This window comes from Melitaea cinxia, chromosome 26, assembly GCF_905220565.1.
Source record: "Melitaea cinxia chromosome 26, ilMelCinx1.1, whole genome shotgun sequence".
NCBI lineage: Eukaryota > Metazoa > Arthropoda > Insecta > Lepidoptera > Nymphalidae > Melitaea > Melitaea cinxia.
In genome coordinates this window covers 10,272,155-10,344,243 of record NC_059419.1, presented here as the reverse complement: position 1 = coordinate 10,344,243, position 72,089 = coordinate 10,272,155, and the positions used below count along the sequence as shown (strand labels likewise).

The 72,089-nt window shown below is 36.8% G+C and overlaps 2 protein-coding genes and 3 long non-coding RNA genes across 5 annotated transcripts in view; 4 read left to right on the top strand and 1 right to left on the bottom strand.

Moving 5' to 3' along the window:
• Positions 1 to 325, top strand: part of LOC123666599 — a 1,953-nt gene extending 1,628 nt beyond the window's left edge. Inside the window, exon 2 of the long non-coding RNA XR_006745286.1 lies at positions 1 to 325. This exon is cut by the window's left edge and continues 114 nt beyond it. This is a non-coding gene — a long non-coding RNA (uncharacterized LOC123666599).
• A 21,119-nt stretch (positions 326 to 21,444) lies between these two features.
• On the top strand, positions 21,445 to 21,889 carry LOC123666600. Its single transcript, XR_006745287.1, has 2 exons — positions 21,445 to 21,681; positions 21,810 to 21,889. It is a non-coding gene; the product is annotated as an uncharacterized LOC123666600 (long non-coding RNA).
• A 31,462-nt stretch (positions 21,890 to 53,351) lies between these two features.
• LOC123666595 (STING ER exit protein) lies at positions 53,352 to 55,977 on the bottom strand. The gene is made up of 2 exons (XM_045600696.1): positions 55,772 to 55,977; positions 53,352 to 54,124 (listed from the first exon to the last, which is right to left on the bottom strand). Exon 2 carries the CDS (start codon positions 54,011 to 54,013, stop codon positions 53,366 to 53,368), a length of 648 nt encoding a protein of 215 aa, XP_045456652.1. The 5' UTR covers positions 54,014 to 54,124; positions 55,772 to 55,977; the 3' UTR covers positions 53,352 to 53,365.
• On the top strand, positions 54,369 to 54,766 carry LOC123666598. Its single transcript, XR_006745285.1, has 2 exons — positions 54,369 to 54,427; positions 54,721 to 54,766. It is a non-coding gene; the product is annotated as an uncharacterized LOC123666598 (long non-coding RNA).
• A 379-nt stretch (positions 55,978 to 56,356) lies between the features above and the next one.
• LOC123666597 (mitochondrial import receptor subunit TOM40 homolog 1) lies at positions 56,357 to 64,726 on the top strand. Its single transcript, XM_045600699.1, has 8 exons — positions 56,357 to 56,568; positions 57,559 to 57,626; positions 58,191 to 58,382; positions 59,089 to 59,220; positions 59,774 to 59,885; positions 62,150 to 62,226; positions 63,413 to 63,509; positions 64,491 to 64,726. The coding sequence occupies exons 1-8, from the start codon at positions 56,439 to 56,441 to the stop codon at positions 64,628 to 64,630; spliced, it is 948 nt and encodes a 315-aa protein (XP_045456655.1). The 5' UTR covers positions 56,357 to 56,438; the 3' UTR covers positions 64,631 to 64,726.
• Positions 64,727 to 72,089: the final 7,363 nt, after the last annotated feature.

Sequence of the window (72,089 nt, the reverse complement as noted above, 5' to 3'; positions counted from 1 at the left end):
AGAATACAAAGGATCTAAATTTGCAGAAATCAGAAGTCAGTGATGTTGTAGAAGCTGGAGAGTTGGAGTTCACTTTCTGTAGGTCTCTCTGGAACTCATTCATAGTATTGATGAACATATCTGACATAGCAGAGATAGACTCCTTCACTGATTCCATTTTTAGTTGTCTGGTGATATGTATTAGTTCTGAATTTTACGTTTAAATCTAGGAATGAAATAGCCAGCAGGTAGTATGAACTGTTACTATTAAATCTTCATAAAAAAACTAGTGAAACTTTTGGAATATGAATTAAAATTCAATTAAAAATATAGCACTAACAAAAAATGTGTATTGTCACTTTCACACCTACCCTCGAAAAAAAAAAAAAAAAAAAAAAACTAAACTAACTAAACTAACTAGACTAGAACGTGATTTTTTTTTTAAACGATATAGATGATGCAGGTACGCACAGGGATAATTTTGCGAGTACCTAATGCAAGTTACATGAAAAAAAAAATCATACCGCGTGAATGATAACTATAATAAAGTTTTTTTTAAATATATATTACGTGATATTATTATATATTATTTTTATTTTATCTTATTTTCTTTATTAAAAGTTGAAAAAAAAAATTTAATGCATATTATTTTATGACGATCGTAATAGACCATTTTAAAATCCTTATGATTTGATACTTACCCATATTACAATATGTATACATCAGAAAATAAGAAAGGTCTGTGGGGTCTGGAATCCGACTCGATTACATATCTACAGCACGGAGCGCCCGCAGCGGACAGCTTTTGAAATGGGCGGTACCTACAATGTTCATGACTCATCAACTGACTGTATCAACTAACTACTGACGTAGTTACCTAGTGCAGGACGCGATTGCACTAGACAACGTCCTACCCCTCTGTATATAAGATAAGGTACGTTCGTTTGGGGACCCTGTCCTAATCCAGCTAGGACCAGATACGGATCTCCACCAACCCGTCAAAACAGTCATAGACTGGAAAAAGCTCGAATCAGAGCTTAGCTCCCTAGACTCAGATCACCTTGAAGGTATACCCGACACAATCGATTCGGTAGACGTAGCTAAAGCGGCCGCGTCAAAATTAACTTCCTTTATTAAAAATAAGATCGATGACTGCTCTCGGGAGATGCCAATCCGCCCGGGCGAGCGTTGGCAGCTCCCAGAGGAGTTAAGAGACCTCATTAGGCGTAAAAACGCACAAACCAGAGCCCATGACTCTTACCCGACTGACGACAATCGGAGGAAACTCCGTTCCCTACAGAGGGAGGTGAAAGCTCGCTTCGCCGACCTCAGGGATGACTACTACAGTAGACGTCTAGGAGAACTCACCCCGTCGCACACCGCTTACTGGTCGTGGGCGAAGAGACTCCGTGGCGTCACCGTAGCCTCTACACCTCCCCTCATTAGGCCGAATCTCCCACCAGCCCTCGACGACCTGGACAAGGCCGAGTGCCTTGCGAATAGTCTGGAGAGCCAATGCTCCCCAAGCACTGAGCCGTGCGATCCCATACACCTCTCGACGGTGGACGGGTTCGTCGAACGTAGGGCGGCTTCACCGCCATCCAACGAAACGCTTCCACCGACGACGGTGGAAGAAGTTGAATCGATCATTAAGGAACTCCACGCGAAAAAAGCCCCGGGTCCCGACCGAATCACCAACAAGACGCTCAAACGCCTTCCTCAGCAGCTTATCATGCTGCTCGTCATGATTTATAACGCCCTTCTGGCCGGTTGCTCGTTCCCCGATCAGTGGAAAGAGGCGACCGTAATAGGAATCCCCAAACCTGGTAAACCCAGGAACCTCCCTTCGAGATATCGACCCATTAGTCTTCTCAACACCCTCGGTAAGGTGTATGAGAAAATCATTCACACCCGCCTCAAGGCCGCCACGCAACAAATGCGTTCTCCGCTCATTGATGAGCAATTCGGGTTTCGAGCCCATCACTCTTCAGTCCACCAGGTGCACCGCTTAACGGAGCACATCCTAAAAGGTTTCGCCACATCCCGTACTCACACTACGGGGGCTCTATTCTTCGATGTCGCTAAGGCATTCGACAAAGTCTGGCATAACGGCTTGATATACAAGCTCTATCAACTAGAGCTGCCAGATAATCTCGTGCGCATCATACGAGACTTCTTGTCAAATCGTACCTTCAGATATCGGGTTGACGGTACTCTGTCTTCGCCCCGTCCTATTCGCGCCGGAGTCCCTCAGGGCTCGGTGCTTTCACCGCTTCTGTATTCGTTGTACACGAATGACATCCCGATTCCCAAAAACAAAGCCACCAAGCTGGCCCTATTCGCCGATGACACGGCCATTTTCACGACCGGCACCTCCGTCGAGGCTATAACTTCTCGACTCCAATCCGCGGCCACCGCCCTCGGCGAGTGGTTTAGGAAATGGAGAATCGAAGTAAATCCCGAAAAGAGTGCAGCAGTGCACTTTGTTAAGCACACTAGACGCGTCTTCTGGACGAAAGGTCGACCCGGGACCATTACCCTGTTCGGCACTCCGATTCCTTGGCTAAAGGAAACAAAGTACCTAGGTGTCATTCTCGACAGTAAACTTTCGTTCAAAGCCCACATCAACCGGGTCCGAAACAGGGCAGCGTTCGTACTAGGTCGATTGCACACGCTGCTATGCGGGAGGAGTAAAATGTCTCTTAGAAATAAGACGACATTATACAAGGCCTGCATACGACTATTATGACCTACGCGTGCCCCGTCTTCGCTCATGTGGCGCCAACCCTCATCCATAGGCTCCAAATCATTCAGAACAAGTTTCTGCGCACTGCCACGTACTCGCCGTGGTACGTGCGTAATGTCGACTTACATCGCGACCTTAAGATCGATTCAATCGCGAAGCACCTCAAAATACTCGCTACAGCGTATTTTGAGAGAGCGCGCAGTCACCCAAATCCTCTTGTAGCAGAGGCTTGCAAATACGTAGGTAGAGGTAACTTACAGACCGTACAAAGGCGTCCCATGCACGTCTTAACCGACCCTGACGATAGGATCACGGCGCTTAACGCCATATACACCACCACACACAGGACACACACACACCGCCCCCGCCGGCGAGGGCGAGGTCACCGCGTTCTGACGGCTCGCACGCGCCTAGGCGCGTAGCTGACCGTCCGTAAGCCGTCTCAGCGCTCCGCATAGCGCCTCCTCCACTCCGACGACGCTCTAAGCCGAGGTGCGATCTCGCTAGGAGACACCCTTAGGGCGGGCGTTTTTCCCCCCCGAGCCCTCCCAGAGGGCTCCCATTCTTCCTTCGCGGCCGGCTTGCCTAAGTGCCCGGCCCCTCTCACCGGTGACGCTGTAAAGGCCGCTAGGGCCAACAGCACTCTTCCATTCGAAAAAAAAAAAAAAAAAAAATCGTTTGGGGCTCATTTCGCTTGCGATTACGATTGAAGATGTCCGATATCATTAACAATTACTTTTGCGTTTGTGGCCATATGGCTCTAGCGTTGAACTGCACACTGGACCGGCTGCCTGTCAGACAAGTGGACGGGGCGCGCGTGCTGGAAGAGAAGTGGCACCGCTTCGTGGTTTCATCACGTCGAGGGCGTAAAATGCGTCTTAAGCGGGAAAAGTATGTTGAAACTCAGCAGATGTTGACGTGCATGCAGTGTGGAACAAACTTGTTCTACAAGCATCACGAATCGTCCAACATACTTTTCGTCGTGAAAGACGCTCTGGTGGTGAAACCAGAAAACAAAATCCTGACACGTCGGTCAGTTGCGCTCATGAAGAGAAATATGGCCACAAACTGCTAAGAAAACTGACCAAATTCAGTTCAGTTTAAAAGGTCCTTTTCAGGGCCACAAACATTTTCTAAATACGCTTGTTAGTTTCTTCGAAACGACGTCAATAATTACATAGGTACCTAGGTACCTACCTATTACGAACGTCTCAGTAGGTACCTACGCACAAACATAACACATTCTCGTACCTACATAATTGTACATTTGCATATTGTAAAAAAAAAGAATACAACAAAGTGTTCAACAGACTTGGCTGAGGTTACAAGACTTTCTGTTTTGGTACAAAACCTCAAAGACGAGTTGACGGCCTTTTCGAGACGAGTCATCTTAAGAGCCCTTCCAATTTCCTAAATTTTATATTTTTACTCCACGCTGAAATAAGAAAAAAATGATCCCAATGTATAGGTACATACCTATTATTATAAATAAAACTAATTGCCGGTCGCGTCTGTCAGTCTATTGTTTTTCGCCAACTAAGAAAGTGATTAAGGGGAATATGTTGAAAATGTCAAGCCGCCTGGAAATGTTCATCTAAAATGCCACCTAATACCTCATAGATTGATATGAAAAAAAGAAAACTATAATTTTTGAATATGAACTTTTTCAAAGCTCGACAAAAAATCTGTGATTGCTCATAGGCCTAGCTATCTATCTTTAAAAAAAAGTTCACTATGTCCAATCTAAATAAAACTCGGTCACGTAGGTACAAACCTACCTACCTAACTAAAATTAAGTACGGTAACTTGAAAACTATTTAGACGAATACAGCGTTAACTTTATTAACTTAAATAGGTAGGTACCTCCCTTAGTTACCTTAAAGGTCGTTTTACGCATATTTTTCCAAAGAATGTACAAGGATGACTCATAAATAAAACCTCTTTTCAACAAAAGTAACTAAGTTTCTAGATGCAGGTACGCAGACGCTACGTTTTCGGTGAAAGGCTTAAACGATAAAAGATAACAAAAGGTTGCTTTTTTTAAATCTTATGTTAAATTTTTCAATACCTACTCGTTGGAGTGTTGTATTAATGTTTCTATTGTAGATTTCCTAGAGAAATAACCAGACTAGAACATCATTTTTTTTTAAACGATATAGATTATGCAGGTACGCAGAGGGATAATTTTGCGAGTACCTAATGCAAGTTACATGAAAAAAAAATCGTACTGCGTGAATGATAACTGTAGTTAAGTTTTTTTTTTTTAATACATATTACATGATATCATTATATATTATTTTTATTATATCTTATTTTCTTTATTAAAAGTTGAAAAGAAAAAATTTAATGCATATTATTTTATTACGATCGTAAAAGACCATTTTAAAATCCTTATGATTCGATACTTACCCATATCGCAATATTATTACATTAGAAAATAAGAAAGAGCTGGGGGGTCTAGAATCTCACTCGATTACATATCTACAGCACGAAGCGCCCGCAGCGGACAGCTTTTGAAATGGGCGGTACCTACAATGTTCATGAGTCATCAACTGACTGCACTAGGTAACAACTGACGTAGTTACCTAGTGCAGGACGCGATCGCACTAGACAACGTCCTACCCCTCTGTTTATAAGATACGGTACGTTCGTTTGAGGCTCGGATAGGAGTCTGCCGCCACATCCCGACCTAGTCGGACGTCTAAGCAGGCACAGTTCGCCGCGCGCTCACTAGCGCCCCCCCGGTCCCCGCCGACCGCCCGCTGTGCGTTCACACGCACCCTACCGGCCCCCGCCGACCGCTCGCGTCCGCTCCTAGCGTGACCGCGGGCCCACCCAGCGACTTCCCAGTCGCCCCCGCTTCGCTCTTGGAGAGAGCAACTCGCCGAGCTACAGTGCAGTGCCACGGACTTGGACAATCGGACTGTTACCAGTGTAGTGCTACGGACATTGGACTTTCGAACTTTTATTAGGTCAGTGTAGTGCATTGTTCGTGTGATAGGTCAAAAGACTGTCGGACTTGCAGTGTAGTGTACTCGGACAATATAAGTGCAAAGAACTATAATAGTATCTTCGCGCGCGCGGATCCGCTTCTCCCGGAGCCGATCAACACACTCGGAGGTACAGGTTAGTCTTAGGCACACATCTCGGCCACCTAAGGGCAGAGACATTAGGGTACACAAGTAGGTACTCACTCGCCCCTGCCTCACGGCAGGGGAGATACAAAATTTTCTCTATATTTTAGTAATTCCCCGCGTCCACTATGGACGCCTCTAAAATGATGAATAGGATACTTATGTTCCTAGAACGCAAATACCCCGACGTTTACTCCGACCTCACGAGCGAGTTAGCCCCTACCCCTACGGGTTCGATTCCCGAGTGCCCGGCCTCTCCCGAGAGGGACGAGGACCGCCGAGGCACCAATCACATGGATGTCGCACATTCCGATCAGGAATGCAGCGACAGCTCTCGTTCATCTAAGTCACCCCTCTCGGACTCTTCGGACTCCGAAGGGTTCGAGCCGGTCCGCAATCAGCGGAAGAAACGGAAGGCTAAGGTAGGCAAAGAGTCCCTGCCTTCTAAGCGTAGTGCGATCATAGCACGCAGCGTCTCCCCCGCTCACCCCTCATCCGCCGCCCCCGCAGCTCTCCCCGTAACGCGCCCCGCCGCGTCCACAAGTGATGCGCCCCCCGCGCCTTCAGCGCCCCCGGCTGGTCGCTCTATCAAAAAGCCGCCGCCCATATATATTCAAGACAAAGCGTCGTGGAACGCTATATCACTCAAAATGGAGCGCAAAAATATTAGCCCTGAGACGGCAAAGTCAACTTATCAGGGCATTCGAGTCACTGTTAAGGACTCTGAAACCCACCGTCGCCTCACTTCTCTCCTGAGGCAGGAGAAAATCTCCTTTCACACTTACGCCCTTGACGACGAACGTCAACTTCGCGTCGTTATCCGCGGCCTTCCCGCCGAAATAAATACGGAGGAAATCAAGGCTGACCTTCGGGCTCAAAAGCTTCCCGTACATCAAGTCTCAAGGATGTACCATCCTCGTACTAAGGCACCTTATCCTATGGTGCTAGCAGTACTTGACCTCTCCCCAGAGGGGAAAACAATCTTCAATATTAAGACAGTCTGCCGCCTCTCCGGACTTACTGTAGAAGTCCCTAAGAACCGCGGTGAACCCGGCCAGTGCCACCGCTGTCAATTCTACGGGCATTCCGCCCGTAACTGTTTCGCTCAACCTAGGTGCGTTAAGTGCCTAGGTGATCACGGCACGACTGATTGCCCCCGCAAGGTCCCAGACCCCGAAGTCCCACCCAGCTGCGTGCTGTGCAAGCAGGACGGCCACCCCGCTAACTACCGTGGTTGCCCTCGGGCACCGCGCAAACGTCCCCCGAGGGAAACGACAGTCAGAGCGACTTCACAAAAGAGCAAGCCCTCCCCAAAAACCACTGCAGAGGCTTCCCCGGCCCCGCAGGAGGCTCCCAAGCCCCAGCAGGTGATCTCCAAAGCCCCCCCGACCCACAATAAGGCCCCTCAGGCCGCAAGCGTAGCCCCTAAGGCTAACGCCTGGAACAAGCCTTTATCTTATGTAAAGGCTATCCCCACACAGTCGGTAGTCGAACCGACTCCTATAAGAGAGGAGGTCAAACGGATGAAGGCCTATCTCGCTGAAGTTAGGTTCCAATTAGACCGCATGGCTGCGGCTCTAGAATCTTTTGATATTTAAGTTTAAAAATGACTGACAAAGCTAGGGTAAAACCACGTTCGCTCAGTGTCATTACTTTCAATGCAAACGGCCTTGGACCACAACTCGACTTAGTTTGTCAATTTCTGAGGGAACACCCGGTCGACGTCATGCTAGTGCAAGAGACTTTTCTCAAACCGGGTCATAGAGCACATTATGTGCCTAATTATAATTTTGTACGAAACGACAGAGTCACCGCACTCGGCGGCACTCTTGTCTATTACAAAAAGTCGTTGCACTGCGTGCCGTTAGACCCTCCGCCGCTTAGCGAAATCGAAGCATCATTGTGTCGACTGAGTATGACGGGCCACCAGGCCATCACCATCGCGTCTGTGTATTTATCTCCCACCAAAAGACTGCTCGAGAGTGACATTAGGTCGCTACTCTCAACAGGTAGCGCGGTCCTTCTGGCCGGCGACCTAAATAGTAAACACCCCCGCTGGAACTCCCGCACGAGAAATAGCAGAGGAACAGAACTAGACAGACTGACGTCACTCCCCACTCTAGACATTGATGTCCTAGCACCCATGACACCCACTCGCTACCCAGTTAGGGGAACAAATGACTCACCAGACGTGCTCGACATAGCTATCGTCAAGGGCGTAACACTCCAGTTACGCTCTATCGAGACACTATCAGAGCTAGACTCAGACCACCGCCCCGTCCTAATCCAGCTAGGACCAGATACGGATCTCCACCAACCCGTCAAAACAGTCATAGACTGGAAAAAGCTCGAATCAGAGCTTAGCTCCCTAGACTCAGATCACCTTGAAGGTATACCCGACACAATCGATTCGGTAGACGTAGCTAAAGCGGCCGCGTCAAAATTAACATCTTTTATTAAAAATAAGATCGATGACTGCTTTCGGGAGATGCCAATCCGCCCGGGCGAGCGTTGGCAGCTCCCAGAGGAGTTAAGAGACCTCATTAGGCGTAAAAACGCACAAACCAGAGCCCATGACTCTTACCCGACTGACGACAATCGGAGGAAACTCCGTTCCCTACAGAGGGAGGTGAAAGCTCGCTTCGCCGACCTCAGGGATGACTACTACAGTAGACGTCTAGGAGAACTCACCCCGTCGCACACCGCTTACTGGTCGTGGGCGAAGAGACTCCGTGGCGTCACCGTAGCCTCTACACCTCCCCTCATTAGGCCGAATCTCCCACCAGCCCTCGACGACCTGGACAAGGCCGAGTGCCTTGCGAATAGTCTGGAGAGCCAATGCTCCCCAAGCACTGAGCCGTGCGATCCCATACACCTCTCGACGGTGGACGGGTTCGTCGAACGTAGGGCGGCTTCACCGCCATCCAACGAAACGCTTCCACCGACGACGGTGGAAGAAGTTGAATCGATCATTAAGGAACTCCACGCGAAAAAAGCCCCGGGTCCCGACCGAATCACCAACAAGACGCTCAAACGCCTTCCTCAGCAGCTTATCATGCTGCTCGTCATGATTTATAACGCCCTTCTGGCCGGTTGCTCGTTCCCCGATCAGTGGAAAGAGGCGACCGTAATAGGAATCCCCAAACCTGGTAAACCCAGGAACCTCCCTTCGAGATATCGACCCATTAGTCTTCTCAACACCCTCGGTAAGGTGTATGAGAAAATCATTCACACCCGCCTCAAGGCCGCCACGCAACAAATGCGTTCTCCGCTCATTGATGAGCAATTCGGGTTTCGAGCCCATCACTCTTCAGTCCACCAGGTGCACCGCTTAACGGAGCACATCCTAAAAGGTTTCGCCACATCCCGTACTCACACTACGGGGGCTCTATTCTTCGATGTCGCTAAGGCATTCGACAAAGTCTGGCATAACGGCTTGATATACAAGCTCTATCAACTAGAGCTGCCAGATAATCTCGTGCGCATCATACGAGACTTCTTGTCAAATCGTACCTTCAGATATCGGGTTGACGGTACTCTGTCTTCGCCCCGTCCTATTCGCGCCGGAGTCCCTCAGGGCTCGGTGCTTTCACCGCTTCTGTATTCGTTGTACACGAATGACATCCCGATTCCCAAAAACAAAGCCACCAAGCTGGCCCTATTCGCCGATGACACGGCCATTTTCACGACCGGCACCTCCGTCGAGGCTATAACTTCTCGACTCCAATCCGCGGCCACCGCCCTCGGCGAGTGGTTTAGGAAATGGAGAATCGAAGTAAATCCCGAAAAGAGTGCAGCAGTGCACTTTGTTAAGCACACTAGACGCGTCTTCTGGACGAAAGGTCGACCCGGGACCATTACCCTGTTCGGCACTCCGATTCCTTGGCTAAAGGAAACAAAGTACCTAGGTGTCATTCTCGACAGTAAACTTTCGTTCAAAGCCCACATCAACCGGGTCCGAAACAGGGCAGCGTTCGTACTAGGTCGATTGCACACGCTGCTATGCGGGAGGAGTAAAATGTCTCTTAGAAATAAGACGACATTATACAAGGCCTGCATACGACTATTATGACCTACGCGTGCCCCGTCTTCGCTCATGTGGCGCCAACCCTCATCCATAGGCTCCAAATCATTCAGAACAAGTTTCTGCGCACTGCCACGTACTCGCCGTGGTACGTGCGTAATGTCGACTTACATCGCGACCTTAAGATCGATTCAATCGCGAAGCACCTCAAAATACTCGCTACAGCGTATTTTGAGAGAGCGCGCAGTCACCCAAATCCTCTTGTAGCAGAGGCTTGCAAATACGTAGGTAGAGGTAACTTACAGACCGTACAAAGGCGTCCCATGCACGTCTTAACCGACCCTGACGATAGGATCACGGCGCTTAACGCCATATACACCACCACACACAGGACACACACACACCGCCCCCGCCGGCGAGGGCGAGGTCACCGCGTTCTGACGGCTCGCACGCGCCTAGGCGCGTAGCTGACCGTCCGTAAGCCGTCTCAGCGCTCCGCATAGCGCCTCCTCCACTCCGACGACGCTCTAAGCCGAGGTGCGATCTCGCTAGGAGACACCCTTAGGGCGGGCGTTTTTCCCCCCCGAGCCCTCCCAGAGGGCTCCCATTCTTCCTTCGCGGCCGGCTTGCCTAAGTGCCCGGCCCCTCTCACCGGTGACGCTGTAAAGGCCGCTAGGGCCAACAGCACTCTTCAATTCGAAAAAAAAAAAAAAAAAAAGTTTGAGGCTCATTTCGCTTGCGTTACCCGTCGTTACCGTGCTATTTTTTGTTTTTTACATAACGATAGAAGATGTCCAATATCATCAACAATTACTTTTGCATTTGTGGCCATATGGCGCTAGCGTTGGACTGCACACTGGACCGGCTGCCTGTCAGACAAGTGGATGGGGCGCGCGTGCTGGAAGAGAAGTGGCACCGCTTCTTGATTTCATCACTTCGAGGGCGAAAAATGCGTCTTAAGCGGAAAAAGTATGTTGAATCGCAACAGATGTTGACGTGCATGCAATGTGGAACAAACTTGTTCTACAAGCATCACGAATCGTCCAACATACTTTTCGTCGTGAAAGACGCTCTGGTGGTGAAACCAGAAAACAAAATCCTGACACGTCGGTCAGTTGCGCTTATGAAGAGTAAAATGGCCACAAACTCCTAAGAAAACTGACCGAATTCAGTTCACTTTAAAAGGTCCTTTTCAGGGCCACAAATATTTTCTAAATACGCTTGTTAGTTTCTTCGAAACGGCGTCAATAATTATATAGGTACCTAGGTACCTATCTATTACAAACGTGCCAGTAGGTACCTACGCACACACGTAACACATTCTCGTACCTACATAATTGTACATTTGCATATTGTAAAAAAAAGAACACAACAAAGTGTTCAACAGGCTTGACTGAGGTTACAAGACTCTGTTTTGTTACAAAACCTCAAAGACGAGTTGACGGCCTTTTCGAGACGAGTCATCTTAAGAGCCCTTCCAATTTTCTAAATTTTATATTTTTACTCCACGCTGAAATAAGAAAAAAATGATCCCAATATATAGGTACATACCTATTATTATAAATAAAACTAGTTGCCAGTCGCGTCTGTCAATCTAAGAAATAACTAGACTAGAACGTGATTTTTTTTAAACGATATAGATGATGCAGGTACGCACAGGGATAATTTTGCGAGTACCCAATGCAAGTTACATGAAAAAAAATCATACTGCGTGAATGATAACTGTAATTAAAAGTTGAAAACAAAAACTTAATGCATATTATTATATTACGATCGTAATTGACCATTTTAAAATCCTTATGATTCGATACCTACTCATATTGCAATATTATTACATCAGAAAATAATTAATTATTTAAATTAAATTAATTTATTTATATCTTGGAGTCATTTTCGATAGCCATCTCTCTTGGGCACCTCAACTGAGCGAGTTGAGCCGCAAGCTATTCGCGGCCGTCAGATCACTTCGAAGGCTTCGATATTTCCTTCCACTGCCCACTCAAATTGCGTTAGCCCAGTCACTCGTTCTACCAAGTCTTGACTACGCTGATACCTATTATCTTGACCTCAACGAGGAGCAATTGAATAAGCTTTTGAGCGCCTCCAGTATCTTTGCATAAGGTTCATATTTGGTCTCCACAAATATGACCATGTCTTTAACTTTCGTAAGCAACTCAAGTGGCTCCCAATCCGTCTTCGCAGGAATACTCATATCCTCTCGTTGTTATATTGTGAATTATTCCATCGTGGCACACCTCACTACCTCAAAGAATGCTTTGCATTTCTTTGCGACACCCATTATCGGTCTCTTCGATCTAACTCAAATCTGGTTCTTAAGACTCCACATCACACTTCTTCGTTCTACGCCAACTCCTTCTCCGTAACAAGTGTTAAGCTCTGGAATTCTCTTCCTCTCTCTAAAAGACAAGTTCAATCACTCTTTAGCTTCAAAAATTATCTTAAGGCTTACTATTTGTCGCTAAATTTGCCATGATCGTCTTTTCACCTTTGGATGATATAAATATGTATGTATTGTAAGTATGTGTGCATGTGTATGTATGTGTTCTATTGCAATTTATTCTAATTTCTATAACAATTATTACTACACTTCCTAACCGCTTTTCTATGCGCTGTCCTATACCCAAAGGTTGTCTCAAAGAAATCGCTCTTTTAGCGATAAGACCGCCTTTGTACATCTTCCTTAAATTGTACTACTTTTTTTGTATCTTTTAATGGTGTGCAATAAAGAACATTTTTATTATTATCATTATTTGTGGTCCTGAAAAGGACCTTTTTACGTGCAAATAAAACATGAGCAACTAAAGTTAACCATATTTTCGAACCCTGGCGACTGTGCGACGCGTCAATCTCCTTTCGTGGGCTTTATCCACCAAAGATTTCTTCGTATGGAAAAGTATATTGTCTCCAAAATGATTGCTTGTAGAGCAGGTTCGTACCACATTTCGTACTCGTTAACATCTGTTGAATTTCAATATACTGTTCTCGTTTGACACGCACTTTACGCCCTCGATAGGAGGTGATTATGTAGCGGTGCCACTTCTTCTTCAAAGTTGGTGCATCGTCTACTTGCCTAACAGGCAGCCGGTCTATCCTGCAGTCCAAAGCAAATGTCGTTAATCTCTGGACTGTCATCTTGATGATGACGTGTCAGCTGCATTGTGTCATCAAAGAGTCTGCATATCTGCATATTCTATTGCTTTAAAAAAATTTCCTTTTAGTCTCGATATTATTTCTCCAGGAAATCTACTATAGAAACATTTTTACAAAACTTCAACGAGTAACTAGCGAAAAAGATTTTTCAAGGTAATTTTAACACAAGATACAAAACAAAACCTCTTGTTATCTTTTAACATTTAAACTATTATTGACAACATAGCGTCACCTGCATTTAGGCAGGTACCTACCTACTGTTGTTTACAAAAAATGCATTTCAATATGAATGATCCATTGACATTCTTTGAAAAAAAAACTGCGGAAAATCACATTTAAGGTAGTTGAGATGGAGGAGGTATTTAAGTTAATTAAGTTAACACTATATTCGTCTAAATAATTTTCATGTTACTGCATTGTAGATAGGTTTTATTTAGATTGATTTTTTGTCGATCTAAAAAAATTAATATCCCAGAAATTATCGCTTTTTAATATATTTTTGGGATTTGGCAACGTTCGAGATGAAAACTCTCAGGCGGCTTGACACGTCACACATAGACATTTTCAACAATTTCCAGTTAATCACCTTGTTAGTTGGCGAAAAACACTCAAAATTTTATTGAGAGCTTTTTTTAAAATAATCATAAATAGACCGACAGACACGATCAGCAATTAGTTTTATAATAATAGGTATGTAGGTAAACTTTAACATCATTTTTTTTTCTTATTTCAGCGTGGATTAAAAATAAAATATTAGGAAATCGGAAGGACTCTTATCATGTCTCGAAAAAGCAGTCAACTCGTCTTTGATACTTTGTAACAAAACAGAAAGTCTTGTAATCTCTATGTAACCGCCTGCCTCTTTGCTACCACATACTTATCTGAGCAATTCTCAAAATAATGCTGAATAATTTTTATTTTGACTTTAAAAAACAAAATGACAGTATCCTACTTATTAATGTTTCCAATTAATAAAGAAATAATCAAATTTGACTATTTTTTATAAAACTACCTTATTTATTTAATATTTCTTGGAAAAAATATAAGTTTTTAAGACAATGGTCTAAAAATGTTCTTATTACGTTACCGAATAAAATTCGTTAAAAATGAAAACACGTAAAAGTTTGCAAACCTTTTTAATAAATTTTAAATATTTTAAATGAAAACACAGACAGAGAACGGAAAACTTTAATTATAAGATCAATACTTTAGAAGAAATAGACCACATTTTGTCCATTTCGTTACCTTTGGAACACCTGCTTGGAAAAAATTTTAAATTATTAAGTTCACAGGCAGAATCTCAATCATTTTTTAATTAAAATTACAAAATAAATCAACAATCTATGCTGTAACACTCTTAATTATTATAAAAAATTTGTTAAATTTTAAATATTAATAGAAGAATCGGTCATCTCTATCAGGACAATAACAAAATAGGAACTTTGGTAACACAACAAGAACTTATAAGGCTAAGTATATACAAATCACAATTCAAAACAATGTTTTTATTTAACATAATTCGAACTTAAGATTGAGAATGATGTTAATTAGCTATCTTAGAAACCACAAATTTTGTTCGAGCATAGTATTTTAAATATATGTATATGTTGAATACTGTACTATCAATCACATTTCACGTAAAAATTAATTATACTTATTCTAAAGTAAATAAATCAAAAATCCTTATAGGTTAGTATATCTAAATCACAAATGGGATATCAAATAAACTTAATTATTATTTATTTAGTAATAATTATGAAATTATTATCAGGAATCAGGATTATCAGGGGAATTCAGGAAACCACACTCAGAACCACAACAAAAAATCGTAGAATTTAACCCTAGAACCCGATTGAAGTGCCACCTACTTACTGGGTCTAATTGTTAATCTAAGCCATCTACGACCCACTTAAACACAAAAAAATCATTGGAAATCGGACAAAAGCTTATACTTTGAATAAATGTGCTACTCAATGGTAAAAACCCCATCCAAACACAACGTACATACATACAAACATACAGGTCAAACTGAGAACCTCGAACCCGAGAAAAGAACTAAATACTTATAGACATAAAGTCAAAAATAACCCTCCCTTATATTGTGCTATAGTTGGGTAACAATGCAATGTAGACTCTGCCTTACGTTTTCCTATTTTGTTACTTCATATTCTTCTTATACATAATTAAACAAAAGTAACCAAAGAGGAAGTAACGAACATAGACCAGAAGTTTCATTTCATCTATTTCTACAATAAAATCTGATAAAATCGACTGTAGGTGATAAGATATCAAAAATGTATTAAACAATTATCAATTCTTAACACTATAAACATTAAAAATTATGAACTTACCCTTGTTAATACAGTTACAAAACAAGAAGAAAATTTTGAACCCGGCGCGCACCACACAATGAAACGATATTTTCAAATAAATTCGAAAAGTGGAGGCAATGCTAATTTTAGATTTTCGTTCTTCTCAAATGTTGCCGGTGCACAGAAAACCATAATCTACTAACTTGTTTTTAAATATTTTCCATAAACCACGTAACAAAATAAGAAAATACAAAAGGAACTTTTTAAAGACATGTTATAAAATAGATTTATTTTTAAAATATGCAATGTTTTTCGCAAAATTGTATATTCGAGTGATAAATTGATAGTAACAGCGTAAAATAGCATCATAAAATTAAATGTCAGCCCATAATATTAAAAAAAAAACTAATAGAAAGTCATACACTGCTAAATGGGACACATCACTCTCCATACATTTGCACACTCAATAGTTTATCTTTTTTTGTTTTTTTTCATAAATTATCAATTTGTCATAAGAATGAAAGCAGGAATGTAAACAGTAATTCAGTGATTTTATTTATTTAATTATTATCTTGAACATAATATTATTCTACCATTTAAAAAAATTAAGTCAATTTATGGGACAGCAATACAACGATCATTCAGCATTATTTTGAGAATTGCTCATCTATTCCCTATCTAAAGGATATTTTTCTATTGATTCCGTTTGAATAAAATTATAGGCAATACCTACACATAATACCTACTTATGTAACATATATGTATGTGCGAATGTGTTATGTGTGTGCGTAGATACCTACTGGCATCTGTGTGTAATTATTTACGTCGTTTTCAAAAAACCAACAAGCGTGCTTAAAAAATATTTGTGGCTGAAAATTACCTTTTTACTGTTGGACGAAGAAACAACGACAAACACCTACTTTAATACAGCAAGTAAACTGAACCGAATTCGGTCAGTTTTCTTAACAGTTTGTGGCCATATTACTCTTCATTAGCCCAACTGCCCGACGTGTAAGGATTTTCTTTTCTGGTTTCACCACCAGAGGGTCTTTTACGACGAAAAGTATGTTGAAAGATTCGTAATGCTTGTAGAACAAGTTTGTTCCACATTGCATGCACGTCGTCACCTATTGCGTTTCAACATACTTTTCCCGCTTAAGACGCATTTTACGCCCTCGAAGTGATGAAACCAAGAAGCGGTGCCACCTCTCAGCGACTGCCGGCATACCGCAGCTCTGACGGTGTCGAGAAAGATCTCGAAGCCCGCCCTGCTGCGGTTGGGGGAGAAGTAAAGACCGATCACCGCAAACTCACCCCACGTCACCACGACGTATCCCAAGTCGCGCTCTACGAGTACAAGGCGGGTGGCGGAGCTCTCCAGTGCGACCGCCACCGTGCCATCCAGATCCTCCAACTAGTTCGGTTGGGGGGAACCCAGTACGGCTCGCAGACGACGGCCAAATCGGTCTCCCACTGCGCCATGGACCGAGTCAGCAGGTCCTGAGTCCTAGCGCAGTGGTTCACGTTGGCTTGGAGGAAGCTGTGGTGTCTGATCTGGTCCATAGATTATTCAGACATCACGACCTTCTCCTCCCCCTCCGCCACCTGGGGGGCGACACTCTAGCTGGCCACCTGGCTTGCAGCCTCTCGGGTGGCCCGTGTTCCGAGGGCCCCCTTACCCTTCGAGATTCCAGGCCTGCACCTGCGACCGCACATGATATGCCCCGATGGCTTACCCGACTCCACGCACACCGTGCAGCATGGTCGATTCCGGGCAAGCGACCACCTTGTACTCTGCGCTCCCACACTTGAAGCACAGGTCGCCTCTGTCGAACGACGCCGGGCACTGGGGGCGCGTGTGACCCAACCTCATGCACCTAAAACAGCGCATGGAGAGCGCCTCCAGGGCCGTCAAACACACCGAGCTCTAGCTTATCAGTAGCCTGCCCCCCTCGGTCAGCGCTTTCGCAGCCGAGACCAGACAGGAGACGACGACGGAGCCCGTGCTGCCGAAGCCGGAGCGGACCGCCCCGGCTCACCCCGCCGACTTCGATCGAAGCAGCCTTCGCCACTATCGCCGCCACCCTTTTGTGAGTGGCCGTGTCGTCCAGACCCGAAATCTACAACTGCGCAAACTTGACGGGCCTGGCGACGGTGGCCACGTCTGCCTCCCGTAGCCTGCTGGTTCCGGTCTGCCTTCTCCTCCTTTTCGGAGCCGAGGATCTCTAGCATCCTCGCTCCTGTGGCCGTCTGACGGAACAGGATGCGGTCGATCCCCAGCTTCTCCAAGTTCACTTTTTCTTGAGCCGTCCAGAGGATGGAGCTATAGGTTAGACCCTTCTCTGTGGCTTTCGACTGCAGCTGAAGGACGACTGCCGCAGTCTTTTCAATTTAGGCTTGGCAGTCGCTTTCACTGCCAGCCTTCAAGACGGCTTGGACGGCGTGGCGGTCTTTTTAGCGACCTGCTTCTCGGACGGCGCGGCGGTCGGCTTACCAGCTGGCTTCACTGAATCCTTACCTTCGAATGCAGGTGTAGAGGGCGGAGGACTTCCCTGTCCCCTTGCCCTTCCCTTTGCCCTTTCCTCTTCTCGCAACTGTTGCCAAGGTTTCCTACTGGGCAACTGTGGAGGGGCCCGCCGACGCAGTGGCCGACGCAGTGGCCGCCGTCTCGGGGCGTCGAGGAGCTTGTGTCGGTGCTGTGGACGCCGAGCCCGTCATTAGTTGCTGACGAACCGACGGAGCCGGCAGCAGCCTGCCCTCGATTCCTGCAAGCCGGACGTCAATTATGTCACCTAGCGAGCAGGTCAAGACGAGCTTAAGCTGCTCCACCATGTCCGCCCCCAGAAGCGTCGCGGGTGGACCGGCGACTGAGATAGTGGCGGTGGCAGCAGCGGCCGCGGCTGTTTCCGTCTTTGCCTCGGTGAGTCCGCGCCGCAGCGCCTTCACTTCCACCTTTATCGCCTGCACCTATAACTTTAGACGGCGATCTCCGCCCTCAGTAGCCTCGTTTCTTCCGCCTCGCTACGGCTTTTTGACTACTTCTTGACCTACTACTCGACCGACTTTTTGAGGCGGGAGACAAACTCCCCCTTGAGGTTGCCCGACTTCCTGGCAACCTCCAAGATGCAGGCGAGGCCCTCACCTGCACGCGCCCGCAGCACTTTCACGTTGAGCGCGCTGGTGTCGGATGCCCCTGTCATGGAATCGGACTCCACGCCGTCCGCACTATCGCCAGTGGCAATTCCAGGCCTGTACTGTCTACCACGCAGTACAGCCTCCAGCTCGTCGGAGGCAACCACCAAATGAAACCCCGTCTGATCAGCATTGTTACCTTCAATACAAACGACATTGGTAATCGCTGGGAACACTGACTATAATATATGACGTTTCTGTAACTTCTAATATTTTTATATTGAATTAAATCTAAATTCACTGTTAAGGAACGTCTCACATTTTTATTGCGTGGCAACCCTGCAATGGTTCACATCGTGTGGTCCGTACCTAATTCGTCTGTCATCGATGTGAAGTAATTGTATAAACTGTGAGTGCAATAGACAATACAGTGGTGTGACAGAACGTTCACTATAAAAGGCAGTGATTATGACATTATAATTCTTTTTTCCCCATTTTTCTTCTCGTCGTGCGAAGTGTTTGCTAAAACCATTGTAAGCTTTGCAATATAAAATAATTCGTCTTTAACATCTTTTATTTCAACTCTTTTCTTCAAACAACAACGTATAAGTTTCAAGCAAGTTTAACAATGCAAAAGAACATTTGGCGCCCGAACAGGGACTTCAAGACACAACATCAAAAAACAAGCAATCCAAGATCACCGGAACACATGGCCGACATCTTGTGCCGAGCAGTGACGCAGCTAAAGCCTCACCTCGCAGTATGAAAAGATAAGTGCCCTATATCCATCCAAACCATGATTCCCAATCCTAATCAATCCTAATCGATCCTAACCTTTTTCTAAATTATTTTTCCCTGTTTTTAATAGCCATGATTACCAATCCTAAATCCTAATCCATCCTAATCTCTTAAATTTATATTCCTTTTTTCCTATTTCCATTTATATTTCAAAATTAGCATTCCGCTATTGCAAAATTTACAATGATTTTTGGTTTAATTTCTTAATTGCCGTACTACATTAAACAAACGTGTGTTCTTATATTCAATTTTCTAGTTCGAATTTCTTCATTTAATACAATTTCATAGTAATGTTTTTCAACTTAACCTCTAAATTTCTTTCATTAATACATTAAAATTAATATTTCACAATAACTTCTTATTCCAAATTTCTTTCATTAAGACATTAAATTTAATTTAATATTTTATAACAGGAGTTTTCAATTTACTTGCATATTACTTTTTATTCCAAATTTACTTAATAAATTAAATTTAATGTTTTATAATACTAGTTTATCTACTTCAGAGTTTTATTTCTTTACACCTAATACAAATGTTTTCCATACATTAATACAAATGTTTATTCAATACTTCATTCAATTTAATTACATTTAACTTTTGTTCTAAATTCCCTTACAATAATACAAATTAAACTTATTTTTTTTTTAATACATTAAATTACATTAACTTAACAACATAATTCAATTCATTTCAAAATTAATTCAATTCTAAAGGCGATATTAAGCCTCAATCCTATTTATTGTGCGATGCTTAGACGATTTGGCCGACTATTTCAGCGTTGCGGTACATGAGGTGCACCACGTGGTTGGGGCTTCCGCTAAGACATGGCTGAGCTTTCACTGAAGCTCAGTCGCTTTGAGAATCTGTCCGCTAAATATGATTAGCTGCAAACTCAAACTGAACTAATAAATGCTGACAATTTAGACGAAGAGCTCGATGAGCGTGAACGCATTGAGCAAGATTTCATATTATGTACCGCGATGGCAAAAAATATCATTGAAGAACAAAATGAATTAAAGAATTTAGAACAGGATTAGAGACGCCGTGAGTCCTTATTCCAGGATGCTCAATGTGATCGCGATCATAATAATGAGAATTGTATAACCTTGCCGCAAATACAAATTGCAAAGTTTGATGGTTCGTTCTTCCGTTGGTTAGAGTTTCGAGATACTTTTAATAATTTAGTTCATAACAATAGCCGCATTTCATTGATTCAAAAGTTTCATTATTTAGTTTCTTATTTGGAAGGCGATGCAGCTCGGGTAATTTCAAACATTGAGGTTTCCGCAGCCAACTACAATAGCGCTTATCAATTACTTTATGAACGTTACAATAATAAAAGATTACTTGTAAATTATCACATCAAATCATTATTCAATATCGAAAAAGATTAACCGCGAATCGGACACTTCATTACGCTCTTTAGTCGATCATGTTTCAAAAAATGTACGTGCTTTAGCTAACCTAGGTCAACCTACTGATCACTGGGACACGTTAATTATATATTTGGTTTCATCTAAACTCGATACGCAAACACTTGTTAAATGGGAAGAGCAACGCAATAGTTTAGGTGAAATTCCTAGTTTAACTGAATTCAATAAATTTTTGATTGATCGGGCTTATATTCTTGAATTTACACGTCACAATAAGAATGATCAAGGTTATAGTTTCCATAATAACATTTCAACAAATAACAATAGTAAAATGCAACATTCAAAGCCTGTCAGTTATCATAATCATCATAATCATTATAATCATCATATTAAGCGTGATCGACCAATTTCAACAAAACAAATTTATGTCCGTGAGTGTAACCGTTGTTATATAGGACAAACTAAACAATTTCTTGTGTCGAGAGTCAAGCAACATGTGAATGATTGTAAAAATGTTAACGCCGCAAAAGATAATAAGACTGCTTTAGCATCCCATCATTTTGAACAACATCATAATTTTAATTTTGAAAATACAAGTATATTAGACAACGAAAGAAATTGGCTTAAAAGAAATATTAGTGAAATGTTTTTTATCAAAGTAAATAACACAGTTAATAAAAGAACAGACACAAATAATTTGAGCATTTTGTATAACGATATTTTAAAAAAGTATAAATCTGAAATATAATATAATTAAATGTATGGAATTTTCCTGAAAACAAGTAATAATTTTTGAAAATTAATAATTTTGAATTTAAAGTGGTAACATTTGGCATTTTGATGATTATTTGCATGTAACATCTGTGTTCAATCAGACATAACGGGGGTTTTTTGACAGTTGTGACATCCATGTGGAGTGACGTGTTTTCGGCCGTTAACAAAAAATTAAAATTAAAAAACTAATTGGAGGATGTAATTTAATAATCACAAAGATGTATTGATGCTACTATATGTGAGTAAAAGCTTGGATTACAATGATTATAGTTCAAAATCCGTATTTAGTACACTGGTAGTGTGTAGTTTGTTTCTTGTACAATGCAACGTGTTCGGCTATGTCTTATGTATAATTTGTTGTTTTAGACACGAGAATACAAGAAATTGGAGAACAAAATGTAAATGTAAAGAGCAATAACTACAAAATAGAAATTGTAATGTAAATTTTGTAACTAGCCAATTTTAAATGACATAATTTTAATGACATAATTTCATAAGAAATGACTAATATTTTTTAAATCTTAACAATTTAAATAATGAATAATAAAAAATTAATATATAAAATTGAAGAAAAATACATGTGGGTAGAAATAATATAAATTAAAGGAACCAAAATAGGAGGAAAAAAATTATAAATTTAATTAACATATGTAAAGGTAATATAAAATGTTGGTTGTGATCGTTGTGTAGACATTGTCAGTCTTTGATGGTTTTGTGTGTACATATATGATTGATGTTTTAGATGCAGTTCAATAGTCAAGTTCGGAGAATTTGATGCCTTGAAATTGTAAAAAATCAAAAACTTAATAACTTAAAATTGTGCATATTGTTACCTATTAAATTCAAATGTTTTAGTTTAAATTTTCAAAATTTAGAGATTACAGTTTAGAATATAACTTAAAAATAATATATAATGTATTTGGATTTAGAATCTTACATAATGAAAGAACTTTGACGGGGAGATGTCTTTTGACTACCGTATGTAAAGGTACTGATGATTTGGTTCTTTTTGTTTGGTTGTTGTTGTGGATTAATTTAGGTATACAACTTTCTTCAATGTTTTATATTTTGTAGATGCCTGATGATGGTCCAATAAAGGATCGAAAAGTCGCATGAATTTGCAATTGTTGGTTTGATTGGCACCCTATGTCCACTTTCCTGCTAATCGTCAAAGAATATTTATAATAAATGGACACAACGATAAATAACTATAGCAAATTTTTCAAACAAAAATTCAAATCAAGTTTTATTGTCTACTGCCCAAGTATACATTTTGAATCCAATCACTAAAGAGACCTCTTAAAGTACGGGCCTTGTTGGATTCAGGCATTCAGTCATCCTTCATTACAAAATCTATTCAACAAAAACTTGCAATTAATTCAAATCCAATTTCTATTAACGTCATTGGTATCGGTCACTCAGATAACCAAATTAAAGAAAGCTGTGTGATCCAAGTAAAATCCATTTACAATAACTATAAGACTAAATTAAATTGTCTTGTGCTTGATAGGCTGACTGGGAATCTGCCTAAGGCACCTATAAATATACAACAATTAAACATACCATCGCACTTGCATTTAGCTGACCCCGATTTCAATCAGCCAGCTCCTATTGATATACTAATAGGAGCCGATCTCTTCTGGCAACTCATGAAAAACGACCGTATTTCTTTAGGTGCAAACAAGCCTATACTACAATATTCCAGTTTCGGTTGGTTGATTGGTGGTCCTATCTCTTATCAAGCTAAACAAGTGTTTTGCAATAATTCAGTTATCAATGATAACCTCCCAAAGGAAAACAAAATTAACAATTTACTAACAAAATTTTGGAAGCTAGAAAAGCTTCACCGAAAAAGAATTCTAAGCGAAAAAGAATTAGCCTGTGAGAACCACTTTCGGTCTCACACTTTACGGCTTCCTTCTGGCAGGTCTAGTGTCAGGCTTCCATTACGCAATTCACCTGATTGTCTAGGTGAAACATATAATTTGGCAAAAAGGCGATTATTTAATTTAGAAAAACGTTTTAAAAAATATATTTCATTAAAGTCTCAATATATACATTTCATGAGAGAATATCAAAGTTTAGGCCAGCAGAGATCTATTCCGGTAGCAAACGGAATTTTGTAGGAGCGGCAAGAGAGCTCAGTAAATTCATCGATATACAAACATCGCGTTAACTAAATTTACAGCTCAGCATACATCAAATTTAACTACACTCTGTCTTACGCTCCTCACATCGGCGGCATATGGGAGGCCGGTGTGAATTCGTCAAATATCATATCAACAATACATTACACATACAAACATATATATAATATATAAACGAGTCATGGGGAATTCTCATTTAACTTTTGAAGAAATTTTAACTTTTGAAGAAATTTTAACTTTTAAGGAAATTCTAACTTTGTTTGCACAAGTGGAGGCTATTTTGAATAGTCGTCCCTTGCGCCCATTATCCATTTGCCCTGACGATTTCCTTTTCCTTTCCCCAGGGTACTTCTTAATCGGAAGACCACTAAATGAGCTGCCAGCTCGCGCCTTGGAGAATGAAAGGGAACCACAATTAAAGCGCTACGCACGTCTCAAGCAAATCAAACAACATTTCTAGCTGATGTGGCAAAAGGAGTACATCTGCAAACTACAAATACAACAAAATGAAGACAAACAAGGCTAAGCTAAAGGTTGGAGACTTGGTGCTCCTAATCGAAGACTTCCTGCCACCGTTATGTTGGAGTACTGGATGAGTAGCCAGACTATATCCGGGGCCAGACGGGATCGCTCACGTTGCCGGTGTTCGGCCCACTACGGGTTGTTATCGCCGCCCTCTGGTTCGCCACTCCCCTTGCTTGACAATGAAGACACAAGGTTGAAGAATTTGGATTCTTCAACGGGGGGAATATGTTAAGGAACGTCTCACATCTTTATTGCGTGGCAACTCTGCAACGGTTCACATCGTGTGGTCCGTACCTAATTCATCGGTCATCGGTGTGAAGTGTTTGTATAAACTGTGAGTGCAATAGACAATACAGTGGTGTGACAGAACGTTTAGTATAAAAGGCAATGATTTTGACATATTAGCTCCCTTTCCCATTTTTATTCTCGTCGTGCCAAGTGTTTGCATATTAATGTAATTTTGCAATACAGAACAATTTAGTCTCTTACATCTTTCATTTATCTCCAACTCTTTTCTTCAAACAACAACAACAATAAATACAAGCAAGTTAAGCAATGCAACGAAACACATACCTATAATATTAACAGCAGTCAATGCACCATTTTCAAACGGCCTGAATGAAAGACTGAATCAAACACTAATCAATAAAATGAGATGTAAAATGAATGAAAAAGGAAACAAAAAGGCATGGACAACTATAGCACAAGAATGTGTAAATAAATATAATGAAACAATTCACTCAGTTACGGGATATTCGCCCAGATATCTTTTATATGGTACCAACATCACAATTTTACCGAATGAAATAAAACAAGAGAAATCACACAGTGATTGGATTAAGGACAGAATCACATCAGTAGAAAACACAGTTAAATCACACAATTACAACAAAACATTGTTTGAAAAAAAAGTAAAAATGTGGGAGTTTAATATTGGAGACATGGTGTATGTAGAAAACGGAAATAAGTTGAACAGAAAAAAGCTAGATGAATTACAAATTGGGCCGTATAAGATTATTGATAAGACTTGTAATACAATATATAAAATAGATACTGGACACAAAAAAAAACTGAATCAAATTTGTACCATATTACTAAACTTATACCAATTCCAATTTCAAATTCCAATTCCAAATTCTTTCAAATTTTAGAGGACAGTGTGGTTAAAGATGGTGAAGAATTATAAAAAAAAATAGTGACTCCTCGTGGGGGGGGGGGCATATAAAGAGTATCCTCTTTTATCTCTAAATATTTAAATTTAGTATTTTGAATTGTCATAGCAGATGACATTAAAAAAAAAATAAAAGTATAAAAATATGGTGTTTGATGAAAACGGAAAATAATAATAAAATATAATTAATACAGTAAGATTATTAAAAAATATTTTTAAGTGTAATATTATTTAAAGGGAGACTGTGTCTTATATTGCATTTATCTAACAAGTATTTAAAAGTAAAAAGGTGTGCCGTCAGCACATTACATTATATGTATTTGCAGCCCTCAGTTGGAATGAGACACTCGAATGAGATACTCGCACACATAATAAATATATCGATCAGTTGTCGTGTTTATTATTATCATCATATACCACCGAGCCGCCAAGGTGGTGACCCCGACGTGATCCTGGTCTGCTGGTGATGCTCCAGGATATCGGAAGGCACACGACATTATTTATTAAGAATTCAAGTACTTCAAGGTTCCAACTCGCAATAGTAAAGAATGAGTATCCCCGTCGGGCAGCAGAGCAAAATGACGGTTCTATCAACACCTCAGAACGACGCTGTCGAGCTAGCTTCCGTAACAGTATCTTCAAGGTTACCAGAATTTTGGTGTGACCAGCCACGGCTATGGTTCGTGCAAAGTGATGCGGTTTTGGGACCACAAAAGCTCAGTGACGATGCAAAATTTAATTTAATCGTTACTAAGTTAAATAAGGACATTATTCAACAAGTTAGCGACATACTTTTGAATCCACCGGAGACAAAGAAATATGAAACCTTGAAGGCTCGTCTGTTGGCGGTGTACGAGGAATCGGAAACCAGTAAATTTCAAAAATTACTCAGTGGAATAGAATTGGGTGACCAAAGGCCTTTACAGCTTTTGCGTCGAATGAGAGACTTAGCGCGTGGAAAAATACCGGATGAAACACTTCTCATTATGTGGCAAAGTCATTTACCTGCTTCTGTACGAGCTGTTTTAGCTATAAGTGAAGTTAAAGACCTCGAAAAATTAGCTATAATGGCCGATAAGGTCATGGAAACCTCAAGACCTGTGAATATTTCCGAAATTCATACTACTGGTTCCAGCTCAAGTGACAACTCTTTTATATTGGCTGAACTTGCAAAATTAAGTTTACGTATTCGTGATATGGAGAGAAGTAGGTCAAGACCAAGAATTCGTTACAATAATCAGCATAGTCAGCGACGGTCTTTCTCGAGAGCTCGTAATACTATACGGCGTACGCCGGAAAACGCTGATTGGCTTTGTTATTATCATCACAGGTTTCAAAGCCGAGCAAAGAAATGTGTGGAGCCGTGTTCGTGGAAGATACATAATAATTCGGAAAACTAAATATGGTACGATCGCCGGCGGAGATATGTACCATTACACCTGCTCACCGCCTATGTATTAGTGATAATAAAACTGGACTGAGATTTTTAGTGGACACAGGTGCAAACATTTCAGTTTTACCCTTTAAAAAAAAGATTTTTAGTGATAATTCATGTGACAGTTATAAATTATACGCTGCTAATGGTAGTGAAATTAAAACCAATGGTACTAAGACTCTTGATTTAGACTTTAATTTGCGGCGGCCTTACCGCTGGACTTTTGTTATGGCCGATGTAAAACAACCGATTATAGGTGCAGATTTTTTAGGACATTATAAATTATTAGTCGATATTGGTAAAAAGAAATTAATAGACAAAGTGACAAATTTGTGTTTAATAGCATCAGTGACTTTAAATAAGCAACAATCAATTAGAACTATCGACTATTCTAGTGAATACAGTGATTTATTAGCCGAATATCCTAACATAACTAAACCAATGTGTTTTAAGGAGGCTCCATGCCATTCCGTTGTTCACTATGTAGAAACAACAGGATCGCCTGTGTACGCACGGCCAAGACCTTTACCCTCAGATAAATACGTCAAAGTAAAGGCCGAATTTCAACGCATGCTGGATATGGGTACATGCAGACCCTCTAGAAGCTGCTAGGCCAGTCCACTTCATGTAGTTTTAAAGAAAAACGGCGAATTACGCCCGTGCGGCGATTATCGTCGTTTAAACAATATTACAAAGGCGGATAGATATCCTATACCTCGCATACAAGACTGTACATACTTGTTAACGGGAAAATGTGTATTCTCGCGTTTAGATCTTCGACGTGCTTACCATAACATAGAGATTTCAGAAAAAGAAATTGAAAAGACGGCAATTACGACACTTTTTGGATTATACGAATTTACTCGCATGACGTTTGGCTTAAAGAACAAACTTTTCAACGTTTTCTCAATAACGACGTTTTTAGAGACATGGATTTTTTATTTTCCTATATAGATGACGTCATAATTGCATCAGATTCGCAATATTTGCATAAACTTCACTTAAGAAAAGTTTTCGAACGTCTTAATCAGTTTGGTCTTACAATTAATTTGGCGAAATGCGAGTTCGGGAAAAAGGAATTAGACTTTCTCGGGTTCCACGTATCAGAAAAAGGCTTACGGCCGCTTGAAGATCGAGTTAAGACTATTTCGGAATATCCAAGGCCAGAGACCGTAGAGGAACTACGACGCTTTTTGGGGATGTAAAACTTTTATAGACGTCACCTTCCCAAGGCAGCAAGCATTCAAGAAAAATTAAATGCTTTTCTTCATAACTCAAAAAAAAAGATAAGACGCCTATTACTTGGACCGATGACTCCATTAAAGCTTTTGAACAATATAAGGAAAGCTTAGAAAGCGCAGTTACATTGTCTTTTCCATCTCAAATTGCACCTATGTCAATTATGACCGATTGTTCTGCCACCTGTGCCGGAGCGGTTCTACAACCAAAAAGAAGGAGACTCATGGAAACCACTTGCATTTTTTTCAAGCAAGCTGAGTGAAGCGCAACAGCGCTACAGTGCTTTCGATAGGGAACTGTTGGCTATTTACATGGCTACAAAGGACTTTAGATATTTAATAGAAGGCAGACCCTTAACTGTATATACAGATCATAAACCACTAGTTTATGCATTTAAAAATAATTCTATTGGGAAAAATGATACACCTAGACGGTTAAGACATTTAGATTTTATTTTACAATTTTGTACAGTCAGCGGGACCGAAAACGTTGTAGCTGACGCATTATCAAGGATTTATACTATCGATTTTCCTTCTCCGATAGACTACGAAAAACTCGCAGAAGCTCAGGAAAATGATAAAGAATTTCAATTCTTAATATTTAATTCATTCAAACAATTTGAAATTTAAGAAAATAATTTTGCCGAATAGTAATATACCTATTTACTGCCAAGTGTCTACAAATAAGGCACGTCCATATTTGCCGCTGGAGTTTCGTATTACAGCATACAAAGCCATACACGATGCCAGCCACCCAGAAGTTCGCGCCACAAGAAAATTGATCCGAGATCGCTATGTATGGGCCGCGATGAATAAAGATGTTGCCATGTGGGTTAAATCATGTTTAGATTGTCAGAGATCGAAAGTGCAACGTCATACGATATCGCCAATTGGAACATTCCAGAAGAGCCAACGTTTCGAACATATACACGTAGATATTGTTGGCCCACTAACTATTTGTAAAGGATATCGATATTTAGTTACCATGGTGGACAGAGCAACCGGTTGGTTAGAAGCTTATCCAATTAAAGATATTACGCCTGATACGATATCATGGATAGTTTATTCTGGCTGGATATCAAGATTTGGATGTCCATTGCGGATTACCACGGATCAAGGACGTCAATTCGAATCCAACTTGTTCACACTGTTGGCAAAGCGAATGGGTATAAAAAAATTTAGAACTACAAGTTATCACCCGCAATCAAATGGTGCCGTTGAGAGAGTTCATCGATCTTTGAAAACAGCCCTTATGTGTAGAGGCAATACGGAAGATTGGGTGAACGAATTACCGTCAGTTCTACTGGGCTTAAGGGCAAGTCTACGCGATGACACAAGTGTGAGCACTGCAGAAATGGTTTATGGACAAGTCATACGCCTACCAGGACATTTCTTTTCGCCCACAAAGCTAGAAATCACTGAAAATGAAACTTTTTTGCAAAATTTGCGACATAGGATAAAGCAAATTTCATCGATTCCGAAACGAGAAAATAGGCAAGGTCGTATATTCGTACATCCTGAATTAAGCGCGTGTAGGCATGTTTTCGTTAGATGCGATCAAGTCAGGAAGCCACTGTCACCACCGTACTCCTGGCCATACAAAATTATTAAAATATTGAAAGCAGATTCGCAGCAATGCATTAGTATCGACAGATTAAAGCCAGCATTTACAATTGACACCAAAGAATGCAAAAGCGCACCATATGAGGATACGACTTATGTAAACAAAAAGCCGAACGAACCGAGGATTACAATATCTGGTCGTATTAGCAAGCCAGTCGTTCGCTTTACTCCATAATAACATTATCTGTGTGAACATTTATAAAATTAATAAACGTATAGGTAATTGTAATAACGATGGGAAAACAACAAAGCAAAGATATCAAGGAGGAAATAATAATAGCGCCAAATGGTGCCGGCAACGAAGCATCTGCAACTACAAAACACACGGAAACGATATTCAGAATTGAGCTTTATTTAGTTTTCATAACTTTATTTATCCTGGGAATTATAGGATATTTAATTTGGAAAAATTGCAAAACTAACTATGGGAGATGCATGCGCAGAGAGTTGCAAGATCTAGGAATTACACCTTATCGCATAAGTGACCAGAGCCCAAACAGCCCGGTTACTCAGCAAGTGATTGTGTGATGTGAAGTGAATAGAAATTTGGTGCCTAGTTAAGAGTGCAAGTTATGTTACATTACTTTATTGATACTATAATCGAATTATGAACTCTATACTTACGTAATATACCATATAATGTTAGTTAATAAAACAAAATACATTTAAGCATATATTTCTTTTCCAATTTCATGATGTAACATTGAATATTATTATTTTATGTTGTATATATTAAAACAACTTTATTTTGTAACATTTAGTCAGCGGCTAATCGAATTTCGAGATGTGAGTAGTAATCAATACTGAAATTTTTTGCGTGGTTTCAAATGAACATTAATGAAAACAATGTTTATTTTATTTTATTTTATTGTGTTTTTATTCTGTATTCAGAGGTTATGTTGCAAAACTATTATGTAATCTTTTTTAGTATGTACAAAGATTTTATGTTCTGTGTGAAATAAGTTTCCTATTTTTTGTCACTAAGAAATTGTATTTACTTTTTTTTTCAAAAAAATGGTCTTATGTGCCGTCAGCACATTACATTATATGTATTTGCAGCCCTCAGTTGGAATGAGACACTCGAATGAGATACTCGCACACATAATAAATATATCGTTCAGTTGTCGTGCTTATTATTATCATCATATACCACCGAGCCGCTAAAAAGGATTGTAATAGTGTGATTATTTAATCATAACACCTCATCTTCTTCAGTATTGAGGTAGAACCGACAAAGTCATAATATCATCATCATCATCGTCAAGTTCATAATATCATCATCATCATATATATTAATACGCTAAGGTTATAAGATGTTTGCCTCCCTTTTTAGAAAAAACTATTTTATCGATACTCATTTCATAGATAATTGTTTGTTCTACTGGCATCCACAACAAAAAATGTATTGCTTTTTGGTAAATTAATTTTTGTAAATTTGTTTGTGCAGTCCTTGTGGGTCTCCCCACCGTGCCTCGGAGAGCACGTTAAGCCGTCGGTCCCGGTTGTTATCATGTACACCTGATAGCGATCGTTACTCATAGTAGGGAATATATCCGCCAACCCGCATTGGAGCAGCGTGGTGGATTAAGCTCTGATCCTTCTCCTACATGGGGAAAGAGGCCTATGCCCCTGATATTACAGGCTGAAGCGAAAAAATGGCACACACAATCATGATCTGTAAAGCTACAGCAAAAGACATGGACGATAAATCAAAGCTTACACTTCACGAACTAATATCATGACAAAATCTCAGTGAAGAATTACTTAAAGAGCGAGATCATTGTGAGGTCAGTCAGCTCAGCCTATTTCAGTCCACTGCTGGACATAGGCCTCCCCAAGCTCGCGCCAAACATCCGGTTTACCGCAATCCTCATCCAGCCTACACCGGCAATCTTACACACATATATCATTGTGAGGTAGAAATGGTAAAAAAATTTTCAAAAAAAATCTGATTTAAGTGCAGAACTTGTTGGGCTACATAATAAATATTTGCAGGTGGAGCCATAATAGCCTATAAAAAGCATGCATCACAGGAGTGCATAGAGTCTAAGAAAGGAAACTGACGCATCGCTCAGTCGCTAGGATACAAAAAAGTATTCAAGAGATGTAACGTCCAAGCAATGAGGACCCACAAATTGTATATAAGTATTACGTAGGTATTGCGTATTATTTTATTCAAACAAAATGAACACAAAAAAGTCCTATTTAAAATTTAATAAACATTAGGCTTCTGTATTCCAAATTGTGTTTTATATTTCAAAACTTTTGCAGAATGTGACTAATGGTTACGTACATTTCAACCAACGATGAATAGGTCTTAGTTGCCGTACCTATTATTATTTTTTTAATAACGTTAGATAAAAATGTGTAATATTGAGACAAATCAGTTTTGCGTTTGTGGCCATATGGCACTAGCGTTGAACTGCACACTGGACCGGCTGCCTGTCAGACAAGTGGACGGGGCGCGCGTGCTGGAAGAGAAGTGGCACCGCTTCGTGGTTTCATCACGTCGAGGACGTAAAATGCGTCTTAAGCGGGAAAAGTATGTTGAAGCGCAACAGATGTTGACGTGCATGCAATGTGGAACAAACTTGTTCTACGAGCGTCACGAATCGTCCAACATACTTTTCGTCGTGAAAGACGCTCTGGTGGTGAAACCAGAAAAGAAGACCCTTACACGTCGGGCAGTTGCGCTAATGAAGAGAAATATGGCCACAAACTGCATATAAACTGAGCGAATTCGGTTAAATAACAACTAGATCAAGAATAACTTTACACCAAATCTTAAGTTCAGAGTAACTTGTGTGCAAAAAGATGGATAGAGATTATTTTATTGATGATTTGAGAGTGATAGATGAAATATATGAGGTTGAAGACCAAATGCCAATGAGGCGTGTAAAACATTATAAAATACGTAAGAATCCGCTAGAGGAACTTGAAGAAACCGAGTTCAAATTAAACTACAGGTTCTGTAAATCCACTGCTATATTTATAATTGACATGGTAAAAGATAAACTAGCTGGTGATGCAAGAGGTGGATTTATATCACCCCATCTGAAAGTATTAGCTGCAATAAGGACATGGGCCCGTGGAGAGGTAAATAGAACTGATCAATTATGTCTTTTAGTCAGCAGTTTATTTTTTGTAATACAGTTTCTTACCATTAACTAGTTTTGTTTTTAATATACAACCCAATATTTTATGTCAACAGATTCAAGATGATGCAGGGGACCTTGGTGGCATGAGTCAGGCAACAATATCACTTGTGTGTTAACAAGTTGCCTTGACAATAGTAGCACATAGGGCTCGATGGATTAAGATGGCACAAACTGATGCCGAGCAAAATAAGATTATTGCTGGATTTTATGCATGGTGTGGTTTTCGACAAGTGATTGGAGCCATTGATTGCACACATGTAAGAATCCTAAAAGTTGGTGGAGATGTCGCTCAATATTATATTAATAGGAAAGGATACAGTTCTATAAATGTACAAGTAAGTTTTTTTTAGTTTCTAAGTAGGTAGCCTGTTTTATACAGAATACAATTAACTATTAAAATGATTCGATTTTAAATACGCAACAAACAAAATTCCTCCAAAGTTACTGCCGAGAATTCGTAAACGTAACGGTCGAAAAGTGAAAAGTGAATTGTCAAATTGACAGCGGCCTCAGTTTCATTTTACGTCCATTCAGTAACTCACTCTTTTTACTTTTAAATCGCCTGGGTTGCCATTACATTCGCTCTAATCTAGGCGTAAGGAATGTATTGCTACTTCAAGGTTACTCCGAGTTTATTAATAAGATTATAATTACCAAGTTAACACTGTTACACTGAGATTAACAAGTCTTAGCGTAAAGTTGGATTACGTTTGAAATAAGTGATTTTTATTAATAAGACCGTAAGTGTTTACGCAGCAAACCTATGAGGAAAGGAGATAGTCCGGTGTGGACACTTCTTATACCTTCAAGAAATACCCCTAAACTTCAGTGTCGTGAACAAGACATACGTAAATAATATCGAAATATCGAGCTCCGCAAAATAAAAACGAAAAACACGTTAAATATCCCGTTTTCATCATTTTAGTCAGAAATAACCATGTTTATTTAATATCTTATAATTAACGGAAAGCTACATCGTCACAGGATGTTGCAAACAAAAAAGTTCTAAGAACAACTATTAATTTTTTATATCATCAACCCTATGTGTTAGGCGTCTGTAATCAAAATAATGACGAATGTGTAAAATAAAAGAATCATTTTCTATTGAAACAGTTAGGCATTTAGAGCTGAAATTTATATATTTATATTATATTTATTCTTAATGTACACCGAAATACAGACACATATAAAGAAAGACACAATAGAAGATGTACAAAGGCGATCTTATCGCCAAATAGCGATCTCTTCCAGATAACCTTTATTTTAATCACATTAAATTAAAAGTTAGCAATTTAAAATATTAACTAGCTTCATCGCCTAATTTAAACCACTCTGAAGTACTAATACTACACTGCACATACTATTTGGTACCTTCCAAGAGCCTTGAAAATCTGTATTACCAATCGAAACAGAACCTGGATTATTTGTGACACACAAAATTCGTTCCAGAATCCAAACCTTGGACAGGTAATGTTGACGCTAAGCGCCTGTGCCTCCTGCCGACTGTCATGAAAATAATAAAATTTACCTATTGACTTGAATAGCCTGTTGGCTTGGCCATCAAGGCTTTGTTGGGTCATCATAGTACCAGTGAACTATATGAGAACAAAGGAAACAAAAGTAGACGATGCGTCTACCAACGACTTTCTCTTATATTTGACACCGGAAGAGTTAAAGATCCTAAGCGTATACATGTAAAGCTGGACATTAACAATCACAAATATATCAAAAATACCGTTTTATATTCCAGTATCTGTTCGAATGATTTTAATGTGATAATCCCGACCGTCCATTTACAGCTTAAATTTATTTCTTTTTTATTTATTTATTACTTCTTAGATAGTTCGCGGAGGACAGGGAACAGTGGAGGCTGAGGATTGGGAGGGGTATGAAGTTTCACGATCAATCATGGTTCAACAAGCTTGGCGAAGCTAGAGCCAAATAACATGAGGGTGACACTCATCCGCCTAATTCATGTGCCCCAACATATACCTGCCTTGGTTGCGGTCGGTCTTGCCGTTCTAGAATTGAAACGGAAACGGACACTGCTTAAAACATCTGCAATAGATGTAGGGGCCATGGATGGATGGACTTCTTGCATAAATATAGTCAAACACTTTAAGTAATAAAAAAAAGAAAAAAAAAACACAATAAAACAGAAATAAAATTAAACAAGACGTAGTTACAATGACAGCATGCAAAGGCGGTCTTATTGCTTTAAGCAATCTCTTTCAGTCAACCCCAGGTAAAAGGAAATTATTAGTAACAAAATGCGGGATTGTGCAAAGTAGATAAATATAAATATAATTCTAAATGCATAAAAGCATATATACATACACATATAGAAGAAGAAGATAAACATACAAAATCATGAGAATAACTAAACTTAACACGTAAACCATACGTAAGAATAAATTTAGTTTGTAAAAACTCAACCATTAGTTACATTATTATGTAAAGATAAAAGTACCTAATAAAGGTACATAAAATACAAAGGTATAGTTCGAGAAGAACAAGACAGCGAATGAGAAGGCAGCAAGATAAAGTTCACGGTATCTATTCAGGATTATTTAATAGCTCATAGTGTGTCAACCAGACTCAAAACGGAAATCGAACCCACAACCCTCGGAGAAGAAAGCAGGGTCACTACGAACTGCGTTCAGGGTGGTTTAAATATGTATTCCCTAATATGACTGACGATCGCTATCAGCGCTTATGATATCAAACGGGATCGATAGCTTAACTTGCTCTCCGAGACACATTAGGAGATCTGCAAATACAGACACCCAGACCTAAAAGAAAAACTTATATATAAATTGAATATCTTGTATGATAAATAAAGAATTATTATTATTACTATTACAGAAATACAAATATCCATCCTGATCGAGAATCGAATCCGTAACCGTCGATGCCTCCAAGGACACGCACCATTAAATCAGAAGCGGTTTTATATATGTGTATATCATTTCACTACTGTTGCACAAATAGGATCAGACAGTCTGGTAGATACATGACTTAAAAACGTTATGGCTGATGTAATTACATTTAAAATATAGGCAAGTCTAGGTCAGGATGCTCGATACATCCATTAAGAAACAATCACTGAAGATTAATAAAGTATAAAATATAAATCATAATATCAAAGAACAAACCAAAGAATGGCCTGGAGTTGCATTTATTCTTTCGTTAAGCCTTTCACATTGCTAATGATATCACAAACCGCATTTATAGGATTATAAATAAATCGCGAACAGTGCGAATTTAATCACCGCTTTCAACAAGTTAACTAGACTGTTGGGATGCTATGCTACCCACAGTAATTGTGGTAAAATCATTGAGTAGTTAAAATTTAGCGCATTCGGTTGAGTGTCATTTCTGAATAGTTATCCGTCGTTGACCCACGTCTTAGTTATCGGTGTGGTTTTCACTGTGTTTATACATTGAAACAGCAGACGCAGAACTGATTATCTTAGTGATTTTCTTAGTCTTGCGACCGATTTTGCGAGGCGTTAATTTTTTTTCTTCAGCTTCATCCTCCAAAGCAACATTAATGACAAAAAAAATGTTGTTTGTGTCATTGAAATGCCTAATGCAGCTGGGCCGACAACTTATTAACTTCATTGATCAACATTCAACGTGACAGCAAAAGCCGAAAAATCAAACGTTCTAAATACAAATGTCAAACGTTTCCACAACTTCGGTATTTGGAACTAAAAAATATAAAATGCCGAATAAACAATATCTTCAACAAATATTTCTACATTTTCGTTCATTTATTCAACTCGTGTACCGTTTATTTACCGGCGAGTGTATATTTATGCTCAATCCAAACTGTCCGCAGATTTAGACTGCATTAATATAAAAGAACCGTATTCATTTGCGTACACAACTAATGTAAAATCCTGATCGATCGATATGTATTGGCGGCTAACCGCACAGCAGTAAAGCCAAAACCGCCGCAACAGCCGAACCACACCTTTATCATATCGTCTAAGGACCAGAAGAACACTAGCCATAATGTTATGAGCAACATCAGGGTCACCCTAAACTTACAATATCGGAACGACAGTGAATAGAATTCCCAAGGCTCGGTATCAAAAAATTATCAGTAAATGACATGGCGATTTTAGATTAGGTTTTAGGTTCAATCAAATGGGGAATTTTCCATTAGGGAGCTACTAGACCTGGCAGCTACATTGTTTATTGTCTACATTTAGATTCGACTCCCGAACTAAGAATATTGATTTCATTATAAAAGATTTATTAGGCTGTACAGGTGAAGGAAAACATTTTAATGCTCTAGGCAGTTTTACAACATTTATGTCGAATTTGATAAGTCTTGAATGGTATCCATTTCGGCGACTAGAATCTATATTAGACAGACATTTAAAATGATCCTCTGGGACTATCTCATCATAATTTGAACTACTTGGTTCAAGAACAAGAACCTTCTTCCCCGGAAAAAAATACTATCATGGCGATAGGATTATTTTTATTCACATAATAAATTGAAATTTCTATATTATATTTGTAGCCAAATGTCACTTACATTGGACTGCGCAATGGACGCGCTATCTGTTAGGATAGATTAGGTTAGTATCACATGACTTTATATTTATGCAGATAACAATCTTATACATGTCAATCTCATAGATATAGTGCGTATAAAACGAACAATTATGGAAAAGCAGTACAGGTAAAAAATGTGGTAACCTCTTGTGTAAAACTCACGAAAACGGCGATATTTTTTTCGTATTGAAAGGAACCCTTGTCGAATATGCGGAGAAGATGTTAACAAAATTTTAAACTCGTTGGGCAGCTGCACGGCTAAAAAACAGGATGGCTGCAAAATCAATTTAAATTTCAGCTTATTTGGTGTGTTAGTGTAGGCGATTTCAAGTCAAGTTCAACATTCTCTGTACGTGTATTGTCAAGCAATCACAATCATTGACAAATGTTAGAATCGAATATTAATTATTAGAATCAAGTATTAATATTGTTATAATCAATTAATAATTATGAATGTTAAAAAAAAAATAGAATCATTGTTAGACGATTATTTATATGTAGCAATGTTTAAAGTAAATAATGTTTGTAGGGTTGATTGAAATTAGAGATTGAGGTTAGATGTTAGAATAATCACTTTGTAATGTCAGCCTTGGAGAAAATTTTAATGTGAACAGATCAAGCAGTGAAATAAATCGGTGGATATTTTTGTGATCCGAGTTAATTTAATTGAAAACCGAACTGATCTTACAGTTTAGAAGCGGGATAAAACATGTTCTTTGCGCGCCGAACGCATTCTGACTTAAAAGAATTGAGTAATCATAATGGACAATGAAAGTGAACATTTACGCGATACAGAAAAACGAGACCGTTCTCGCAAGATATACGATATATCGTACAATAAGAGAAACGTTCGTGATATTCATTCTCAAGCTTCGAGCGTGCATAAACGAAGGCGACGACAAAAAAGAACAAAAAGACGTAGTATTGTTTTTCGGATATGTCAGACGAAGAAGATGCTAGGACGTCTTATCGAAGTTGAAGCCCGAGACGTCGTCGCAGATCGAGACGCCGCCGCAGATCGAGATGTCATCGCGGATTGAGATGCCGCCGCGGACTAAGGAGCCGCTCCGGATCGAGTGGTCACACTGGATCGGGAAGTCGGTCAGCATCAAGACGCCATTCAAACTGTCATCGCAGACCGAGAGCGACACCAGAAGCAAAACGTGTAAGTCGTTCCAATTTTAACGATGATAGTACCCAATTATTATTAAACCAATTTATTAAGTCTGTAATTGATAATCGTTCAGAAGTTATATATTATATAGATAGCACATACATAGCATACGATGTTGTAACCTCGTATGACAAACTCAGCAATGAACGTAAGACAGCTCTTACGATCAGACGAATCAAACAACTAGAAGTGAGTGTCTATAATGGAAGCAAGTCAATCTCTTCATTTAAGCAATTAACGGAATTAAAAATCACTTTTACTCAGACTTTACATGAGGAATTGGTTGAGCGTGGTTCTGGTTCCATTATAATAAAGTAGCAACGGGCGGAGTTGTAAACGAACAAAATCATGTTGTCATTTTAAGACACACAAATTAAAAAAATGTATAAAAAACGATGCAGGTCAAACGGCACTGTTAAAGGATTTAGCAAACATTCTGTTGTTTGTTGTTGAATTTTTTGTAACAGTGTGCGCGCGCATTGTAAAAATTTACTCTCATCATTTTTCCCCAACGCGCCAAAAAAAGTATAACTTCAAAAGATATTCGTATTTTGAACCTCCTTATTTAATGAGCCTATAAAATTAAATACTATCCTTTGCTAACATGCTTGACGTGGATGACCAACTAAGACGTGATCAACATTATATATCCCTAGATTTGGTTAGTGGCCACCTGCCGTAAGCCAGCTGCCAGATATCGACAAGGAAAACCTGTTCGAGATACGGTACAGCAGACCTAACCTGACAGTAGGTATCTCGGGAGCTTAACTTGCACGCATCGAAACCCAAAAGACGTTGCTTTCGCCATCAGTGAGCTGTACGACATGATCTACAGCTCGAGCCCGATTATCCACTCCCTGCTCATGGAAGGATTCACCGGCTCACGAATCCCAGCAGAACAGGACCGGACCCAGTACCCGATTTCACGCAAGAGGAGAAGAAAGCATTGATAAGTCGTGGATACGGAGCCGGGGAGGGGTCGAGAATCATAACCATCCATGAAGCGTAGGGACAGACGAGTGAAAAAGTCATTGTTGTCTAGACGAGGGCAGAGAGGCTCTAAATCCATGATAGTGTATCGCATGTGGTGGTAGCGGTGACTCAACACACCAACACCTATATCTATTACACCGACGATAAGGACGACGCAATTGGTCACTTCGTCAGAAATGCGGCGGAGGCCAACTGTAAGAAGATAGTGATAAATATTAACGTATTGTATAAAGCATGTAGTGTGTTATAAATAGTAATCTATAGAGCATATAGCATAAAAGATTTAAAAAAAAAATAAAAAAAATTACTGGGCTAATAATAAAAACTGGGCTCAGATTTATGGGTTTTGGGAGGAGGGAGTGAGCCCACCCACCGTGTTAAACCTCATGGTTATGGAGTTATGGTGGTTAAAGTTTTGTGGTTAGAATTGTTTTATTTAGAGCTATCACAATACCTTAGAGCTCCGCGTCTGACCTTAGCTCCGGTAGCGCGGGAAGTGCACTCATGCTCCGTTTCACAACTTTCACACATTATTTTCGAACAGGAGTACGTAAAAAACGATCTCGACTACAAGATCAACAAACGATACGAACTGACATAAACGTGACTGACATAAACGGCATAGACAACATAGAGACTGAGAAATACGCTTTTAAACAAAATGGTTGTGGCGTATTTTATTTTATTTCATGTCATGTTTTTTCCTTAAATATATTTTTATTTTTGCTTATTTACTGTCATATACGAAAAATATTCAATATTATATATATATATGTAAGTTCTGGACTCACCATCGAATTAGAGACAATAAGCTTTAGTTCGTAATTTCAAGCATGAAATGTTGAAACCAATACGCCTCAACGTTTGACAATTAAAATGTAAATAAAAAAAGCATGGGCACTTAAGAGCCTATGGATTTTTATGTTATGTATAAAAAATTAAAAAAAGATTTAGTCAATGGCTACGACGATGTACCTGTACATAGGCACTCAAGAACTATTGAAAAAATAGCTTTTATCACTGAGCCTGTGATAGTACTAGCACTATGATACTCTGTTAAAATCAATCTAATATATATAATTTCTGCTTTGGTGTGCAATTAAGTGTATTGTTATGTTATATTTTTTTAATAAAACAGTCTTTTTTTTTAAGAATAACTGCAGAGTTTCTTATCAATTCTTCGCTGCAAAATTTACATTCCGAATCGCAGGCACCCATATTTTAACTATAACTAAAACAAAATAATTTTATTTGCATAATGATAAAAATCAAAAATGTTTTCGAAGCCTATATGAATGAAATATATCTAACGATATAATAAGGCATGACACTTTCATTGAATGCATAGCACCAAGTGCGTTACATAGATTGATGGACCACATTTTTAGAGGCTTAGGTAATGTACACAGACATTAGTAGATGTACTCTTAAAATGTAGTTAGATTGATCAGTTTCTGCAAAAACAAGTTAAATTGACTTAGCCATGAATTGACCAATTCAAGACTGACAAATAACAAGGATTAAATAAATGGCTTTTCTCATTTTTTTCATGGTCCGAAAATAAAAAAAAAAGAATTTAAATCTCTTCTAGGACTTATTGGTTACTATTTAAAGTTAACACTAACTCAATTTATCATTTTCTAGAGTTAGCACTACGGTATTCTGTAATGCGATGCGATACCCCAACCTGATATGAAACAATAATTGTGCTTGTTCTCAACTAAAAGAAACCGGCTTCAATTTACATCGACCAGTAGAGCACAATACGTATAATTAGGAATAACTTCAATTACTCGTCAGATCTTGCTAAAATTTAAAGTATTACAGGACAATCACCAGCAAATTAAAAAAAATCGAAATCAGGACACCCAGTAAAAAGATAATATACAAAAAAAAAACAAATTGAAAAATACCACGAAGGTAAAACCGTCAATCGTGGTAAGTTATAAATATTTGAAACGACACGATTTACCAAACACTATTTACGACACAAAGATATATTAAACAATACAAACTGCGTCTCAGCCACCGTTACCCCTTGCTTGGATACATCAAGAACCTTTGAACCACTTATTTATGGATTACTTATTATTAATAATAACTGATATTTTTTTAAATATTGGACAGGCAGTGCCAACTAGCATTTCAAATAATCTGAAGCCTTACTACAAATTATTCCCTGTTTGGTATTCCAAGAAACTAATAACAGATTCTAATAGCAAATCCATAATGATGTCATAAAGAAATTTGCGCTCTACTTACAATATTCATTTGACTGCTCCACACAGTCCTGGTTTAACCATAGGTTTTAAAGTAACTATAGTAATAATAAAGAGAATACAATGAATGACCAATAAGTACAATCACATTAGTCTATTGTCGTGTACTATAACGCTTTTTTACTTAATATCTGGTCACACATCACGAATAACACAACATTATGTCATAAAACAAAGGGCTAAAGTAGGAGCAATATAAGTATATGTAGCTGTCCTTGTGTCGAAGAAAAATAAATGATAACTGTAAAGCTAAAGATATTGTATTTGCGATGGATGAAACCTTTTACAAGTAGATACGCGGTGAATAAGAGACGGGGTACAAGGAAACCCCATTTTCTAACAATAACTAAAATAGTTTACACGTAAGCATTGTCACATTAATAGTTAATTATTTTTATTTATTTAAAGGCCTTTATATTTGGAATTCAATTTCGAATTATTGATTGGTAATCATCTAAGCGCCAAGTCAATAAAAGTGCATTACAAGCTTACAAGAAGACCTCACCTTGTTGCAAGACCTACCATCGCAGGAGCAATCGTGTGCACAGTGCACAGAAGCAAACAAAACGAAATTTACTAACCAACACATTTTTCTTGATCGCCAGAAACAAGAAAATCTTTACAAAACTACGTAAAATACGTTTAAAAAAACCTTAGTTCTTCTGACAAATCAAAGAATTGAATATTTTGTATATAATTTACAATTTCAATTTATTTATTTTTTTGAAATAATTACAAGCCAGATTCTTTTTTGTGGCGGAGTTGAAAGTAATAAAGTTAATTAATCAAGTGCATTTTGTAAAAACTCCTACACTGATGAAATTGTTGTCATCTAGGAATTCAGTTTAAAAAAATCACTTAAAAGCAGTTTACTTCTACTCAGGAATTTATGAGTGGGAGGGAGCTTGCTGGGCCCATAACCTTTTATATAGAGAGTAGTTTTTATCGCAGTGGAATAATCTTTAATATTTTTTTTTTTTAACTAAGCATAGTTTTATTTATTTCAATTTACATTTTAATTATTCCAAATTGACACAATTTTTTCACCGACATCAATCAAAAATATTATTTTTAATTTTATCGCAAGACAGTGTTCTCTAGGACACTAAATTTTTATGCATTCTTTCATTCTATCTTGCGCTTTAAAAATTTTCTTCCCGTGAAGGTCAAGATTGATTTAGTAAATTGTTTTCTTTTACCTATTATTGATTACGGCGATGCTTGCTACCCTGACTTAAGCGAGGAGCTCCTGATCAAGCTGCAAAGACTGCAAAATACTTGCATTCGCTTCATTTATGGGCTGCGCAAATACGACCATATTTCGTTCTACCGGTCTCAACTGCAATGGCTGCCGATTAAAGAAAGGCGAAAATTGAGAATTCTCTGTACCCTCTATTCTGTAATTTCCAACCCTTTTGCTCCTTCTTATTTAAAATCTAAATTTAATTTTCTAACACTCATTCTAGGGATCTTCGTTCTTCTCTTAACCTTACTCTATGCATACCTTCTCATAAATCTGGTTTTGTGTCTAATTCTTTTACAGTTAATGCCATCAGACTGTGGAATGAGTTACCGGTCAACATCAGGAACTCTCCTTTTCAACTTTCTTTTAAAACCCAGGTTAAAAAGTGGTACCTAAAAAAACTCTGTCAATAGCCCCTCCTTATTTATCTTTTTACTCTCCTCATCTTAGGCTTACATTAAATATAACTTCATGTCATTTCTTCGTGTGTTTACTTTTGTTTGAACGTATTTTTTTTTTCTCTTTTTTTTATATATTTTGTTTGTAGTATGTATATATATAAGTATATTTATGTATTTATATGCGTATGTTTATTTTGCTTGTATTGTTTTATAGTCCTACCTCAACACTTACTTTTACTATTTTTTTACGCCTTAAGGTTGACTGGTAGATAAGGCTGTACGGCCTTAAGTCCGCCTTTTGCGCAACGTGTTATCTTGATGTGTTGTTATGTTGTTTTTTTTTTTTTTGGAGTTGTGTAATACAGTTTAAATAAATAAATAAATAAATTTAAATTAAAAAAAATCAATTCAATTACACTGCAGGAAACGTTTCAGTTTGTGAATAGGTAATATTTTACACATAAAAATTTTATTTTCTCACAAACAAAGAAAACTATTTCAACTTATACCTACAATACAACGTAGGTACTTGTAAAATTTTTAATTAATTATGCATTATTACAGATAAGTTAAAAAGTACTCGTCAGAATTCGATCAAATTCCCCATGACAATCATATTAACCTTGCTTTCGATTAACCTCTAAAAAGTTATGAGGTCACACACATAAAATTGTTTGCTTGCAAAGAAAAAAAAACAAAAGGTTGCACTCCATGAATTATACTGATAATTAAAGCAAAATTATTCCCTAGCATTCCAAAATATCAAAAACGCACATCATCGTCTACACCGCGCCGGTGGTCTACTCTCCCTTCGTCTCACAAATTTTCGATTAGGTCACGTGTCCTGACGCGAGTTTAACGATTTTCACCCATCACAAAAAAGCGCACAACGCCGCTAAAGAATCAGTATTAGTTAAAGCAAATGCTTGTCCTGCAGCTGGTTTCTCTTAACAAAAGCAAAGTGAGACTAATATGATATAATTGTGTTTTCTAGCAAACGAAAAAAAGAAACGACTTCAATTCCATCGACAAGTAATACAACGTAGGTAGACGAAAAATAGTCAAGTAAATACGCATTATCAAAGATTACTCCAAAAGTATTCGTCAGATCTCGATGATATTTGAAAAAGACTTCATGACAACAGATTTGATTAAAACAAGAATCATAAAGATCTGTACACCCAGTGAAAAGTTATGCAGTATATACAACGTAGGTCGAGGAAAAAATAGTCAAGTAAATACGCATTATTAGATGTAGCTCAAATAGTAGTTGTCAATCCTCAATTAAATTTACATGACACGCACCGCCTTTCGATTAAAAAAAATCATCAAAATCGATCCACCCAGTCAAAACTCCTTTTATTGATAGTGAAGATAACTTTTTAAAAGAAGATAATTTTTTAAGTCAACAGGTTGACTTTATATGTGTTAATTATTATCATGACGGCCGGCAGGCGATACAAGGCGCTTAGCATGAGAGTTACTTACAAAAACCTTGACCCTAGAACGAACTTTGTGTGTCAAAAATAATCCAGGATCAGCTTCGATTTGTAATACCGATAGACTACTAGCATAGACACTTGGGAAGTATCAAGTAGTAGGTGAAGCGTAGTATAGGCGATCAAAGCTGGCCATAAAGCTAAGCTAAAAACTAGATTATATTTAGCTGTATATAAAATTATTCATGTATAAAAAGCAATAAATTAACATTTACAAAAAATTATTAAGTTCTAGGAAAAATAATAGGGTAGTAAAATAACCCTAAGCGAATGCAATATTTCAATGGAAGCGTAGTTTATAATATACGTATTTATATACGTACGGTACGGTCGTTATTTCCCAAAAAGAATAATATTTCACTTAGCTGAAAAATTTATTGTTCTCCAAAAAGCTCTGCGTAACTAAGTTTACCGAGTTGCCGTTGTTCAACAACAAACGTGTTCTTCTTATGCAACGCGTCGACATTCATCAGTGCTCTGGAAAACAACACATGCGCAGAATTAGCAAGCAGCAAGCAATCAGACAAAAAAGCAGTTATTTTTTTTTTTATTCGTAACATATTAAGAAAAGCATGTATTATACTACGTTTACTTTCAAAAGCCCTTAGGCGGATACTTACGGACAACCGCAAGTATCACATTTTATACATGCATAATGCTATAAAATTTACAAAAGCAGATATTACACATATTTTGTTAAACAAAGTTTTGCTTCTACCCTACTTATTAAAAATCATCACTTCAGTCTATCGCGCTCCACTGCTGGACCTTTACAAGTTCGCGCCAAAAATGGCGTGAACTCATGTGTTTTGCCCATAGTCACCACGCTGGGCAGGCGGGTTGGTGACCGCAGGAGTTATTAAAAATCGCTTCTCCTTTAGTTAATGCAATTGCAATTATTGCAATAAACATACGAGTGTAAGCGACTTGTTTTTATATGCTCGTTAAGCTAGCAGTATACAGATTGTTATGGATAATTAGTTAATACATTCATATATATTTTATTTTTATTTATTTATTATTCAGTCAAAAAAATAGAAATAAAATAACAAAAATTAAAAATAACAAGCGAAATAATAAACAAAAATAAAATAACAAGCAAAGCAAGGCGTAAAGCATAGGTTCGATAAGTGTATTAAATGTGGATTCTAAATTCAAAAGTGTACAATGCTTAATTTCATATCTAATTCATTGCGATGGTTTGATTTGTGTGGCAGAATGAACAAAGCATTAGCAATTAAGTCAAGCATTACAAGCAATTGCATTTTATATGCACTTATTATAAGATACATACAATAATTGCACATAAAATGCAAGATATATACATATAACGTTCTGGTGTAGTGGTGGTTTCCTAAAACATCCACGGTTCGCAGGTTCGATTACCGCTCGCGGGTCTCCCCACCGTGCCTCGGAGAGCACGTTATGCCGTCGGTCCCGACTGTTATAATAAATACCTGATTAAGCTTCATTCCTTATCCTATATGGAGGAAGAGGCCTATACCCAGCAGTCAGATGTTACAGGCTGAATACATTATTATAAGATAAGATTCTAAATTTGCATCTGTTTAAATCAATTACTTGGGAATAAAAATGATAAATGTTTATATTTCGAATTGACTTTTTACATAATTAAATTATTTTGTTGAATGATGACTAAGTAAGTAATATTATTCTATAATTTATTTATTTACAGTTCACATAAAAGGCACGTTACAAATTTTCAACTTTCAATTTATGGTACCTAAATATCTCAGAGATTACGTTTATTTCACCTCTAACTCTCAGAATGAATCAAAATAAATTCATCACTCGTCGTCATACGTAATTTCTGTAAATGCGGGTAACTTTTAAAAAGCCGCGCATAACCGCCGCTTTACCGAATTTATTTGATTGATAGTATTATTATTTTTATATAATCTTTACAAGCCTATACGTATTTTATATGAGTCGACAACATTAAAAAGCTATAAAATTAGTCAATGAGACAAAAGGCTCGTTATTAGTAATTATATAAAATCATAAGAATATCTGTGCAAAAACTAACTATTCAAAGCTGAAAGGAAACGAAATTATTTATTTCACCAAAACGTGATTTACACAAACTTACTAAAAGTAAACTACACTACAAAAAATAAATCACAAATTATACAACCGACCAACAATTTAAAAATTGCTACATTATATCATTGGATCAGTTTTAAGATTATGTTCTTTATGATATACCTACCTAAACACGAAAATATTTTTTATAGCAATATAGTAGAATTCAAATTGACTAAATACAAAATAAAGGTGTTAAATTGACAAATTAGAAAATAAAATAAATTAAGAAATATATTCCGAAAATTTCTAAAAATTAGAAAAAAAAACTGATTGTATAGACTCACTCAAATACAGAAATCCCTGATTCAGCCTCTAAGTAATTTCTATGTCCTTTGTTCTTGGCTGCTGTCGAAGTACCCGAGACGATGTAAATGGCCGTTAATATTCTATAACGCCGATAGTTGCAAGTATTAAAAATAAAAATGTTCTAACAATTAACTTGAATTATTCTTGATTTTATATAATTAAATATTACAAATGGAAAGAATAAAGATATAAATGACTTCTTGTCCGATCAAACCGTTCTCATCAAAAGAAATGATCAGTTAGATTAGAACATACTCTCCTCTCCTCCCCACACCTCACCCCTCGTCCGTCTTCCTTCACACCTCATTTAATGTTACCCATTACAATTCAAACGGCAATTATAAACCGAAAATATAACTTAAGGCAGATTTACACAGGGTCAGTAGCTGTCGCCAGTGCTGGCGCACAGTGGGCTGAAATTCTCGTTTCATAGACATTCAAATTTATTTTTTCAAGTGACGCTTTTTTTGCTTGAATGCGATTGAGAATAACTGCTATATTCCTTATATAATGAACTTTCAGGTTTATAATCGTAAACAGCGCACTTTTTTCAAAAAATTTTTTTATGGAGTCAACATAATAAATGATGATATCTCTATAATCGCACAATTGCGCCTAATATCCTCTTAGGTTATTAAAATATAAATTATTACTGATCTTTTGACATACTTCATGCTGAGGTCAAACGTGCGTTTTTTTTTTTAAATCTTTAAAAAAATTAGCAATTTTGTTTTCTTTACTTTTTTGGTTTTTAACTAATATCAAGGTTTACATGGGTGTATATATAACTTTACATCTACTCAAATTAATTGTGCGCTATAGTGAAATTCACTTAAAAACGCATTAGCCAAAATCTGCAAGGTTCCTATCTAATAATCGTCAAAATCTCCAATAAAATTAAGGAAACTATAGTTTGTTAATGATATTTTAACTAGTTACCGACTTTTTTATACCTATATCTATTAAATAATTGAATTTTCATTAGTTAGCAAATAAGAGGGTAGTTAGTAAATTATATGTTCGAGCACAGACATTAAAGTCGATCGAAATAAATAAAAGTGTACTAAAAGAACATCATTTAGTAGTCTTCAATAATTGAAAGTACAAATATCATGGCAAGCATCATAACAAACTTGGATTTGTTCGTTATTTTGAAAAACGCTGACAAACTCGGTGACTATATTTTTTTGTTTCAAACCGTTCTATCTCATTTGAACAACAGTGTGTCTAAAAAAGATTGCGTGACTTTAAAAGAATTTTGCCGGAGATTCACTAGGGCTGCGCAGAAACGATATGAATCAACACAACGAAAATATGAGAGATTCCTGATGGCTGATGTCGATTGGCCGAGTTGCTTAAAAGAAAATATAAAATCGATTACTCAGCATGAGAGAAGTCATATAGTGCCCCCTTTTGAGCAATCATCAAATTCTAACATTACTATTTTGGAGTCATTATCAAGCACTACTGGTTCTCTTTCGCAGTCATCTACAACATCAATTGGAACAATGACGAAAAGAAAAATCTCAAATCGTAAACCTTTTGAAGACTTGGGAACGAAACAGAAAAAGAGGCGAAGAGGAGACCTGACTGACAAAGATTCCAGTGATCTCGTTTTCGCTGTTATTTCTAAGTTGAAAGATGAGGGCCAAAACAACATTGCTTCTGTTATTGAATATATGATGAAACACTCCGAATCAATCAAAAATCTTCAAGATTTTATTGAAAACCCAACCAGTAAAGAAACGTTTTCATCCCAAAAAGCACTTGGTTTACTATATCTCTGAAACTATCAAAATAGAAATATATAATTTTGAGAGAATCAGCAATTCGAGAAGGCCTTAAGCACTTATACCCTTCGTATTACTGCGTGCAAAAAGAGAAGAATGTGTGTTTTCCACCTGAACCGAAAAATTCAATTACGGTCACAGATTCATCAGCAAAAATTTCACTGCAAGCTTTGCTAGATCTGACAGCAAAAAGAATAATTAAATATTTGCCGGAAAGTATAAAAAATAAAGAACTTATTTTAATATCAAAATACGGTTTCGACGGAGCATCCAGCCAAAGCAGATACAAACAGAAGGTGGATTCTACACAAGATGACTTAGTATCTTCATGACTTCGTTATCGCCACTGAAGATGATGAGTGAAGACAACACAGTTTGGGAGAACCCGAAACCTTGCTCAGCAGCGTATTGTCGTCCAGTAAAGTTCACCTTTGTTAAAGAAACTGAATCAGTGGTGAAGGAAGAAAATGAAAGAGTCAAAGCTGAGATATCAGCCCTCCAGCCATCTGATTGTGATAGCAATATAGTGAGTCATAAGCTAATGCTCACCATGGTTGATGCCAAAATAAAAAAATACCTTTCTCTTAACGTAAGATCGAATGCAGCGTGCTACATTTGTTTGGTGAAACCTACGGAGATGAACAACTTGGAAGAAGTTAAAAATAAATCTACAGAAGATTTGCATATCGCATACAAATTAGATATTAAGAAGTGGTCTGCTAGAAAAGAAAGTGAGAAAGCCGCAGTAGATGCAAGAAAGAAAACTATCCAAGCCAGATTCAAAGCGAAACTAAACCTATTAATCGATGTCGTAAAACAAGGTTATGGCACAACTTTGACGGGAATACTGCACGACGATTTTTTGAATTTTCTGAAAAGACTGCGGCTATTACTGGACTAGATGAAGATCTGATACGAAGATTTTCTGTAATTTTACAGCCATAACTTCAGGTCAATCCATCGCTGCTTCGAAATTTAAAGAATATGCGTACATAACTGCTGAAAAGTATATAGAATTATACAACTGGTACTACATGCCATCAACAGTGCACACTATACTGCTTCATGGAGCCGAAATTATCGCTTGTAACGCAATAGTGCCGATTGGGAGTTTATCTGAAGAGGCTTCAGAAGCGAGGAAAAAGGACTTTAGAAGATTCAGAGAACATCACTCACACAAGAAGAGCAGAATAAGTTCCAATGAAGATATTTTTAATTTCCTTCTTCTTTCGTCCGATCCACTTATTTCAGCAGTGAGACCAACAATAGATGCAAAGAAAAAGAAAAATTTGTTTGCTTAAACATTGGATTGGCTGAATCTTCAAACACCTGAATTTGAGTTTATGGATATTACTGAAATAAACTCTGACTCTGAGTTCGACTCTGAAGATAGTGATTCAGAATAGGCAATAATTGAAATTTCTTTATTCATTGCTTTATTTAATTTTATTATATTATATTTTTATTGTAATAATTAAGCTTTTTTATAGTTTTTAATGAATTTCATTTTCTAATATAGCACACAATTATTTTGAGCAAATATAAAGTATATATACACACATGTAAACCTTAATATTAGTTAAAAACCAAGAAATAAAGAAAACAAAATTGCTAATTTTTTTAAAGATTGTTTAAAAAAAACGAACGTTTGACCTCAGCATGAAGTATGTCAAAAGATCATAAATAATTTATATTTTAATAACCTAAGAGGATATTAGGCGCAATTGTGCGATTATGGAGATATCATCATTTATTGTGTTGACTCCATACAAATTTTTTTTTGAAAAAAATTCTAAGTGCGCTGTTTACGATTATAAACCTGAGAGTTCATTATATAAGGCATATAGCAGTTATTCTCAATCGCATTCAATCAAAAAAACCGCCACTTGAAAAAATAAATTTGAGTGATGCTTTTTATTTTCGGTTTAAGCGAACCGTGGCGCCGTCTATAGTGAGTTCTTTACAGAGACCCGTAACTATTCAAAGTTTCATATTACAATGAAAATCTTTGACAGGAGACGACACCATGCTTTTTTTTAATATGTACGATTTTATTTTTGTGTTACCCACACATTAGGATTTAAGCGAACCGCTTAAACCGAAAATAAAAATCATCATATCGAAAATTTCGCTCTAGCTGGTACATCGTTCCATAGCTTAATTGGCTAGAGCGCCGACACGGTCAGTCGGAGACGCGGGTTCGAACCCCGCTGGAGCGGTCAATTTTTGATATGATATTCAAAAATGTTTAGAATTCCTAATATGTGGGTAACGCAAAAATAAAATCGTACATATTAAATTTGAATGTCTATGAAACGTGAATTTCAGCCCACTGTGTGGCGCCGAAAACTGACTCATACGATTTACACGCAGTCAGTATTTCGTCAGTAGTCTTATGGTGTACACACGTTTGTAAAGTCAGTGCGGATAAATGAATTCTCGAAAACAGCTAAAAATCAGAGTTAATAATTTGTTGAGAAAATGTACCTTTGTGATGATGCAGGGACTAACTGGTATGTTAGAAGAAGAGATATCTTAAAAGAAACGAATTTGGGTAAGAAAATGGATAGATGGCAGAGATCAAACTGGAGGCTCAGCTCTGTTGTTAACCCACTTGAGAATTGAAGATCCTGGGGAATACAAACTGGCTTTGAGAATAACGCCAAAAGACTTTGATGATTTGCTTATGTTGTTATCAAGCTCTATAGCGTCAAGACACATTTATGAGAGACGCCTTGCCCTAATTTATTATCCCAAAGGCATTCATTATCGCGGTATAGTTCAATAATCTTTAAGTTCTCCGTATCGCTGTTTTCGCGTCATTTTGTGATGTGGTGCAACGCAGCGTGGTCCCCGTACAATAAAGCGGCAGCGACTGACTTCGGCATTTACACGGCGTCAGTTGCACTAGCGTGGGTGGTGGAGGGCGCAGACTGACGCCGAAAAATATGAAGCGGGAATATTGAAGTCAGTACTGACGCGACAGTGCTATACTGACTTGAAATCAATTTACACGATGGCAGTGCCAGTTCAGCACTGACTCTGCAATGCACTGACGTTAGTTACTGGCTCAATGTTAATCTGCCTTTAGGCTCGGTTCTTATATTCAAAAAACGATTCGTTTGATAAAAACCTAACCGTTTAATTTTGAACATGTTATGAAATTAAACAATTCGTTAGCAACGGTTCATGCTACCAAAACTAAGTTTTTTTTATATATATATATATATTAAACAGGATTAAATCGCGCGTAAATTTACGCTAGCGTCCTTAAACTTTACAGCCCCGGGGCCTTCACATAAGAGAGGCACCCAGAATAGACTTCAAAAAAAAAAAAATCGAATCCATCTTTCGAATTGAGGTAAAAAAAAAATATTCGCTGTTTTATCTTCACCTATACTTAATATTATTTATTTATTATTACTAGTAATCATCCAGTGGTCGAGACTCAACTATAATTAATTATAACTTTGAACATTAAAGCTAAAGTTGTCAAAGCTTATACCAAGGCAGACTTCTTTAATACCTAATAAACAAAAGAACATTATTATAGGTAGTCGTATCTCGTATGCGTGTGTGTGTGTGTGTCAAATACATGATAGCGAGTGTAATGTTTTTTTATCGATTTATTGTATTTGTTATACATATTTAATCATTTTTTAAAAATATTCATATACATATATATACACTCATTGACATGCATACACTTATTGACTTATTATATTTAGATGAAATAAAAATCCGTTGTTGTAAACTACTTGATTCGTTTAAATTGTGTTGCTTACTTACCTGTTTAAATTTATTAATAAAACAATTTGAACTGTACGCGTCAACCTGTAACATGCTGATGAAAGATTAATTTGATTGATTAGTGCTATTTTAAAACCCATAATAAATAATAAATAATTAACTATTAACTTAGCAAACTTATCAATTGTGGGCTTCAATAATTTTATTTTGTAAATTTATTAATCTTTTTTTTCTTCAATATATAAGTATATTGAAAAAAAGAAAGAGTAATTAATACCGAGTGTATCCATAAGAAAATTTTTATAATTTGCAAAAATAAACGTTAAATTACATGAATGGGTAAAGAGCTGTTAAAACATAACACTGATTTAAATATCTCTTTTTTTAATTTTTCTGAACTACCTACACTATCCTGTAATTTTCCAGAAACAGACGTAAAAGGGTGACAAATTAGTGTAATGTATTAATATAAAGTATAAAAAAAGTAAAACATTTATAAATAATATATATCTTTATTTGTCAATCAAGGTTCCTCTCACTCTTTTCTCCGCTACATTCTGCGACGGGGTTTCAGCTTGTCTCTTATTCATACCCTTTCTTTCCAATTGCTTCTCGATAATCCTTGCATTGTTCGCATAACTGTCTGCAACTTCCCTGGCCTCAATTTCATCTTCTTCCTCATCTATGGTGGATACGGTTACCGAGCTAAATTTACCCATGTTCTTGGTATGTTTCGTAACCATAATTTTCTTAGGTTGTGAAAGCGCCACCTGCTTAGAAATATCCGCTAACGATCCTTCGGCTGATTCGACTAACGCCCCGTTCATTATAAATACTACGTTACTGTTTTGATCATGTTTATAAAATAATGGTATGCCACATTTTTTACATTTTGTCCTATATTGCCTTTCTATGCCCTTTTCTCGTTTTAAATGTACTGTTTCGTCCGGATCTGACGTTATTTTGTGGGCATGCTTTGATCCATCTATGACCCTTGCACCGTCTGTGGGTCTTAAGGGCAGTTTGTCGGTCGTGCAGTCCAATATTAGGGACATTTGCCCACATATGCAGTAATATATATGAAGAGGTTTTGTTTCATTGTATTCCTCTTGGTCTTTTGTGTCCGAGCAGACTATACTTCTTGATACCACCTTTGGCATTTTGTATTTTTATTATTTCTATATTGGATATAGAAGACACGACTAATCTGTACAGTTGAGCAAAACAATTCAATTGTTCAAGGTGAGTGTAACTTGTTATTAATCTTTTCCCTAAAACAAAACAAACATTAAAAGTTTATACAATTTTTCAAAATACAAGTAATATAAACATAATGAGCTAAAACTAAATTACCAACTTTACTTACAACTTTACTTAACACACATTGAGCAATATGATTGTCTTGCAAATTAATAACCTCCTTAATTTACGTTATTTATTACGAAATTGTTATTTGCCTGATGCAGATTTCTAATGAAATTGTTATTTGTTTGCTACGAATGACGTCTGTACTTCTGCCTATATATACTCAAAAATAATCTTAATAAACTTAGTGTTAGATCGACTTTCATTGGGTTTGATTTCCCTCATACCTTCCCTCTCATGTCATCTCTTACTCAAACATAGACTGTACCACACAGCTTTTTTTGGTCCTTCGAGAATACAGCCTTGCTCTTGACAAGCTGCACACAGTCATTCTGGACCTGCAAGCTTTCTACAAGACAACAGTCTTTCTTCAAGGATCACATAGTTTTTACTTTCTACAGGACAACAGTCTTTGAGGATACATACAGTTTTTTTTTGGTCCTTCGAGAATACAGCCTTGCTGTTGACAAGATTCATGGAGTGTTAGCTCGACTTTTATTAGGTTTGGTTTTCCTCATAACCTTCCCTTACATGTCATCTCTCACTCACACAGACAGGACCATACAGTTTTTTTTTTGGTTCTTCAAGAATACAACCTTGCTGTTGTCAAGATTCGTGGAGTGTTAGATCGACTTTCATTGTTTGGTTTCCCTCATAACCTTCCCTCACATGTCATCTCTCACTCAACCATAGACTGTACCAAACACAACTAAAATTTATTTCATTTACATATTTACATATAAAATCTTTCATCAATTTCTATATAATTATATTTTAAATTTAATTTTGAGTTTAGGCATTTACATATGTGATAAAAATTTACAAAAGACGTATTAAAAGTTTTAGATGTAAACTGGTAGTACATAATAAGCGAAGAATATTATATATACTAATATTATAGAGGCAAAGTTTCTAACTGTGTTTCTTTGTAGGGGGGGGTAATCTTCGCAAATACTGATTCGATCACGACACTTCTTTCATTAACAGAAAGCTACACTATTCAGGAGGGACATACACTATATATTATTGTGATTGAACAAAAAATTCAGTGAAAAATCTTATATATAAAATTCTCTTGTCACAATGTTAGTTACAATACTCCTCTGAAACGACTGGACTGGTCATGGATTCAGCCAACATCAATTTTTATACAACATTTGCGGGATCAGCTAGTTCAATATAATGTAACAACTTCTTCAGATTTTTATTGCAATTTATTAAGTTTTTTAAATGCCCGACGTTTTAGATACTATACAGCAATCAAGTCAAATAGAGTAAAATTCACGTAAACATTAGAAAACAATATTATTCAGTACAAAATTATATAAATAACAAAGACATGTGCATTTAGTAACACTGGCTTCGTTTTATTATAATTATCAATAAATAATCAAGACATTTTGGTAAGATGAGGATTAAGATCAAATTCGTTTATTAACCTCTATAAGGATCTACGATATTATCGGGAATCCGATGACCTAGGTATACTTTTGTAATGAATTTTAATGTAGGATGTACAAGTAAAAATAATATACAAATAAAGAAATACTTACCTATCCAAGTTTTGAGAACAGCAACTTCCACTTATTTTTGTTCCATACAAGCAGCATACATCAATGAAATGACTTTCAATTGTGACATAAACAAATCGAGTCATGAAAACTAATCCCAAAAATTAGTAATTCAAAAATACACAAATATCGAAGTCCTTTTTTTACAATTCATACTAAATAAATTGAAACAAAATAACCATAACCAAAAGAAAATTGTTGTTGTTTTAAAATTTATCCCCAATAGGGAAAGGCTATAATCCATACAGCCCGCCAAAAGAAAGGCAAAAAAAGGCAATATGTCACAGTATTCACAGATTAATGATATTCTATCTGTAGTCTATGATATCGAGCCAATAATTCTTCAATAAGTTAAAACTTTAAATAATTTACACTGTCAAATATATAATTGCATTTTGTATAAAAAAAATATGCAAGTATCTCTATTAAGACCATTTCGGAAATTGTATGTTAATTTTTTTTTATATTCTTTTTCCACAATAACCAAATTGACCAATAGCGCTTAAACGGTTAAGGAAGGCTTGTCTATGATATATCATATTCTGTCAACTTACACCGATTGTCTTTTATTCTGCCGATTTATGTTCCGCGGCACATGTTCATCGATTTTCGTGGAAATTAGGAAAAGTAAAGCAAAAACCTTTACAAAATGGGCGCTATAGCAAGTAGATACCGTGTATCGAACACCGGACTTACTAGCACGGACGTGCAAAACATACAAAACGCTAACAAACGCGATAATCCTGGGACATTAGATGAATTGCATAAAAAGACCAAAGGTAAGCTTTACAACGGTTTAAATACTACGAATACATATAGAAAATATGTATTATTCTGAATAGTGTTCTCATAAAGTGTTATTGATACCAATTCATTCAGAAATAACGAAAAATATCTAAATAGGCTACCGATCAAAAGTTTGGTTAACTTGTGATGTAATACGCTCAGAGGCACAATTAACCGTCCTCTCATCTAAAATATGATATTGTTTTTTATGTTAACTTGCACTTTGAGTTCTAAGCGCAACTTTATAAGTGTTCTTGCAGGTACACCACCTGCAAGAAACAACAATCACATACGCTTCTTGTTTACCTTTGTTAGTTTTTATTCAACAATAACGAATTAAGTCGAAATTCGACATTTTGGCTGCACGTTCTGTAATAAGGATAACTTTATTACATGTAGTGTTGTGATACCATTTCTTATTATATTTATTAAAATCAAGGTGTTGGACTGCCGTGACTTCATTCACAACAAAACATGCCACGCAGGTGGAGCAGCCTGAGCTGTTGCACTTACGGACATTGGGCTTAACCAGTGTCGTATTGGTTGAATGCTTGTAAATCTACAAACCATTATTTAATACCCTATCCAGCTTTACAGACAGATGAGTTCTTACACAAGTCACAGTACAAGTACAAGTACAATGTCATGAAAAGTCGCAGAAGGTGTGTGTGATGTGTGTGTGCAGTATGTGTTTTTAATTTTGCGGTATAAATATCGTGATCATTAATCGAAATAAAATATAGCCTATATTTTAGCTGAACATAATTACATATGTATCTGTGCAAAATTTCTTTAAAATTGGTCCAGTATTTTCTTAGAATAGCACGTACAAATACTGTGCCATGACATTTTTATATATATAGATATGTTGTGTGCAGGGTGTGCTGAAACAAATCTCTCGTATCGTTACAGATTTATATTTCAAAAATATATCTTTCATAGAACTGTACGTAATAAATTGTTAAATAAATAAATGCTTACAGATGTAATGCCAGTCAACTTCGAGGGTGGCAAACTTATGGTGAACAAAGGGATATCGAATCATTTTCAGGTAATTCAAATTAAATTTTTCTTTTTGTTGATCTTAAACTTCAATACACACAGCTTGACTTGGAGAGTAAGCAGGATTGCTTGACGAGAATGTTGAGAAAAGAGTGATCCGGTGAGATAAACAGAATAAGAGAGAGACGTGCGATCAAACGTTTTTTTTCTCACTCCCTCTCATAGCCAGTTACGTTTCATATATCTAAGACAGTGCAGGCCTATTGCTAAGGAAGTTTACTTCAGTCGTGTGGTTTAAAGTACTTTCTTCTTTTTATATTATTGTATTTTTCATCTTGTGTAAAAGTATGAGAAGACACCTAGTTATACGTCAGACGTTTGTATTTCTACAAGTATGTATAATATGATGTGTACTTGTCTTTACCATGCCTCAAAGCACTTTTAACCTAACATCAAAAATAAAAAATTCTAAAGTAAACTGTTCTTATGTGCTTCCTCATAATTTTTTAATGAAGATTCTTTTATTAAAAAAAATAAGAAAAAACTTCACACATTTGAGTTCTCAAGACTAGTTCTCTAGACTATAATTTACAAATAATTTTCTATCTTCCAGATGTCCCACACCCTGACAATGAGCTCAATGCAAAACGGATACAAGTTGGGAGCGACATACATTGGCACTAAACAAATATCTCCCACCGAGGCATTCCCAGTTGTCTTAGGTGACGTTGACCCCGCTGGAAACGTCAATTTCAATCTTATTCATCAATTGACAAATGAAATAAGGATCAAAGGTGCTGCTCAGGTATTGTGGTCTATTTTTATTAAAAATGTTTCATTAGTAATTGTAATATTAATATTTATACCTGACCCCGCAAACATTGTTTTGCCATATATGTTATTAACCCCCGCCCCCTTAAGCAACCCCTCCCCTAACTTAGAGGTATAAAAAATAAATGTTGGTCGAATCTCAGACCTACCCAATATGCACACAAAATTTCATAAAAAAATGGTCCAGCCGTTTCGGAGGAGCATGGTAAATAACATTGTGACAGGAGAATTTTATATATAAGATGATATTTAACTTGTTGAGCATTTTACGTTTCCGATATTTTACCACTACAAGGGAATTCTATTTATTTGTGGTTACGTGAGCTCTGTGTACTCCTAAGTAAATATCTCATTTTATATATAAATCGTAGTGTTTGTGACCATGAAGCATATAAAGACCACATTAAAAATTGATGTGCAAATTTAATCTTAACTTTATTAATGATCTTTATTGGAATCTTGACCCAGGCTTAAGTCAAAACAAAAATCAGTTTATTTCATAAATTACATAATGTTTTAAAAATGCCTCTCTTATTTATATTTTTTTACTGAACAATATTTTAATTTCCTAAACTACATGTTTTTGTAAAAAAAAAAACATCTGCTCTACCTATTTGTACTCTATTTACTGTGTAGTAAATAAATTTATTGATATTTAAATTCGTAATTAAATATTTCAGGTCCAAGAATGCAAGCTAACGGCAACACAAGGTACAATAGAGTACAAAGGTTCTGACTACACGCTGGCCCTGGCTGTTGGTAAACCTGACTTCAGTGAAAAGTCCTCTGTATTTGTAGGCCATTATTTACAGGTATGCAACATTTTTAGAGTTCTAAAAAAGGAATGTGCTTTAGAGCACACGACTGAAGTAAAACTTCTGTACAATAGGCCTGCACTGTGTCTTAGATTTACGAAACGTGGACTGGCTATGAGAGAAAGAGAGAAATAAAGCGTGTGCTCATACCTCTTTCTCTCTCCGTTCGCCTCGCCCGATCATATTTTTCGTAACAGTATCCTCACGCATTGACCAGCTTACTCCGCAAGTGAAGCGTATGTAAAGAAGTTTTACTTCAATAATAACACTTTTGTGTTACCCAAGTACACTTGGAGATGTGGAACATGTTATCAAAGGAAATAGTGACAGGGTAAAACATTAATCAATTCAAGAAAGATTATAAGCCATCCATTATTCACACGGGACTAGAAAGGCGAAATATCACAGAGGCGGAAAGATTTTTTTTTTTATTTAATCAGATTATGTAAAACCTGCATTGTAAAGATAAAATTCTGAAAATTGAAATATACTTTATAAAAAAATACAACAATCGAAACAAATAATTACATAAATTTTCTTAACCTTCCAGTCAGTAACCCCTCGTCTGGCACTTGGAGCTGAACTCGTGTATCAATCTAGTCCACGCATCGCGGGTGGTGAAATAGCCATCGCTTCCGGCGCAGCTAGATACACTATGGATGGTAATAATATTGAAATTAACGCTCATATACTATTTCTTATAGAACTAGGTTGGCAAACAAGTGTACGGCTCTCATGATGGTAAGCGATTACCGTAGCTAATAGACATCTGTAACATTCGCGAATTCGTCAGCGTATAATTTAATAAAAAAGTTATCGTTCAGTTCGCAGAGTTATAAAATAAATAAATTACTAAAATAAAAGTAGCCTAAATTACTCCTTACTACATCAGCTATCTGCCAGTCAAAGTCCCGTCAAAATCGGTCCAGCCGTGTCAGAGATTAGCCAGAACAAACAGACAGACAGACAAACATTGTAAAAATCTTATTTTGGTATGTACCGTGTATACATCCATATACATTTAGTAAGAAGTGGCTATTTTAATATTACAAACAGACACTCCAATTTTATTTATTTGTATAGACAGGACTACTTAATTTTAAAAACATCATAAACTGACTGTTTGATATTTGGTTATGTTTAATGAAACTCCGGTGTTGGACAAATATAACTTTATATTACTTAAGACCTCATTAAATAATTAGCTGACAAGACTGAGGACGTGTATCTGTTAAGTTTCCTGTGTCAGACGAGTAATGACAGTGACGTTTCACTTGTACATAGACTACCATTCATAACACTGACCTCGACTTTTTTTTAAATGTTGTTTTGATGTGTTTTTTGTTAACTTATGTTGGTATTTGTATAGTTTATGATATGTAATCTCACATAGCAAAAATTCCCAGTACTTAATTAAAAATGTTATAATGTCATATCTTGTTCTAGTAATCAAATGAATTCTTTGTTTGCTATATAAATTTATCTCAAGGCCAGTTTGCATGTGACTAGTAATTTAGCGAGTAATGAGTACATTTGTAATTAAATAATCACCCAATAGTTTTATGTATTTTAATTGAGTACACTATGTGATATTATGTATGTGTGTATTACTTGTTACTTGCCTGAAAAGAATAATAACAATAAATTTATTATACATTACTAAAAGACATAGACTTACTAGCTCATTGGCGCAGTTTGTAGTGGGAGTCTGCTCCGTGGTTTACGGGTTCGATTCCCGTCTGAGTCTGGGTTTAATATTTGTATTTATATATGTATGTAATGTGTAATATTTCTATGTAAATTCAAAAAAAAGTATATAGCTATATTAGTCGGCTGTTACCTATAACAACCATTAAGTTGCTTACCGTAAGAGAAGACGAATGTGTGTGTATTATTTAAAAAAAATTAAAAAAATTTGCAAGAAAACAAAAATGTATAAAAATCGGAGTTAACATCCGTCATGAATGACTAAATGTAATCAATGAATATACCAAGTCATTGGTGATGATAAAAAATTCTTTCAAGTACTGATGTACTCCCCCGCCCTTGTAACAGATGGTCACATTTTGAGACCCTCCTTACCTAGGTGTGACACTTTGTTGACCCTCTACCCTCCCCTTAACGCAGTGTTTCCCAAAGTGGGCGATAACGCCCCCTTGTGGGCGCTGCAGTACTAAAGGGGGCGGTAACCTAAAGCGGAGACCTAAAAAAGATTGCCGTTGTCTAGAGGCTTGGGGGGCGATTTGTAATCTAAAGTCTGTTCAACGAGAAGAGATACCAAACGTAAACAAAGCCCATCATTTTTTCGTAGCGACGACGGAACAAACAAAATATAGACTATCTCTTTCTATCTTGTTTGTTTGCTATCTGCTGCACGTCTCTCTGCAAGCTCTAACGATATTTTAACTGGCTTTGAAAACATTCGGATCGCGGGGTGGCCCTTGAAGGGTGGCTCCTGAAGCGCTCGGGATGATTTTTATATTTTAATAATTATTATTTAAGAAGTATCTAATCTTATATACATAATTATATTGAATTAAGTAATTATCAAAATATAAATATATTTCGCATTTAAAAAATTTTTGTAAGTAAAAAAAAGGTTACAAAACCCTGCATAGTTGAATGACCTCGCATTTTGTACACATTTTACATTTGGTATCTCGGCTTGTTGAATGCACTATATAAGGACTCTCGACTACAACTTGTGAACATCAACTAATATGCATTATAAGATTCCTCAAAGGGTGCATTATAAAATAATTAATTCTCTTAGTGGGCAGTAGACAAAATAAATTTGGGAACCCCTGCCTTAACGTGTGACGTAATTTATTTATTTATGGTCCCTTATTACATTATAGATGACTACTAATGTATTTAAATAAGTAAATTTTTAAGAAAAATAACTGAATATTTATTTTTATTTCAGATTCTGAAATATCAGCGACGCTCGGCGCGGCAAGCTTGCACGTCTGCTATTTCAAACAAGCGAGTGAACAATTACAGGTATACAAATATTTTCTGAATTTGTTAAACACTATTTGTTAGACACCACTATTTAGTACGGGTTTGTGAGGGCATATAAATATTTATGAAATATATATAAATTATATATATTTAGTTGTAGTTTTGATTTTTTTTTTTTTTTTTTTTTAAAGAACTGTTGTTTTATTTTGTTTTGAAAAATATTTTTTGAACCATTGAAAATATCTACGTTTTGAAATTTCAAATTGTATGAGTTAGGTAATCTTGTACGTATAGAATTCTGTGCATAGTTGGTGGAGCAGTTCGGGACATAAAATAAGGCAGTGTGTCTTGTGCGCCGTGAAGGGTTGTATATATATATGTGTGTAGTGATGAAGTGATGATATATATGTCGGTTGGTTACACTAGTTATTACAATTCCTTTTATATCACTTCAGCCCATCGCAGTCCACTGCTGAACATAGGCCTCCACAAGTTCTCCTCAAAAATGGCGTGTAGTTATGTGTGTTGCCCGTAGTCACTTTCAATTTTTATGGCCTTGATATCGTTCTGGTGTAGTAGTGTGTGTACCGTGTGGTCGCTCACAGACTGGCGATTGCGGGTTTGATTGCTGCTCAGGGTAGGTGTTTGTATTTGCAAAAATATTTCTTTCTGGTGTGGATGTCTGCCCACAGTGCCGTAGAGAGCATGTTACATTCTCCATTCCAGTCGTTATCATACACACATGATAGCTATTGTTACTCATAGTAAAGAATATATCCACCCGCAGTAGAGCAGCGTTGTGGATTAAGCTTTAATTAATCCTTCTCCTACATGGAGAAAGACCTATACCCACAAGTGGGAGGTTACAGGCTGAATTGTAACCCTCTGTTACTATTTGTCCTGTGCCCGGAAAAGATCTCTCTTTTAGGGATAGGGTTGATTTTGTTTATTTTATATATAGACCTGCATTTTTGTTTACAATAAAGAATATATTGTTTTGCGTTTCATCAATTGCATAATTTTGATAATTATCAGACATATAGTGATTAGTTAATCGACTCTTTTACCAGTAACCGGTGTTCATTTCACTGTCCCCTAGTCTTGACCATCCTCTAAAGGCAAATGTTTACCAATGAAATGTGTCCTCGAGAATGTGCTATGCTATATTTTGCAGTTACTAATGACTCTCCGAAATATTTATTAATGTTTTAATATAATTTTTCAGGTGGTAGCAGAAATAGACACGTCGTTCAGAGGGATGGAGTCGGTTGGTACGATCGGTTATCAAGTAACCATACCCAAAGCGGAGCTGGTCTTTAGAGGTAATGATATAACTTGTTTAATGTTATAAACTATTTTAAATAATGAGGTATATTTTAGGGAAGTTCTTTTTATATTTTAAAAATTAATTTTGACAACAAATAAATTTCACAAGCCTGAAAATTATTTATTCAAGTAGGCATCACAGCTCTTGAATCACCATTTATAAAGTAATTTTATTGTTTTGTTGACCCGCCTCAACTTGGCACGGTTTCAAAAACTATCAGTGTTCTACTATATTATGCATGTATTATACATATAAATCTTCCTCTGGAATTACTCTATATACGTAAGAAAACCGCATCAAAATCCTTTGCGTAGTTTTAAAGATCTAAGCATACAGACAGCGGAAAGCGACTTTGTTTTATACATAATATGTAATGATATTGCTGATTTGAAAGCGTTAGAAACTCAGCAGTTATACTTTTAAAAATTATTAATTTAGTGTATAACCATTTTAAATTCAGTCGTATGTTACAAATATTCCGTGACTTAATAAATTACAATACATTTTAAAAGTGTTCGTTCTATATTATCTATTTTATCATGTGTAATTGTATGTAGATAAGTTATTATATTTATATTGTTACATCTATGGAAGGAATGGAAGGGTTGGAAGGGGAAGAGTACCCTAAACCGAAGAGCATGTATGAAGGGAATAATGAAAGTGGACGAAGCGAAAGAAGTATGTAAGGATCGTAGCAAGTGAAAAGAAGTGGTCTCTGCCTACCCCTACGGGAAAGAGGCGTGATTATATGTATGTATGTATGTATGTGAACTCATGTGTTTTGCCCATAGTCACCACGCTGGGCAGGCGGGTTGGTGACCGCAGGGCTGGCTCATGACAACACATGAGTTCACGCATTTTTGGCGTGAACTTGTGGAGGCCTATGTCCAGCAGTGGACTGTATAGGCTGTAATGATGATGATGATGATGTATGTATGTTACATCTATATTTAATTGTATTATCTTTTTATTTCAGGTATGGTAGATTCCAACTGGAATATCGGAGCCGTGTTAGAAAAGAAACTCCAACCGTTGCCGTTTACATTTGCTTTGTCCGGAATGGCAAATCAAGCGAAACAGCAGTTCAAGTTTGGTTGCGGACTCATCATCGGTTAATAGTGTTTTGTGATTGTGGAGTGTTTGTGTCTAGTGATGTTGCATCGAGATAATGCTATTATTGTAAGTAACTATAGATTATAGACTCATGCACAATTTGTTTCAATTTACTCTGGCAATGACGTTAAATCCTTACCGTATACTAAAATATTTTTATTGTACGTCAATTGAAACGACAGCAAAGTAAAGTAATACAGAAAAAAGTATTACTATAATATAAAAGTAGGAATTAGTCCTTGTCAGTAAAACAGCAATCTCTTCTCGGGAACTTTATACCAGAAAGGTCAGTATGCAAAAGATCTTCATGTACTTGTAGACGAAGTTATAAATGATATGAAGAAATGATGGACATTGTAACGGTATATATATCAAACTATTGATAATATAACAAAATATTTTAAAGAATATTTCTTACACATTGTAATACATTTCTAAATAAACCTAATTATTTATATCAGATGATATGAGACACTCAAATAAAGCAATAATTTAATAATGTACCAAGAGAAATAATGAATGTCGTATTTTAATTTCAAAATAATCGTAAAGGTGTCCTTAAATGCTGATAGCACGAGAGAATGGCAATAAAAAATACAAAAAAAAAAATAGTAACATTTATGTAATTAAACATTTTATATTAAATATTAAACCTTTAAAAGCATAAACATTTATATACCAATATTTTAAATTAAGTTGCACTTTATACTTGCTGTTATGTATTAAAAAAAATTCAAAATTTAATTCCAAAGGCCTGTCGTATTGTTTTCTAATACAATTTATCCCAAAATTATATACTGGAGAAACAGACTCTAAGGGCCAGTTTTACCACCATCTGATATAATCTTAGTATTTTTTATATGGAAGGTAAATTTTAAAGCCTCTAAACATCACAAGCGTTAGCAAAAATTTGTCCTCCAATAAAAAAGACGGGATCATATTTCACATAATAACGGTCATTAAATTTTATGTAGATTTGTATTCAAATCTACTTCCAATACGAATCCAAAAACAATGCCAGTATCAACGTTACTATTTTTTACAGATAAAAATAACATTAATAAACTACCAAAGCAAAATGAAAATATAACGAATGTATCTATCGATTTGCAGCTTTCAAAATGTAAATTAACAGTTAAGTTATAACGTTAAAATGTTAACAATACATGTTATAAGAACTTGATAGTAGTGAATGATAAATTACTATTTGAACCAGAACGGCATTTATGGCAAGACACTAAGTATTTCATTTACCTTTGATTTTCCACCTCATTATGATTACATGTTTTTCTTATTGTATAATCATTAGATATACAAATATACAACATATTATTTAAATTGTCGTCCTATTCAACTGCGATCATCACATCACAGCAGCCTTTCGCAGTCCACTGCTGGACATAGGGCTCCATAAGTTCACGACAAAAATGGCGTGAACTCATGTGTTTTGCCCATAGTCACCACGCTGGGCAGGCGGGTTGGTGACCGCAGGGCTGGCTTTGTCGCACCGAAGACGCTGCTGCCCGTCCTCGGCCTGTGTATTTGAAAGCCGGCAGTTGAATGGTTATCTCGCCATCGGTCAGCTTTTTAAGTTTCAAGGTGGTAGTGGAACTGTGTTATCCCTTAGTCGCCTCTTACGACACCCATGAGAAGAGAGGGGGTGGCTATATTCTTTGATGCCGTAACCACACAGCACACTGTAACATTCATTGTGTGTACATACATTTAACTGTGATACAGACACGATATTATAAAGTATGCAACTTGCCCTAGCACTTTAATAATGTTTATTATTTATAAAATTACCGTAGTGTGTATGTTAGTGTCGTGTCAATGACCGAGTCTGAGTTTTAAGGTTGTTATTACAATTTCGGCTATCGTACGCCTCCTGTGTTTATATGGCTCTAAAGGGAAGGACCGTCAGTTTAATAACATGTTGTATAATATTTCTTGTAAGTAGTCTATACAAACTGTGTTCTAGGGTTATTGGAATATATTTAATATAGCTAAAAATTTAGAAAAATTACATAAGGCACGATAATAATCTCCTATAATTTCAATAATCATTTAACAATTTTAGAATATTAGTTTCATAAATGCAATAAAAATACCATGCTGTATAGTTCAATTTTATATAGTTTTAATATTGTAATTCATATACATGTTCTACAATGATTAGTATTCACTTGAAGATTCAGTCGAGCCTTATGTAGTTGTATTTAATTGTATCAATAACGCAGAACAAGGCCAAACATGTGAATTGATGTTATTTGTTTATCTTTAAATTAAAAGCAATATCGTTCTTTACATGCAAATTAGCAATCATGTTGCTATAGCTATTTAGGATGAATATCGAAACTAAAGTCTCGAGAGAAGAGTAGGTTGTAGACGGATATTGTGGAAATGATTCAAAATCAAGAAAGTAATTGTTTCCTGTATTCTAAAAACGTTTCGTTTTTAGTATAGGAACCAGGCCTAAGGGGTTGTCCACAAAATATGTTTTAAAATAGGAACCTGCCTTTAAGAGGATGCCTTTGTGTATTGAGATATGACAAGTGGAAGATTTTATTTATTATTTTTATTTATTTTATACTTTATTGTACACCACAAATATATTACAAACAAAGCATAAACATAGTTTCAGACAGTGAAGTACAATGGGCGGACTTATGGCTAATTAGCCATGTCTTCCAGACAACCCATTATTTATTGTATCTGCATATTAAAAAAGGATTAATTTTCATGTTGGCTAGAAGAGATCTCAGGTTGGCTGGGAAAGATCTCTCCTAGAGATAAGTCCACCGTTGCTAACTAAATTTGTATACAAATAACTGTAATTTTGTTTAAGTGCATTAAAGAATATATATATAATTTTTACTGAGTAAGCTATTATGAATTCATTTATGGGGTTAGGGCCCAGCTTTTGTGACGCAATATTATTAAGGGATAACTGAAAGTGTGACGGCGTGACAAAAGAGGGGTCCAAAATAGTCAAATCTGGTGAGACATATTTAATGAACGGCCCCTAACTCTTATTTCTAATTTGTAAACATTTATATAACTGTTGTCATTATTCTAGACATACCCATTGTATTATTCAAAGGTCCTTTAAAGTCGTTGTCAATATGTTTACGTCCCTGACAAAGCGAAAAATAATTGTGTGTGTGTGTGTGTATGTGTAGATAGGGTGGACTGTATATAGCCTGTTGTTACATTGTTTATGTTAATAGAGTTATGTTAATTAAATCAAATTGCCTTTTATTTTCGTACTAAAATGTATGATGGAATTTGAATGCCTCCGTTGTAATAAAATTAAAGATATTATAGAAGTGTGTATTTTATTTATTTTCTGAAAGAAAATTAAAAAAAAAACCTTCACTTTCTACGACGTCCACTGGGACGATATCCTGTATCGGGGTTCTATAAATAATCATTTTTCAGTGAGATTGGACAGTAGAAAATATATTTGCCAAAATTTGGAGCAGCCCGACTGGGTAACTTAAGTTTAGACCTTACAGAAGATCACAGCTAAATAACACTACTCTCAAAGCAGTGTTGTGGTGAGGTGTAGGAGCGGCAACGCGCTTGCAATGGCTTCTGGAGTTAGAGGCGTCTATAGGCTACGGTTACCCCTTAAAATTAGGTAAAGCATAAGCTTGTTTGCAGATTTAATCGTGTTAATCTTTGAAGAGACAAAATAATCAGCCCTTCCTTAATCACAAGCTAATGATTATTGATTAATTGATTTATTTATTTTTTATTTTTATTTTATTTTAGTGATATATCCACAGGCTTATTATGCCCGTGCTTTTGTTATTTCATATATATAGGTATATCTTTTTTTTTTAACATGCATCGGTATAATCACCGATTGATTAATTGATATAACTAATTAATAGCTTAATTTGCATAAATTATCTCATGCTTATTCCGCCAACCCACATTGGAGCAGCGTGTCGGATTAGGTTTTAGGTTTAGGTTTAAAGAACTTTATTTCTCATAAGAATTTAACATTCACTTAAAATGAGATACAATGACATTTTTATACATTTGCAAGAGAACAGTTTTAACATCTGGGCCGTTGGAAGGCTTTCTTATTTACTATAGTGAGGATATAATATGATTTTTTAGTTTGGTTTTAAATATGTTCATATTATCACATAGTTTTATTACATCTGGTAGTTTATTAAACAGCTGTACTCCCTCAAACAGAATTGTTTTTTTACCATAATTAGTTCTTACATTATCAATATGTAGTTTATATTTGTTTCTTAAATTCGAAATATGCGATCTCTCATAAATACTCATTTCCGACTGCACGGAACCTGATTTAATTTTTTTGATTAGAATGCATGTATTGTATATGTAAAGTTGTGATATATTCATTATTTTTGTGTTATTATAAAGTTGTGTCGTTGGAGTAAAATAGTGATAGTTATATAGAATTTTGATTATCCTATTTTGTATTCTTTGTAAAGTATTTAAATTTGAAGTAGTAGCGGATCCCCAAACCAGTATTAGATATTCTAAATGTGATTTTACTAATGAATTATACAAAATGTTTCGGATTCTTTTTGGTAGACAAGTGGAGATCCTGTTGATTGCTCCTAATATTGATTATAACTTTGTTTTAATATGGTTAATATGTATCTTGAAATTTTGTCGTCTAACCATAAGCCAAGGTATTTTTCATGATGAGAGCGCTGTAGTATATCGTTATCGTTTGTAGAAAATAATAAATGAAGTTTTAGCTGTATTGATTGTTAGTAAATTGTGTTTTAGCCATTCATTTATCAAATTGAGATCATTTTGTGCATTGATTATAATTTCATGAATAGATTTATGGAAGTAAAAAAGACAAGTGTCGTCTGCATATAGTGTAAGGTGGCCAGTCAATCCTATCTTTTCTATGTTGTTTATATAAACTAAAAATAATAAAGGTCGCAAAATAGATCCTTGAGGGACACCGTACATGACATTTTGGGAAGCACTAGAAAAGTTATTAATTTTAACTACTTGCTGTCTTTTTGTTAGATATGACTTAAACATCGCTAACGCAGTACCGGTTACGCCAATGTTACATAATTTGGATAAAAGCTTTTGATGACTTACTGTGTCAAAGGCCTTTTTTAAGTCAATAAAGATACCTAATGCAATGTTCTTTTTATCAATGTTAGTTTTAATTTTAGTAATTAAGTCTACAACAGCTGAGAGTACTCGACTTTGGGCGGAATCCATATTGACGTTTGCTTAAAAACTGTTTTTCAGACAAGTACGCATTTAAACGATTATATAAAATACGCTCAAATATTTTCGACATAACTGGCAAAACAGATATTGGCCTGTAATTACTTGGATTAGATCGGCATCCAGATTTAAATATAGGACTGACCTTTGCGATCTTGAGTGTATCGGGATAAACTCCTTGTGCAAGACATACATTTATACAATTTGTAAGTCTTACAAGTATTATACTTTTAAGACATTTAATTGCTTTTGTGCTAATTCCATCCAATCCCGTGCTTGTATTACAGTCTAGTTTATCAATAATTTTAGAAACTTCATCTGTACTACAAGGTGTAAAGTTTGATAATGTAATGTTATGCGTGTAACTATCTTCATACATGAAAATGTTCTCTGTACTTTCATGGTATGGTTGCGGTATTTTAGAAGCTAGCTCCGTGCCAATTGACGAGAAAAAAGTATTAAAAAGATCACATATTTCGTTACCGTCGGAAATAATTCCTGAATCTGACATCAGTTTGGGAGGATCAAAGCTATCCTTAATCTTATTAAATATTATTAAGATTAAGCTCTGATTCTTCTACATGGGGAAATAGACCTATGCCCAACAATGAGATATTACAGGCTGAAGTGTAGCGTTATCTCAGGCTTATTATAAAATATCGTACTGAAACTATTATGCTGAAGTTTATACAATTTTTTTTCTTAGGGCCTATTTTATTGGTTATGGATAATGCTATTTGACGGTTAACGGTATCCAATAGGTAGTAAACCGACAGTCCTAGATGCATATTGAAAATAGAATAAAAACAATGATGCAAAAATGTAAGCAGTACTTGTAAATGGCAAAAAAGTAAATTTTTAAATTAATAAGTATTAAAATAAAAGCAAAATTAAATATCTATCTATCTAATTCTATATTTTTAAATCATTAAGAAGAATATATTTTGTATATTTCAGAAGGGAATGATATTAATTGGGATTATGGATAAAGGTTAGGAGATAAGATATCGAATAATTAGATGAAGACCGTTAAAAGAAAACATCAGGTTTAGTTTAAAAATAACGTAAGTTTATTACATGTAATTAAATAAAAAATATTCTATAAACTTTTTATTCTGTTACATGTATAACTGATTTTACATCTGCGTCAATAGAAATTCTTATCCGATCCAATTAGTTGATTTGGTACGCTATCATTAGTTTTACAATGAATAAATGATTTTGAACACTAGTGGTGCGACGAACATCGACGAAACATTTTTAATCGATATTTAGTAAGTCACATCACTATTGCTTTGGCTAACATTTTCAAATGTAATCTCAATCGTATTTTTGACATTTCAATGACGTTTACAAACAATAAAAAAGTCAACTTGTAAAATTACGCCTCAATCCATAGGAAGTCCATTTGAAAATCTTTGCCTCAACGCCATACATATATTAATCGATGCCAAGGACGATACACCTAGATGTGGAGCGGCTGAGCCGAACACTTGAAAAGCTTGAAAAATACTACCAAAAAATCTTCGAAATTAAAACGAGAAATATCCATCAACCCATCTTCTATACAACTAAGAAATTTAACTTTTTTTATCTCCTTATACCAAAATATATTATTATGGCTTGAGTTATCATTTTGAAGATACATAATATATGTCTATATTAATAATATAATTTTTTTTTCGTGTTATATTCTATACGTAACCTAGACTTAACTACTAGAAGCCGGTTCCAATATTCGAAAAACGACTCGTTTTACTTAAGAAGATGTTATAAATTATACGGTTCGTTGGCAAATCGTTTTCTGGATATAGAAACCGGACTTAAGACGATTGCAACACTTTCAGGATCGCAAAATGTCATATTTAGAGATCTGTGTCATATTCGCTTTTGTAATGTTCTTCGTGACAAATACCTTAGCCGGTTACATTCGAAGACATATTCCAAAGAACATTACAAACAAGTCCGAAAACTTATTGGCAGGACAAAAGGCGTTGCCGAGTCATCGATAAAGCTCCATAGACAAAATACTTTTTTTTTTTTTTAAGAAACGCCATTTTTGTATAATGACCTCCTTCGTCTCGCTGCGTCTTTAATTTTGTTTTTTTTTTTTGTTTTTTAAATCATATGTTTTTAAACTTTCACCGTCACTATGAACGCTTTTGATACTAAGGGACGTACCGCGATAATTATTTTGAAACTCTAAACGCCACGG

What these genes read in the sequence shown, in the direction of transcription:
- LOC123666595 (XM_045600696.1), bottom strand. Translation starts at nt 54,013, where the DNA reads ATGCCAAAGGTGGTATCAAGAAGTATAGTCTGCTCGGACACAAAAGAC.
- LOC123666597 (XM_045600699.1), top strand. Translation starts at nt 56,439, where the DNA reads ATGGGCGCTATAGCAAGTAGATACCGTGTATCGAACACCGGACTTACT. An exon ending in GGATATCGAATCATTTTCAG is followed by an intron (nt 57,627 to 58,190) that starts GTAATTCAAATT and finishes TCTATCTTCCAG; the next exon opens with ATGTCCCACACCCTGACAAT. An exon ending in GGATCAAAGGTGCTGCTCAG is followed by an intron (nt 58,383 to 59,088) that starts GTATTGTGGTCT and finishes TAAATATTTCAG; the next exon opens with GTCCAAGAATGCAAGCTAAC.